The sequence below is a fragment of the Monodelphis domestica genome, chromosome 4, assembly GCF_027887165.1.
Source record: "Monodelphis domestica isolate mMonDom1 chromosome 4, mMonDom1.pri, whole genome shotgun sequence".
Classification (NCBI taxonomy): domain Eukaryota; kingdom Metazoa; phylum Chordata; class Mammalia; order Didelphimorphia; family Didelphidae; genus Monodelphis; species Monodelphis domestica.
In genome coordinates, this window is record NC_077230.1 from 20329327 (window position 1) to 20401415 (window position 72089).

Consider the following 72089-nt stretch of genomic DNA (forward strand, 5'->3'; position numbering starts at 1 on the left):
TACATACACATATATATATATATCCCTTCACATATATGTATATATATATATATATATTTCTTCCATGTATCTAATCCCTTCCTCATACACACACATATATACCCCTTCCACATTTATACATATATATATATATATATATATATATTCCTTCTAGATATATATATCCTTTACACACACACACTATAAAAATAAATGGCGAGTTATAAAAATAGATGGGAAAAATTTCCAATACAGGTTCAAAATTGTTTGGATACTTTTGATAGAGGTAATCAAAAGTGTCTTCAGTGACGAAGTGAAGCTCAAATGTGAACTTCCCTTTAGGAATAGGTGCAAGGATGCTAAAGAGACTCTTATAAAAATAAAATATTTATTTAAATATATAAGGATAAAAAGGATTTCTAACTCTAAGGGATTCTAAATCCAACCAAATAAACTCCCAGATTCCACAAGGAAATGCTTCTCCTGTGTTTCACAGGCTACACTACTCCTCCCTGATCTGACTAACCCAAATTTATACTATCTAAATAAAAACTACCACTATTATCCTTATACTTCTTAACTTTGCCTTCAAATTATAAAATAGCAAAGGTTAGCTGGTTGAGTCTCAACAAGAATCAAGTTAGGACTCTGAGTCTGTTAAGTCTTAACAGACTCAGAGTCCAAACCAAAGAACAGGTTTTTCTTTGGTCTTCTCAGAGTTAAATCAATCTATAAAAACCGCAATAGATTGTCAATAGTGTTTCCCAACTTGGGAAAGGAAAAACACTGAGCTCCTTTGGATCTTTCCCTCAGACAGAGAGAGGCAAAGATGTTATCTCCTCCAGCCTTGAGAGAGAGTCTCTGAGTGTGTGTCTCTGCCAGCCAGAGAGTAATTGACACAGAAAAACAGTTATAACTGTCATCAATTGAAATTAATACACTTGCTCAGTTCTGCTTCAAATTCCAATTCTTTCTCAAGTCAGCCACTCTACTTCTTATCTCTAAACTAATAAAACAATACTTATTTTCTAATATCACCCTTATAACACACACACACACACACACACACACACACACACACACACACACACACACACACACATATATTCCTTCCACTTCATGACTTGCCCCATCTCAGTTTCAATATATCTGGGTCATTATAGAAAATTAAAAGGGAAATTGGGGGGAGTTTTGCAAAACCCACAGACAACATGCAAAGGCCAATAGGCAACACAGAAACAATCTAGAAACTCAAAAATGCATAAAATATATGAATACTATTATATAATATTAACATATTTTATCTTTTAATACCACAAATATGTGCAACTTCATTATAATATAAATATAAATTAAAATATAAATTTTAAAAATAAGAAAGTAAGAAAAAAGTTAGTTTGCAAAAAGAACACAAAAGTCAACAGATGATAGAAATGTAGATATCTCAACATTAACCTACATATGGCCTATGACCAGATACTTAGCCCAAAATGTACAATAAGGTACTATAAAACCCAAAAAAAGAAAAAATTCAGACTTCTTCTCTGGTATGAGAGGAAGGCCAAAAACTTTTACACAGATTTTTCAGATCACAGGAGTGCCATGTCCTTCCCCCCAGCAATATATAAGGGAAACCTGTATATGTATGTGTATATATTTATATGTATATGTGTGTGTGTATATATATATGTGTGTGTGTATGCATTCAGAAATGAATATAAATACATATGTACTCATTCATATACATAGAAATATATTTCTATTTTCATCCATCCTTTTTATACAAAATTACACATATACATACATATTCATAAACACATTCTCACCTACAAACACCCAGAGAGTGAGTCACCACCAAAACCAAATGAAGACAGTACCATTATGTCATTATCGGAAGTGGGGTCAGATGAAATAGACAGCAGGGGGAAATAAGTGAAAGGAATTTGCTGACTTTCAGACTTATTAAATCATTGGAGATCTCTGTAACCTTAACTTCAAAGAAAACAGATCCTCAACTTGACATTCAATTCAATATAGCATTACATCTTATAAAAACAATCCATTCTCAAAGTCCATTTTATGTACTGGAAACCTAATATGAAACCTCTTTTTGCAATTTAACTTTTTAAATTGTTTTTATTGTTCTTTAAAAAGAAAGAACTTCAGCAAAGCCAAAGGAGAAGTGATTTTTTCACAGAACAAAACCTTGCCAAACTAGAGTTGAGAAAAATTTATTAGGTCATCTTGTCTCCAGACTTGCTTTTGACACCACCCACTCTCACATCCAAGGGTCTGAACAAAATTATTCAATCTTTGCTTTTCCAATGCAAGTAGGAACCTGTTCTGTCTACCCTACACAAGATTTAGGACAATAGAGTTATTTCCCCTTTTTTGTCTGAGATTTCTTTTACTTTTCAACATATTGTTGCTATTTGTGAATGTCTATCTTGGTGAGGAGGACTGACAATTATATAAGCTGCCTTTGGCCAGGCATGATAGCACATGCCTATAATCTCTAGTAATTGGGTAGGCTGATGCTGGTGGATCACTTGTGCTTGAGAGTCCTAAACTAGAAGAAGAGTAAAGCCAATCCCATTGTCCGGTCTCAACATGGTGATTCTCTAAGGAGCTGGAAAGGGGCAATCAACCTGCCTAAGGAGGGTATAAATCTGCCCCGACTATAAACAGAACAGGTCAAAGCTTCTGGACCAATCATCTTGTGTTCAAACTGTGGGTCTTCCCCTTACTGCCTCTGTGATCTTGGGCAAATCATGTAACATCATCATCATAATCATCATTAAGATTTATATAACACTCTTTCTCTCTCCCCCTCCTTCTCCCTCCCTTTCTTCCTCTCTCCCTCCCTCCATCCCTCTCTCTCTCTCCTCTCTCTCTGTCTCTCTGTCTGTCTCTCTGTTTCTCTGTCTGTCTCTCTCTGTCTGTCTCTCTGTCTATCTCTCTGTCTCTGTCTCTGTCTCTCTCTCTCTCTCTCTCTCTCTCTCCTCTCTCTGTCTCTCTGTCTCTGTCTCTTCCTCTCTCTATCTATCTATCTCTCTTTCTCTCTCTCCCTGTGCTAAGTGCTTTACAAAATCATCTCACTTGATCCTCACAACAACCTTGTGAGATAAATGCTATTATTATTATTCCTAATTTATAAATTAAAAAACTGAGGCCAACAGAGGTAAGGGATTTGCCCAGGGTCACATAGGTCACATTAAATTTGAACTCATGTCTTCCTAATTACAGACCTTGCTCTCTCTGTACAGCATGCCTCACTCAATTTCATCATCTGTAAAATAAAAACCTTGGATGACATCTTATAAAATGTCTCCCTTCTTTTGCATGCTTCTTGACTGTCTTCTTAAAGTGAAATGGTCTCAGAATTGCCCATGGATCTTTTCAATCATTCAGTGTCACCATTTAATTCCAAACACACATGACTGACATGGGATAGCATCTTTTCCTGGGGGGTTTCTTTTTTGGGAAAACACCCCAGGAAACATCTTTATCAAACTTGAAGTCAGTTCCAAACCACCCCATTGCTATTTTCTTTTAACTCTGGCGTTCTGCAAATGATGCCCAGCCAGGGTTCTGCTTATATTCTATGCTCCCCTGTGATCCTTAGATATGCGCATCACATCCTAATCACAGAATCAGGAAATACACCATCAATGAGCAAAAGGCATGAATTGGTTGTGCTTTTGATGAGAAAAATTCCAAGCCAGTTACAAATAACTGATTATTTATAGTCTTACAAAGGGGCTGGCTGCCAAGAACAACTTAGTGAAGAAAATGCTATAATTATTTGAAGTGGAAGCATTACACTGCCCAGGATCATTGATGTTCTGCTGAGTGTGTGTGTGTGTGTGTGTGTGTGTGTGTGTGTGTGTGTGTGTGTGTGTGTGTGAGAGAGAGAGAGAGAGAGAGAGAGAGAGACAGAGACAGAGACAGAGACAGAGACAGAGACAGAGACAGAGAGACAGACAGAGAGAGACAGACAGAGAAACAGAGAGACAGACAGAGAGACAGACAGAGAGGAGAGAGAGGGGGGATGGAGGGAGGGAGAGAGGAAGAAAGGGAGGGAGAGGGAGGGGGAGAGAGAGACAGAGAGAGGCAGAGACAGAGAAAGAGAGAGAGACAGAGATAGTGAGAGAGACAGAGAGAGGGAGGGAGGGAGGAAGAGAGGGAGGAAAAGAGGGAGGGAGGAGAGAGGAGAGACCGAGACAGAGAGACAAAGACAGAGAGACAGAGAGATAGAAAGAGACAGAGACAGAGAAGAGAGAAACAGAGAAACAGAGAAACAGACAGAGACAGAGAAACCAAGATGGAAAGGGGGTGGACAGAGAGAGACATAAACAAGATACAAAGAGGGGGGAGGTAGAGAGAGGGAAATGGAAAGAGAAGAAGAGAGGGGTTAGGGAAGGAGAGAGGGAGGGAGACAGTGAGAGGGAGAGAGAGATGCAACTGAATATCTCCTGTGGGAAGAATCCACTGGAAACTGAGCTTGGGGGAGGGGACAAGAACTTTGTGTAGAAACAAATAAAGCAGAGGCTTCAACAGATGATTGCCTAAAGGGATGTCTTTTTTCAACATTAAAGCAGTTCTGCCCTCACAAGATTATAAATCTGGAGGCTACTTTGGAGGCCATTAAATCTAATCATTTCGTTTCACAAATAAGGAAAATAAGCCATGCTCTATGCTAAGCATTTTACAAATATTATCTCATTTGATCCTTAGAACAACCCTGAGATGAAGGTGTCATTTATTATCATCTCCACTTTATAGATGTGGAAACTGAGGCAGGCAGGTTAACAGGGTCCCATAACTATTGAGTTTCTGGGGCTTATTTTGAACACAGATCTTCCTGTTTCTAGGTCCCATATTTACTCTATCTACTATACCACCTTTCTTGACCCACCCACTTTAAAAACACTGCCTCTAACAATTAAAAGCTGCAGAGTTGTCTTTCTCTACTGAGAGATCAAGGGAAGCCTAGACTGTCAGTTTTCCAAATGCTGAAAGAAAGTCTGTCTCATTTTACCTGCCTTCAAAGAAGGGAAACCTACAAAAGCCAGACAGAATTTGAAAATGATGCCATTGAATATTCAGCCTCCCTGTGGAGTTATTTCCCTCTGGAATTAGCCTAGGCTGAGAAAGGAAGGGTGAGAAAGCTTATCCTTATTCAGAAGGACCTCCTGGGGGGAATCCTGCTCTTCCACAAAGCTGGTGGTGAAAAGAGTCTCTAGAGAGAAACTAGGAAGCTTTAGGAAAGGAGATTCCTGCAGGGAGGTCAACAGGCAACTTAGGATCGTTTGTCTAACTGGTAGCTTCTGTAACACTGTTTTTAAATTCTTCTTTTTCTCCCCTCTCTGTATTCCTCCTGTGCATTTGCACCCTTTTTGGTGACCTGCAGTTTCTTGCAATCATTCCAGTCTGCCTGTTGGCCTCTGTGTGATGCATATAGCTCAAGGGACCGGGTAAGTCAGTGGTGTGTGCAGAGAGTGAGTCATGCTGCATTTGTTAGGAAACATGGGCGTCACAAAAGAAGGAATAAATGAGAGAAAAGGAGGAAATGTGGCTGGGGAATCCTTTTATAAATGAAAAATCACATCTGTTGAGGGGAAAGAGCAAATGTTTAAAAAACCACCATTCATCTCTCAAGGTAGTCAGCTCCTGGCTAATCTGCTGAAGCCTTTCTCTGCTGCCTCTTCAGTCTGTAGGTAGGACTCTGGGACCTCAAAGGCTCTGCCCATAGACTTCAAATTCCAACAAGTTGTCCATCAAGCTGTAAAGACATCCATCCTGGTGACTCTCTTTCTATCTGTCACCTGGAGAGCAGCCCAGCTAAGCTCAGGGAGTTTCATCATGGGACAGATGGCTACCAAGTGAAGTGTTTGACCAGATTGACACTCATTGTCTAGAAAGATGAGTTGTAACTTTGCTATTTAGTCATTTCAAAGTCCAACTTTCTGGGACTTTATTTTCTTGGCAAAGATACTGGAGTGGTTTGCCATTTCCTTCTCCAGTTCATTGATATCTGGGGGAATTGAGGCAAATAAGGTAAAATAACTTGCCCAGGATCACACAGCTAAGTAGCGTCTGAGGCCAAATTTGAACTCAGGAAAATGAGTCTTCCTGACTATCATCAGACCCAGTACACTATCCACTGTACCAATTATAATGATGGAAAAAATGTGGGTTTTTTTTCCTTACATGGAAGAATTACATGCTTCCTGGAGATGGGAAGGGAGCAAGGGAGATGTTTTCTCTTATCTAAGGAATACCTAGAGTAGCCTTGTGGCAACCACCTCTAGCTGATATGCCTAGGATCCTGGCACCCCTTTCTCAGGTCTCCCCTCTCCAAACCCAACCCTTAAAGAGCAGGTCAAACTCTCTAAAAGATTCCCAGCTACTTCCTTCAACAACCATTAGCCCCATCATGAGACCTTTCTCTAATCTCTACCACCTTACCCCTTCTAGTGCCATAACTAGGACAGGATGACTTAAGCTTTGTGCCAGAGCACTGAAATTCATGAGGTACTGAAAACATATTCAATACTTCAATAGCAAAAAATAAATAAGAATAAAAGAATAAAAAAGAAAAAATATTTCAATTGCATAAAAACAATTCAACTAGGCACCAAGTTAGCAAGAATAATTAATTAAAATGAAAAACAAATCGCCAACAGTAAGAGAAATATCAAAATATTCATAGAAGCATTTTTGTGGTAATAAAGAATTGTAAACAAAGCCAGAGCTCTGAATGACTTGATGAAGGGAATGGAATTACTGAGCATCAAGAAATTACAAATACCAAAATTCAGAAAAACACTGGAAGATTTAAGTAAATCTGTGCAGATTAAGATTAAGATAAACTTAAGCAGAACCAAGAAAACAACATCCCCAATGATTAGATTATGGATAGGAAAATAACACTATAGAGAAGAGTTTGTACCGACCAGTCTGGATGGCAGAGAACAGAAAATGAAACATATCTTCTTCCTCTACAGAGAAGTGGAAAACTCTGGGAGAGGAAGCACAAAATGTCACCTATATTTGCCAGTAAGTAGTTAACCACCATAGTTAGTAAACCACAAATTTGCTCAAATCTTTTTTCTTTATTACAAGGGAGTATGCAAATATGAGTAAGTGGAAGGGGTTGAACTATATGTAGGAATGACTATGATGTAAAGATTGTTGTTGCTGTTGAGTCATGGCTACTCTGTGGACCATAGTAGCCATGAAGTTTTCTTGGCAAAGATATTGGGGTGGTTTTCCATTTCCTTCTCTAGTGGATTAAGGGAAATGGAGATTAAGTGACTTGCCCAGCATCACACATCTAAGTGTCTGAGACCAGGTTTGAACCCAGGTTTTTCTTACTCCAGATCTAACACTCTATCCATTATGCCACCTAGCTGCCTTGTAGGCAGAGGTTAAATGACTTACCCAAGGTCACACAACTAGTAGGTTTCTGAAGCCACATTTGAACCCAGGATTTCTTGACTCCAGGTTTATCATTCTATTCACTGAGCCATCTAGCTTTTAATGTAAAGGCATATTCAGTTTTAAAATATGAAGGTAGCCACCCTCAATCTCTGCCCAGGAGGTAAGCACCCAGCCAGCTGTACTTTTACCAGATAATGAATTGAATCTGCCCCAGCTGCAAAGATTTCTAGTTGCCCTTTTTAGCTTGTTATAACTCAACTAGTCAGGAATGGAGCTGAGGGAATGCCCAATGAAATGAGTTTCTTTTGAAGCACTGAAATTAGATGTCTTTCTAAACCATACCCATCCTCACTTGTATATTTAAGAATTCCAGAAGGTTTGGGAATAAGGAGATTTGAGATCTCAACCTGTGACTTTGGGCAAGTTCCTTCATCTTGCAAGGACTCAGTTCCCTATCTATAAAATGCATGATCAAGCAAATTAGAACCATCAAGTGCAGCCTGGGTTTGCAGTCTGAGAACACAGGCTAAGTGGAGCTTAGCAACTGGCTTCATGAAACAGAGAGATTTTTAGAAAAAGGGAGTTGCTTGGCAATCATAGTTTAGGAAGTTAAAGCATTAGGGTAGCTTAGATTGGCAGACTCCAATTTCCCTGCTTCTGATCAAATAGGCACTCAGACCCAATTGGATCTATGAGCTTCTTCCTCTCCTCTTCTCTGTAGGAAAAAACATAAAGGCAAAGCCTTTGATCCATGGAACAGGGAGATAGTAAGTGCTATCTGTACACCACCTACTTTGGGGTTGCTTACAAGGGGTGTTGTTCAGTTGTTTCAGACATGACTGATTTTTCATGACCCCATTTGGGGTTTTCATGGCAAAGATAATGGGTTTCCTTCTCCATCTCATTTTCTGTTGAGGAACTGAGGGAGACATGGTTCAATGACTTGTGAGGCTTACAAAGCTAATAAGTGTATTTGGCTGGATTTGAACTCTTCCTAATTCCAAGCCTGCGTTCTATATCTACTGTGCCACCTATCTGCCTATCCTTACAGGTGTAGCATGGGTTTACTCTGACCCCACTATTTAATAATCAGATATGTTACATTTTAGAATCACCATGACTCCCTCATCTTTTTCCATATTCCAGTTCTATTTAAGCATTTCTCATGAGCTTAAAATGGGTAATTATCTATTTATTTAGAATATTTTTCCATGGTTACATGATTCATGATTTTCCCTTCCTCCTTCCCCACCCCCTCCCAGAGCTAACAAGCAACTCTACTGGGTTTTACATGTATCTTTGTTCAGAACCTATTTCCATGTTATTCATATTTGCAGTAGAGTGATCTTTTAATGCCCAAACCCCAATCATATATCCCCATTGAACCACATGATTGACCATATGTTTTATTCTGCATTTCTACTCCCACAGTTCTTTCTCTGAAAGTAGGTAGCATTTTTTCTCATAAGTTCCTCAGTATTGTCCGGGATCATTGTGTTGCTACTAGTAGAAAGGTCTGTTACATTTGATTGTGCCACAGTGTTTCAGTGTTGGTGTACAATATTCTGGTCCTTTCACTCTGCATTAATTCCTGGAAGACTTTCCAGTTCATAGAAATCTCCAGTTTATCATTCCTTTCAAGATAATAGTATTCCACCACCATCAGATACCACTGACAGTGAACCAATTTGTTCAGCCATTCCCCAATCAATGGACACCCCCTCATTTTCCAATTTTTTGCCACCAGAAAGAGTGCAGCTATCAATATTTTTGTACAAGAATTTTTCCTTATTATATCCTTTGGGTACAAATCTAGCTGTGGTATGGCTGGATCAAAGGGCAGGCATTCTTTTAAATACCTTTGGACATAATTCCAAAAGAATGATTGCACTAATTCAAAACTCCACCACCAGTGCATTAAGTGTCCCAATTTTGCCACATCACCTCCATCATTTATCACTTTCCTTTGCTGCCATATAGGCAGTCTGCTAGGTATGAGGTGGTACCTTTGATTTGTATTTCTCTAATCAGTAGGGATTTAAAGCACTTTTCCACATGATTATTGATGGTTTTGATTTCTTCGCCTGAGAACTGCCTATTGATATCCCTTAACCATTTGTTGATTAGGGAATGGTTTGATTTTTTGTAAGTTTGACTTGATTCTTATATATTTGAGAAATTAAACCTTTGTCAAAGAGCTTTGTTATAAAATATTTCCCAATTTTGTTGCTTTCCCTCTAATTTTGGTTGCATTTGTTTTGTTTGTACAAAACCTTTTAAATTTGATGTAATCAAAATCATTCATTTTACATTTTGTAATGTCCTCTATCTCTTGCTTGGTATTAAATTCCTTCCTTTCTCACAGATCTGACAGGTCTACTATTCTATGTTCACCCAATTTATTTATGATTTCATTCTTTATATTTAACTCATTTACCCATTTTGAATTTATTTTGGTATAGGGTATGAGATGCTGATCTAGATCTGACTTTTCCCCTGCCATTTTCCAATTTTTCCCAGCAGTTTTTGTCAAATAGTGAGTTCTTGTCCCAAAAGCTGAGGTTTTTGGGAGAAGAAGGAAAGAGAAAGAGATGAGTGAAATGCAAACAAAGAATTTTGCAGGAGAAGAAATAGCCACATGCCAGGAATCAAATGACAATGGATTCTGGACACAGAGAATGGATATGAGAGGACACCAACTGTGCTCAGGGCTCTTGACTTTCTGTCTCTTGGGCTGACTGGAGCTCCTGACTTCCTGTCCCCTGGAGCTGAGGAGAATCAATCAAGATTGCTGTTTGTTCTTGCTTGGAGAAAACCTACTTTGAAGTAAATTTAAAGTGTTCTTGACTACTGAAAAGTATTGTCTGCTGAGAAGAGTAACCTGAAGCCTGAGCTAACCAAAGAGTGGTGGTGAGGGTCTGAGGCCAACTCTGGTCTGGCCCAGCTAGGTTGAACTCAAACATCAAGAGTTCAATCCTGAGTATATTTGGAGACCTGTTTCTTTCTATAAACCAACCTGGGAGGATTAGTCAGGTGTAGCTAATGAGGTTTTGGGAATCTTAGTCAGAGATAGACCAGGACTTAGGGAGAGTCCAGCAGACAAAGCAATTCCTGTGAGGGAATTTTAGAAGGGGGAGGCTAGTGTGATTTCATTAGAGCCAGGGAATTCCTATTCCTTAATCCTCCTTTCCTACTTCTTTGTTCCAAATAAATCTCTTTGAGCTGTTTATCAACCACTGTCTTGGAGTCCTTAATAGTGCTGGTCCCAGTGAGTGAGGCATCAACCTTACTTCACTGAGAGGTATTGAAGGATTAAATAAACCTCAATATCTCAACATCAACATTATTAGTATCATTATTTCTGATTTAAAGAACACTATCTTACAGAGGTAATTTACCCCAAGTCAGTTCCACTGATCCTCCCTTTTGTCTCTTAGCCAGTACCATATTGTTTTGATGAGCACGGCTTTACTGTACAGTTTAAGCTCTGGTACTGCTAGACCCTCATCCTTCACATTTATTTTCATTATTTATCTTTATATTCTTGATCTTTTGTTTTCTCAGATGAACTGTTATAATTTTTCTAATTCTATAAAAAAAATTTTTGTAGTTTGGTAGTTATGACACTGAATAAGTTAATTTGGGTAGGATTGTCATTTTTATTATATTAGCCCATCCTACCCAGGAGCAATTGATATTTTTCCAATTATTTAGATCCAGTTTTAATTGTGTGAAAAATGTTTTGTAGTTGTGTTCATATAATTCCCATCAGATAGATTCCTAAATATTTTATTTTGTCTACAGTTATCTTAAATGAAGTTTCTCTTTCTAACTCTTGCTACTGAGTTTGTTGGAAATATATAGAAATGCTGATGATTTATATGGATTTATCTTATATCCTACACCTTTGCTGAAGTTAATTATTTCCACTAGCCTTTTAGTTAATTTTCTAGGATTCATTAAGTAGACCATCATATCATCTGCAAAAAGTGTGATAGTTTAGTTTCTTCATTGCCTACTTTAATCCCTTCAATTTTGTTTTCTTCTCTAATTGCTATTGCTAATGTTTCTAGAACAATATTAAATAATAGAGGTGATAATGAGCATCCTGGCTTCACTCCTGATCTTACTGGGAAGGCTTCTAACTTATTCCCATTGCAGAATACTTGCTGATGGTTTTAAATATATACTGCTTATTGTATTAAGGGATGGTCCTTCTATTCCTATATTTTCTAGTGTTTTCAATTGGAATGGATGTTTGTTTGTTTTTTTGTCAAAGGCTTTTTCTGCATCTATTGAGAAAAAATCATGTGATTTCTGTTGGTTTGATTATTGATATGGTCAATTATGTGGATGGTTTTCCTAATATTAAACCATCGTATTCCTGGCATAAATTCCACCTGGTCATAGTGAATAATCCTTGTGATAACTCACTATAGTCTTTTTGCTAGTATTTTTATTTAAGATTTTTGCATCTATATTCATTAAGGAGATTGGTCTATAATTTTCTTTCTCTGTTTTTGGCCTGCCTGGTTTTGGAATTAGTACCATGTTTGTGTCATAAAAAGAATTTAAGATTCCTTTTTTTGCTTATTTTGTCAAACAATTTGTATAGTGTTGGGATTGGTCATTCTTTAAATGTTTTATAGAATTCACATCTGGTCCTAGGAATATTTTCTTAGGAAGTTCCTTGATGGCTTGGTCAATTTCTTTTTCTAAAATGGGACTATTTAAGCATTCTGCTTCCACTGTTGTTAATCTATGCAATTTATATTTTTATAAGTATTCACCTCTTTCACCTAGATTGTCATATTTATTGCCACATAGTTGGGCAAAATAGTTTTTAATAATTACCTTAATTTCCTCTTCATTAGAGATGAGATCACCCTTTTCATCTTTGATACTATTAATTTGATTCTCTTCTTTCTTTTTTTAAATTAGATTAATCAGTACTTTATCTATTTTATTTGTTTTTAAGTACCAGCTCTTAGTCTTATTTATTAAATAGTTCTTTTAATTTCAATTTAATTAATTTTTCCTTTAATTTTTAGGATTTCCAATTTAGTGTATCTGAGGATTTTTAATTTGTTCTTTTTCTAATTTTTAAGTTGCAAACCCAATTCATTGATCTTTTCCCCCGTCGATTTTTATTGTTATAGGCACTCAGAGATATACATTTTCCCCTGAGTGCTGTTTTGACTATATCCCATAGGTGTTTTGATATGTTGTCTCCTAATTGTCATTCTCTTTAATAAAATTCATAATTGTTTCTATGATTTCTTTTTTGACCCACCAATTTTGAAGAATTAGATTATTTAGTTTCCAAATAATTTTAAATTTGCCCAATTATAATTTTTACCTCTTTATGATCTGAAAAAGTGGCATTCATTATTTATGCTTTTCTGAATTTGTTTGCAATATTTCCATGCACTAGTACATGGTCAGTACATGGTACCCTTTAGCAAAATGTAATTTCCTTCCTTATCTCTTTTAATCAGATCAATATCTACATTAGCTTTGTCTGGTATCATGATTGGTACTCCTGCTTTTTTAACTTTAGATGATGAATAATAAATTCTGCTCCAGCCTTTTACCTTTAATCTATGTGTGTCACCCTGCCTCAAATGTGTTTCTTGTAAATAACATATAATAGGATTCTTGTTTTTCATCCACTCTGCTATCTGCATCTGTTTTATGGGTGATTTTATCCCATTCACATTCATAGTTATGAGATACACCATCAAAATCAGTGGAGATAACCTTTATTTTTACCTCACAAACCACCATTTTTTACAGTTGGCCGAGCCAGAATCAGGGGTCAACCTTACAGAATCTACTGTTACTGGCAGCTTGAGTGAGAGCTGATTAGTAGCCATCTTGGACTACAGAAGTCCTCACAGGACAAAAAGTCTATAGAACACTAGCTCATTCCAGGTTGGGGGTGGGGAGTCGTCTTAAAGTGGTAGACTTAAAGTCACTGCAGATGTATATTTGTTTATCCCTCTCTGATCCATTAAGATGAGAGTAAGGTTTAAGCATTTCCTGTCACCACCCTTATCCTCCCTTCTCTATAATGATTTTTCCCACCTCTTTAGGTTATATAATTTACCCCCATTCTGTCTCTCTTCCCTTTTCTCTCAATGCAACCCTCTCTTTTAGCCCTTTATTGATTTTTAACATATCATTCATATGTATACATATCATACACACATGTCCATTTCATCACATTTATATATACATTGTATCATCATGTATCATCATATACATCATATCATCATAAGCAGCTTACTTCTATACCATCTTTCTGACTAAATTCCTTCTATCTTCTCTACTACTAAGAATAATTTTTGAGAATTACAGAAATCCTATTTCCATGTAGACATATACACATTTTGACCTTAATGAGTCCCTTAAATTTTCTCTTTCTTATTTACCTTTTTGGGCTTCTATTTTGTCTCATGTTTTGACTTTGTTTTTTGTTGTTATTGTTTAAGTTTGGCTTATTCCTCAAGAATGCTTGGAAATCTTTTATCCTATTAAATGACCATTTTTCCCCTGAAAGAATACATTCAGTTTTGCTGCATAGGTGACTCTGGGTTATAAACCCAAATCTTTTGCCTTCCTGAATATCATATTCCATGCCTTTTGATCCTTTAATGTAGAAGCCCCTAAGTTCTATGTGATCTTGATCCATGGTATTTGAATGGTTTCTTTCTGGATTCTTATAGTATATTCTCCTTGACTTAGTGAATCTTAAATTTAGCTATTAAATTCCTGGAAGTTGTCAACTGAGCATTTCTTTCTGGGGAGCAATATGTGAATTCTTTCCATTTCAATTTTCTTTTCTTTTTCAAGGATCTTGGGGCAATTATCTTTGTTAATTTCTTGTAATATGATGTCCAAGGTTTTTTCTTGATCATGGCTTTCAGATAGTCCAATAATTCTTAAATCTATTTTCTAGGTCAGTTGTTTTATCAATTAGATATTTCATGGTTTCCTCTGGTTTTTTTTTCAGTCCTTTGATTCTGCTTTATTGTTTCTTGATTTCTCATGAAATCATTAGTTTCTAGAAGGTCATTTTTTTATTTTTAATACCTGATTTTCCTCTGTTGTTTTTTGGTTCTCCTTTTTTTCAAATGGTCCATTTCTTCCTGCATCACTTTCATTTCTCTTTCCCACTTTTCCTCTGCCTCTCTTAATTGTTTTTAAGTCTTTTTTGAGCTCTTCCAGAATCTGTGTCCAATCCATATTTTTCTTTTGGACTTTGCATGTGTTTCCTTTGCTTTTATGGTCCCCTTCTGTGTCAGTACCTTGCTCTGTCTTGATGAAAATTCTTTAGTTAGGTGCTTTTTTTTGTTTGCTCATTTTTCCTATATAATTATAGGTAGGCTCTGTTTTCTGGGAAGTTGGGGTGCCCCCTTAAACTTCAGTCCTTCCTTGATATTATTCTCAGCTTATTTTCTGGGTTTTTGCCAGTTTCAGTTCTTGGAGTGTGATGTGATGGTCTGAGGACTGAGAGCTCTGAAATCCTCATCCCCCTGCCAATTCAATTGACCCCTGAACTGCTGATGGCTTAAGGACTTGCCTCAGTCTTAGACATAAGCTTTTTATCTCACTCTGAACTTGATCAGGTCAGGGACTGATCAAATTCTAGCCCTAGGCTTAGGCTCAATTTTTTTAGTCTGTGTACTTGATACAATCAGGCGAATCCTGGCTGCCCTGTCCTGGAACTTTACCCTTAGTTTTCAAAAAAAAAAAGATCCAGAAGGGGAAGGGGACTATAAACTGTTTCCTCACCTTAAAATATAAACTATGCCCTTATCCCAAGTCCATACTGAGATTCCTGGCTTCATTCTGAGCTCACACAGATCAGCTCACTTCAGCCCAGATTGCCCTGGGCTAGGACTCTGGACTTCTCCACATATCAGAAATTTCAAAGGGTGTGGGTTGACTTGTATCACTATTTACCCAGGCAGAATCTCAGGATCTGAATATTGGCTTGGTCATTGGTTCCCAAACCTGGGAAAGCAGATTGGGGAGTGGGGGGGGGGGATGTAGGGAGGGGTGGCTTGTTCTTGACTTGCTCTTCCCTCCTTGATACAATCTCTTGTTGGCTCTGCTCTCCTCTCACCCAAGTGCTTCAGATGTTCTCTGCCTACCTTTTGGGTTTTTCTTTTCTGAACAAGTCTGTTTCTTTGTTGGTTCTTTCACTCCTGTATTCATTTTGTGGCAATATTTAATCTTGGTTGGAGAGGCTTCTCATGGTGACATGGAGCTGCTTCAGTTATCTCCTCCATTGTGTCTCCACCCCTGAAACTCTGGCCATGAGAGTAACTTTTACAAATTCCATACCCCCCAAACCACCTCTCTTTGGAGAGAATAAGAGGATTCAGTTCCCAATTTCAGTTGGTTCATGCATAGTATTAGTCCTTCCAAGTTCAAGTATAAACCCCTACCAGGCTAGCCTCCTATACCTTAGTGAGTTGTATGTAACATATAGCCTATATTCCTAGACTCCTAGATTCCTGTCATCCAAGCTCCTGGGTTCAGGGATTCCACTCAAATCGCCTAGAACTGAATATGATGAATTTAATAAGACCAAACCCCCAAGCCCATTTACCAGGCTACATGACCTAGAAGGGGTATGGAGTCAGCTCAAACCTGATCATGAAGGTTCATTATTAAATTTGAAATGTGAGTATCTTAGCTTACTGCCTAATATTTAATGTTTTAAGAGAAGAAACCCTTCACCTTTAAATAGAATGAAGGGAAAACTTTAAAAGATGCAGACAATTCTGACAACACAGTGTGATTAAAAATGAATAAATATTCAAAGTACTTATTACATAGGATTTAATAATAATAAAGTGAGTAAGAAAGGGGTTAATTCAGCCAAGTTAGCAGAACTCAGAGCCAAAGAGACCCACACCTGCCACACTTTACCAAAATCCCAATCTCAAAAAGAGACCTGCAGCATGGGTCTCAGCCAAATTTATCTTCCAAGCCTCCATAGGTAAAATGAGGACAAAACTTAAAAGGATGCTGAATACATGTAGTTCAGATGTAGCAAATTTCTATTTGCACATTCCAATTCCCCCCATGATCCTTTGGGAGACCAATCTCCCCAATGGATCATTTTAAACATAATTAACTTAAAACTTTAAAGATTTTTAATTAAAGGTATATACAATATTGCAATTTCTAAAGGTAAATTCATAATAATTTGGAAATAAAGAGAAATAAAAGAGAAAAAGAAGAAAACCAATGTTAAGTGCACTGGCAAAAAGCCAATTAGGGGGTAGTCCCCTTTGGCATAAGAGTGTACATTCCAAAATAAATGAATTCAACTCCCCATAGTTCAAATTCAATGTATCTCAACATTCACTCTGGATCTTTTAATACAGCATGTGATCTCTGCAGGCATCTTTGTGGCACCTTCTCCAATAAGTTCACCTTCTGGATTCTGGGAGGTAATCTTTTGTTCCAAATTAGACTTAAATTCCAATCAAAATTCACAACACTAACATAGTCCCTCCTGAGGAGGAAAATAACACAACATCCACTGGAAAAAGACTGAACTCAACTATATGGCACACCATTGAAGAGTTTGCCTGGATGTATTACTGTCTCCCAGAAGAAGGTCCCTGGCATCTCTCACATTTCAATTTTGAGAATTCTATATCTGAGAATACACCAGATCCATATTATACAAGTTTCATATAAAAGTAGGGAAAGTTTATGTCCCCAGAGAGATATGACTATCTTAAAAAAGAGAAAGGGCAGGAGAGGAAGATAATAACAATATGTAGAAGAGCAGTACAGCTCCATTTATCTGGGTTTCTCCTCTTTCATGGATACCTCTTCTGAAAATCTTATACATTGGACTAAGCTTTGAACTGTCTGAGGACTTAGATAAAAGAATATGCCAGAAAGGTGAAAAACCAATGACATAGGGACACTTTACAACAGATTCTGAGTCTTTCTTTGATCTCTCAGTTTGGACTATGGATCAGTTGTTAGACACTGGTGGTCTGGTCAGTAGTCATGAGATCCCAACTCTTGCTTTCCTTTTGTAATAATTAAAATTAGTGGGACCAAGTTATAAACTGTTGCAGATAATAGAATGGTTGGCTTAAATTGTGACAGCAGAAAATATGTTTTCAAGACAGTGTCTTGTTTTTAAATCAAATATAAGGTGGTCGCCAGGGGAAAATTCCCAATTATTAAATATACCCAAGTCAGCTGGGTTTTATAGAGATTTTAATTAATACAAATGAGGAATTAAAGAAAGGGGGAGAGAGAGAGAAAGGAAATAATGAGAAAAAGATAGGCCGGCCCAGGCCAGCCCAGGCCCAAGCCCTAAGAGAGAGATCAGTCAATCTTTTATCCACTCACCACAAGATTTGTCCAAGCAAGGATTCTAGTGTTCAGAGAGACACCAGTTCAGCTTTGGCCAGCTGCCATCTCCAGAGAGAATTCCTCTGAGACTCTCTTCAAGGCAGCGTTTCCTCTCCTTTTAAAGGGAATTTTCTCTTATGTCACCTCCCCTAAGTTCTCACATCTACCAATCACAGTAGATGGTTTCCAAAGGACAGACCATTCTTAATTCACACCTAAGAAGGCTAAACTTTTGAGTAATTCACGCCTGAGTAAGTTCTCACCTCTTTGTTCCTTGTAAATTCACAAGTTGCCTGACCTTTATAGGTACTTAGCACCCTTTTTGTATTAGATCTAAAAATAGGCACAGTTTAAGAACTTTTACCTTACTATAAGTATGGGTTTAAGTATTTTTCATTGTTCAGCAAGGAGTTTCTTGCCCTAAAGTAGGCTTAAGTAGGGGTGGAGTAGAGGTCTCACATTCCTGATCTAAGTTCCTTCATTGTTTAAAGTGGGGAATGGTCTTAACCAAACCTTATGAAGTAGGGTCTGAAAATTTTTAAGGTTTACACTTTCAAAATACTATTGCCTGAGATCATACCTCATATTCCTCAAACTAGCTTCTCGATTGTCTAGGAATGAAACTAGGACATTGTCTAAGATTGCAGGACTAGCCTTGGGTAGAAAGGAGAAGATAAATTCTTAAAACTCTTTCTCCCTTCCTTTACCCTTCACCATCCCCCTAGCCTTAGTCCTGGTCTCCTCAGGTTGGGCACATATCCTACTTCTATCTGACCCTAGTCTCCAAAAAGACTCAATCCCTCAATCCTGTATTTTAGAGAGAGAGAGAGAGAGAGAGAGAGAGAGAGAGAGAGAGAGAGAGAGAGAGAGACCACTCCAGAGTTTCTGAGAAACAGTCTGATTTTCTTTCTGAAGTCATCTACCTAACTTCATTTTTCTGAGTACCTAAAAGTCCCATCAATAGCCTACGGAAACTCAAAATCCTTTTTTAAAAATTCCAATTAAAATGTAAAATATTTAACATTTGTTTTTTTTTTTAATTTTGAGTTTGAAATTCTTTATCTCCATTCTTTCCCATCATCCCTTGAGAAGGCAAGCAATTTGAAACTGGTGTATACATGTATAGTAAAACATTTTCATATTAGTCATATTGTGAAAGAAAACAGAGAGAGGGAAAAATCAAGCTTCTTTCTGCATTCAGATTCCATCAATTCTTTCTCTAGAGGTAGATAGTATTTTTTTTATCATGACTCTTTCAGAATTGTCTCAGATTATTATATGACTAGGTCATTCACAGTTGATTATCATTACAATATTGATGTTCATGTGTACAGTGTCCTCCTGGTTCTTCTCACTTCACTTTGCATCAGTTTATGTAAATGTTTCCAGTGTAAAAAGGAATTCTTTATTCCTTTTTTCTACTTTAATGGGGGACCTGGAGGTCTGCTTACTATAGGGTTGTGTAGGGATTAACCAACCCACAGGGACAGGAAGTAGAAACAATAGAGATAGGAAGTGAGGTAGAAAAAGGGTATAAAAGCCAGACCAAGCCAGCATCAGTTGGTGAGGAAGTCAGTTGCTGACAGTTAGGTGCTGGTAGTTGTGGGGAAGTTGGCTTCTGGGAATGTATCGAGTAGATGGTTGGCAGTTAGTTGCTGGAATACAAAAAGTGAGCCTGAGCTTACTGAGAGGGCTTTTGGCTTTTGGGTTTGAGGCTTTTAGTTTGGGCTGTTAGGTTTTTTTCTTTCTTGAGCTTTTTGGGAGGTGGTTGATCTTCATTGACAGACCTAATTGGGGTTGGATTAAGCACTAATTGCCTTAGTTTTGTTTGGGTGGTTTGGGTTGGAACTTTGTGGGGTGGTTGTTATTAGTGGTAGTTATAGGCAGTTTATATAGTAATTATAGGCAGTCATAAATAGTTATAGGATAGCTAGTATAGACATTAGGAAATTTCTTTCTCTACCTCTTTCCTATATTTCCCTCCTTTACAATAATCATTTTACTACATTCTTTTACTATCTCTATTTTAATAAAACTAAATTGTTAATTGTTAAAAGCTTCTAGAAGTTTTCTTTTCTCTAGCTTAAAGGGATAATATTAATTTCCAACTTCTATGTTTGCATTAAAACTTAAGTTATTAAAAGCTGCTTTTGTTTTTGTCAAACCCCTATTTTAACCCTTCAACCAGGTTTTTCTGAAACCATTTTGCTCATCGTTTCTTATAGCACAATGGTATTACATCAAAATCACAAATCACATCTTTTTCAGTCACCCCCCCAATTCATGGGGTCCCCTCAATTTTCAACCCTTTGTCATCACAAAACAGCTATTTTTGTAAGAAACTCACCAACCTATGGAAACTTTCTTTATGGGATATAAGCGAAAGAAATAATTGGATAATAGAAAATAAGAAAAAGGGAAACAGGCAAAGCAATCTCTGGAGACAAGAAAATAAAATGGGGAATTCAGAATCTAGCTGGTAGTATCTCTACTACTTTGCTAAAGAAGCCTGATCTTAAAACTGCTTGTACCCCAAGCTTCCCAATGAAATAATTCCATTCCCTTCTCATATTTTCCCAAGTTCCTATCCCTACATTTCAGTCTCTTTGCCCTCCTGTGACAGAAACTGGCACTAAAGAAAAAGCGCCAAGCTGAAGAGTGTGTGGAAGTAATCACCTTGTCAAGGGACGGGTCCCAGGACTTTGGAATCTTGTGGAGGAGAAGACTCTGGCTGGGAGAGGAGTTGGTCTCTCAGTTCTTGAGAAGCCAAAGAGAAAAGGTATAAAAAGACTTTCTCCTGAGGGTTACCCACTTCTCCTGCTGGTGACTGGAAATCTTTCCCCAAAACATTTCCTAATTGAAAAGATTATTGAAGAGGAAACCTGAGAAAGACATTTTAAATCTCTGTCAGATTTTACTTCAGATCCTGTTGCCCTGAGTCTGAACTGTGGTCAAGGGGCCAAACCCAGGGTGAGTCAACCTGACTTTCTCTCAAGGGACTTAGGCTGCCAAGACCTGAGTTCCCCCCAAACTCAAGGAGAGAGGGAAAAGGGTTTTAGATAGAGATAGGGACCCTCTTTCCCCACCATCCTTTCCCATTCTTTCCCTGCCAGTTATTCCTTTGTATTATACGGATTGAGTTGACATTAAAATAGTTATCTTTTCCCCAAGCTGTGAAGCAAGTGTGAGTGAACAGATCAAGGGGAGATCCTTTGATCTCAAGTAGTGGAGTAGGGACACGAGGGACAAGAGCAAATCTGAGAGACAAGAGGGACAAGAGCAAATCTGGGAAAGCAGCCTTAGCTAAGGAGGGAAGGCAGAAGGGGGAAAATCTTCAAGTCCCCTTTCCTCTCTCTGAGCCAGCCTTAAACACCAGCTGTCTCCCCTGAACCCCGCTTTGAGAAGGGAGGTCTCCACTTTCTCTCTATATACTGAAAGACTGAACCCCTTGGATACAAATTAACCATCCCTCTAATACATTCCCCTAATGTCCTCTCCTCTTTCCATTTCCTGTTAGAGCCTCTGCCCCTAGCAATAGAGTCTTAGAAATAAAGGAATCCCCATTCCTACTTGCTGCTAAAGTAAAATGGGCAGAAAATGAGTTAAGTTTTTATTCCCACTGTATAAGCATTGGGTATTGATAGTTTCCTAACATCCATATTGAAATTCTGTTGGTCTTTCCACATAAACCTTGTTAAATATTGTGTTTAAATTCAACTTTAGTGAAATACAATGCTTCAGGTCCATTAAAAAATAAATGGGCTTTTTGTGAGCTGACCCATGATAATAACTAAATACCACATTATGTCCTTGGGAAAATAGTTTTCCTTTTCCAAACATTTGATCGAATAATATGCAGATAAATATTTAACAACCAGCTCTCTTTGGGGAAAATGGTATATGCAACACATTTTTATGTTTGATCTATTAAATTAACATTTCTCATCACTCTATTAAGTTTAAACAATCAAGAAAACTATAAATCAAGCCCTGATTTGGACCTTTCGCTGATTTGCAATGTTTAAATGTTCATACTGAAAACATAACAATCAGTTTAGTTCTAGCTGACTCCAGCACATTCCTGACTTTATCTAACTAACTTGGAGACAACATATTCATTTAGGGATTGCCAAAGACACAGAAGTAGAAGAAAAATGAGTAAAAGTCATTTATATGGGGCTTGTTTAAACAAAATACAAAGACTGAAAAGAGAAAAAAATAAAATGAGAACAAAGGAATAGGAAAGAGCCCAGAGAGAATAGAAAGAAGTTTAAACTGATGCAAAAAACAGAGGGCATAGTCAGCAAAAGACATACTATCTGACATGATTTTCTGCTGGCTTGGGAAATGATATTACCAGACTTACCCTTGATTTCAGCTGTAGTGAGAGGTCAGGAAGGGGTTCATGGCCTAGAATTGCAGAGATGAAGCCTCAATTCTGGCTTTCCTCAGAACTCACTGTTTTTGTTGTAAAGCCCTTATTTATAAAATGAGAAAGTTTTATTCTCACCTACTCCACAGAGGATTGTAGGGACTAATTTTAAAAACACAAGACATTTGGGATTTAATTCTTATCTCAGTTGATCATGGCATGATATTATTGAGGTCAAAGATGGAAGTTAGACGTTTTGACATAAATCTTTGACCTAAAAAGAATTATAAAGGACAGAGAGTTTACAAAGGGAGGGAGTTTAATTAAGTGATCTTTAAGGTCTCTTCCAATCATAAATCTGATAATCCATTTCCTCTTTACAGGTAAAGAGACTGAGGTCCAGAGAGCTTAAGCAAATTGCCTATACACACTTTGCTAAAATTGCTCAAGTCCCTTAATTCCCCATCTCATACCCTTTCCACTGAAGCAGATCAACCAGGATTTCAGAACTAGAATGGATCTTAGAAGTCCATCTAAAGCCTCTTTGTTTCATTTTCTTCATTTTACAAATATGGAAACTAAAACCTAGTGAGAATATAAGCTTAAGCTTGGGAAAACCCAAGCAGCTGGTAAACTATCTCCTTTCTCTCCTTTATGCTTCTTTTTTCCATTCTTAAAGGATAAAAGTAAATATTAAATCTCTGCTTCCTTTGGTTAAATTATTTAATACTTTTTTAAAATTTAAATTTATTTCTTTGTTCATTACATTAAAATACCCAGGTAACTCCCTCCATTCCTCCCCTCCTGCCATTAGAGAAGGCATTATCTGACAAAAAGATATATGTATATATAAAACTATATCTGGCTTGTTTCTATTCATCAGTTCTTTCTCTGAAGGTGAACACGTACAAGTCATTCTTCATACAATATTTCTGTTGCTGTATATAATGTTCTCTTGGTTCTGCTTCTTTCATTCCTCATAATTTTGGGCAGGTTTTGTTTCTGTTTCTGTTTTTTAATCAACCCCCTTGTCATTTCTTACTGTGCAGTAATATTCCATCACAATCTTATGCCACAGCTTGTTTAGCCATTCTCCAATTGATGGGCATCCTCTCAATTTCCAATTCTTTGCCACCATAAAGAGAGCTGCTATAAATATTATAGAACATGTAAGTTCTTTTCTTTTTCCTGGATCACCTTAGGAAATAAACCGCATAGGAGTTTTGCTTGATCAAAATGTATAAACAGTTTTACAACTCTTTAATGATTTTTATTAGCATTTCAGATCTGTCTTTCCCAAGATAATGATTAAAACTATTCTTAATGATTTTGTCTTTAGTTAAATACAACTAGGGGCAGTTAGGTGGCTCAGTGGCTAGAGAGTCTGGAGACTCCTGTCTCCTGCAGTTCAAATATGACCTCAGATACTTCCTACCTATGTGACCTGAGCAAGTCACTTAGCACTCTTCTGCCTTGGAACACATCCTTGGTATGGATTCTAAGGCAGGCAGTAAGGGGTTAAAATAAATAAACAAACAAACAAATAAATAAATGAATGAATGAATGAATGGATAAATAAATAAATAAATGAATGAATGAATGAATGAATGAATGAATGAATAAATAAATAAATAAATGCCATGAGCATATAAAAGGGAGAATGGCCATGACTATTTGAAAATAATTTTCTTTTTTCCTGATTGAAATTCTCATCTGTGACCTGGTTATCAGAATTCACTCTAGTCTGGATTAAACCTTTTTTCTTACTATATTGATAGCATGCATTAATAAGAGATGGCATATGAATCTGAAGACCATTGTGCTGGGATTAAACTATGAGTTTATCTATTAGATCCACCAGCTTCAAACAAAGCATTCCCCTCTTTTACTAGCTTAGCAATTCTGTTAGAAAAGGAAATGAGTTTAGTCTGGCATGACTTGTTCACTATACAGTGCTTTAAGATTTACAAAGCACTTTCCCCACGATGAACCTCTGAGGTCAAGAATTATCCCACCCATCTTATGGAAGAGGAAACTGAGACTCAGAGAAGATCTTGGGTCACTCTTTTAGTCAGTACAAAAACCAGAATTCAAACCTATGTCACCAAATTGGAGATCCACAATACTTCGCATTGTTGTTCTACTTCAGTCACGTCTGATTCTTCATGACCCCATTTGGGGTTTTCTTGGCAAAAATACTGAGTAGTTTGCCATTTCCTTCTCCAGCTCATTATACATATGAGGAAACTGAGGCCAGAAAGGTTACATAACTTGTTCAGCATCACAGCTAGTAAGTATTTGAATTCACAAAAATGAATTGAGCCTTCCTGACTCCAGGAATGGCACTGTATCCACTATACCACCTAGCTTCTCCCATACTTTGCCCTACTTTGCCCTACTTTGCCTTTGGGACAGAAAGTCTTGTCCACTAGACCCACAAAGTTTACCAGTCAGCATAGGAGACTGAAGCTCAATTCTAGTTAAGGTGCCAAGTCAGAAGTCATCAAAAGAAGATTAAGAGCAAGATCAAAGCAGGTCCCTAATTAGGTTCAGAACTCCTCATTTCCCCAAGCTTCAGAATATACAAGGGGTCCTTAGGAGCTTCGGGGCTTCCCAACCACCACCCTGGGTCCCTCTATTCTACACTGTAAGGTGTTAATACAAGTATTACAAAGGAATGGTACGGCTGAGGAGAATGCTCTGGTGGACAAGTCAGTGAAGAAAAGAAAACTAAAGGCAAGTGTTGCCCAACGTTGCCATGGAGACAACATCCCAAGTCCATCAGCCAGTGCCTCATTGATGCTCTTCTAGTCTCTAGGAGCAAGGCTGTGAGGATAAGGTTTAACCAGGAAAGAAAATGATACTTCCTTGGGGGCTACAGTCTCTTCTGAGCTACTCTCCTGACTTAAAAATGAGAGAGTAGAGAGGTAGCTCAGTGGATCAAGAGCCAGGCCTAGAGATAGGAGGTCCTGGGTTCAAATCTGACCTCAGACACTTCCCAGCTGTGTGACCCTGGACAAGTCAATTAACCCCCTTTGCCTAGCCCTTACCACTCTTCTGGCCTGAAACCAATGCCCTGTTTTGATTCTAAGTCAAGAAATAAGGGTTTTTATTAAAAAGAAAAAAACATTTAAATGGGGTGTGCTAAGGTCATGGGATCCTGTCAGAATCTTTTATACATCTAATTTTGGTTACCTCAGGAAGTCTCCATCATTGATGATATTATTGCTATATTACTAACTACCCCTGCAACCTTACTTCACCCAAATAAATATTTTCTCAGAGCTAATCAGAGATGTTAGATGGGATATTTCTATAACTAATTATAGCTAACATTTATCTCTCCCTTAAAGGATAGCAAGGCATTTTAATATCCTACCTCATTTCATCCTCATAACAACCTTGTAAGATCAGGACTCTTAGTCTCCCAATTTTGCAGACGGGGTGAATAGGGTAGAGAAATGTTTAAACAGCTTGCTCAGGGTCACACAACAGAGAAAAAACTGATAAACAGAAAAAAACAAGAAATGCTCATTATTCATTACAAATATAATATACTGATATATAAATAGATACCTTTTCTCAAATGATATCAAATGATAAGAAGGAAAGAAGATACCTGGGAACTTTAGCAAACATAAATATTTTAAAATATAATTATTTTTAAATATGAATTTAAATTATAACTTTAACATTTAGAAATTTAATTAAAAAATAAAAAGTATATAAAACTGGATTTGAACCCAAGCCCAGAGTCACTAAGTCTAGTGTTCTTATCCACTATCCCATGCTGCCTCATTAACTACTTAATTGGCAGTCATTAGTCCCAGTTCTGTAGGTAGCACTTTGGGGAGTTTGTCTTCATCCATGCCTTTTTAAAGGGAAACAGATGCTCAACAGTAGGATTCGCACACATGTTATGTAGTCACAGGGACAATCCCTAAAAAACTTAACACATGAGTCTGTCTATTTAAGATGGTGTTCAAATGGAAGCTTGTTATCTTCCAGAGATGAGCTCAGTTGCCAAATACTGTCTTGGGATAAAGGAGCACCAGGTTTGGATTTTGTGTCTCACATACACATGGATGGTCTATGTTAGTGTGAGATATCTCCCAACTACTCCAAAAAACTTAGAAACTTAAAAAGGACATCCATGACCAGAAGGATAGGTTCAAGCTTAGCCAGATTTTCAGTGGTCCTGTTATAGGAAGTTTTGGGTTTGTTTTTGGTTTTTTTTTTTTTTTTTGGCTAGGACAGAGTAGAAATAAAATGAAAAATGTCTAACTGGGAGTTCTGCAAACTGCTTTTATGTCCCAATGAGATTTAACTATCAGCTTCCCAATAGAGTCTAACAATAACTGTAAGTTATTTTGTTTGTTTTTGTCAAAAGCATTTTGTGCTTCTGGGTTTAGCATTTTTGTGGGGAGGAATAAAGTCCCTGCCCCATACTTGATTCATATTGTATACTGCCTCTCCTTCTAATCCCCTCTATTTGTGGAGACATAAACTGAGTCTCCTTCTACCCCCCAATATTTTTGGAGATATAAACTAAGGCTAATCCCCACTGTTTGGGGGGGGGAGGGCATAAAACCTGATCCATAGAGAGAGAGGGTAGGAAGGCAAGTTGAGCTTTAACTAGCAAGAATTTGAGAAGAGGGAGGCTGACCCTCCTCTCACTAGAGGCTAGACTCCAGAAAATGAACACACTATCCATCCCTTTTGGGATAATGACCAAGCAGAAGTTCCTCAGTCTTAAACCTGTACTAGCCACCTCTGGGGCTGTGGAGAGGAAATGCACTCTGTAAAGGTGTGTTGTTGTGATCACTAAGCAATCTGAGGTAAACACCAGACAAACAGAAACCTGAAGAGGCAAAAAAAAATCCCTGCTTCTTCTTCGGGGAAACCCAGGCCCAAAATTAACTTCCCCAGGTAGTTCCCCAGGTAACAACAACCTCTGCTAAGTAATCCCCACTTCTCCGCATCAGGAGATCAGGGGGCTTCCGGAGCTTTGCATGCAGAGAAGTCTAACTTCACCTGTGGCTGTCAGGATTCCTAGCAACCCTCCCAGGTGGCCCCCTGAGACTCCACAGGCCTCCCCATATTAGCCTCTTTTCCACAGATTGCTTTCTTACCAGCTGTCCTCAGGAGGGCTAATCAACATAACATCTCCGAGAAGTAGCGCCCCCAGCAAGGCAGGAGGGACCACAGGGATGCTGCTCCTGAACCATCAGCCACGGGGTTCCCTGGAAGCCTCATTCACATCATCCCAACCAATCACCAACACTACCAGAGGCCAGGGCAATGGCCAAGTCCTATCATTCAGGTGGCTCAGTGCAGAGAAAGCCAGAGCTAGAGTCAGGAGATCCTGGATTCAAACATGGCCTCAGACACTTCCTAACTGAGTAATCCTGGGCAAACCACTTGACTCCAACTGCCCAGTCTTCATCCCTCTTCTGCCTTGAAATGGATACTTGTTGATTCTAAGACAAAAGTTAATTTTAAAAAATGCATATTCTTCCTCTCTGGATTATACTCTGGTACTTTGTCTACCATTCTCCAGGAAATGTTTCATCCTGGAATTCTTTCCAATCTGGGGATTTACACCCAGCCCTCCTGTGGTCTTGCCCTCCAATGATGAGTCCTCCCAGAACCTCCACTTAAGGGGGGCAGCCAGGTCACTTTTGTCTCATTCCTCTCCAGGTTGCCTTCCTCTGCCTCCACCACCTTCAGCTTTTTATAGTGCTCTCCCCCATGGAATGTAAGCTCTTTGAGAGCAGGATCTGTTTTTCTTTCCATTTAGATGAACATTTCTGGGACTCAGCACCATGCCCTGCACACAGAAAGTGCTTAATGGAGGCTTAGTGACCAGATGACATGATATTTCCTACACAAATCTAGAACCAATAGACTGGCTTTCTGCAACATTAATGTGGCTAAGTGTAGAGGGCCAGCCTTTGGTGTTCCAGGTACTATTATGGAAACCAGGGTACTCATGCTAACTCCCATTTCTATAACATTTTAAACCCTCCTCTTCTATCTTAGAATCAATATTTTGTATTGATTCCAAGACAGAAGAATGGTTAAGGGCTAATTGCCCATGGTCAAACCCCTAGGAAGGGTCTGAGATGAGATTTGAACCCAGGATCTCCCAATTCCAGGATTAAAGCTCTTCTCTCCCTGTACCACCTCACTGCTTCCCAGATAAATTTGTTACTTATTATTATCCTCTTATATCAAAAAAGGAGACAGATTCAGAAAAATTAAGACTTTTCCAAGAGCATTTGGTTAGTAAATATGAAAGGCAAGACATTTAAACCCCCAGATCATCACTTTACCCTTGAGTTGCCCTTGAGTCTTACCTGGCTAGCTACCCAGAAGACACTTTAGGAACTTTACCTATGTCTCTCTGTTTTCATTTCTGAACTTCACTTCCCTTGTCTGTAAAATAAGGACTTTGTATTAGAATGATTCAGAGTTCCCTTCCATTTCTTTTTTTTTTTTTAAACACTTACCTTCCGTCTTGGAGTCAATACTGTGTATTGGCTCCAAGGCAGAAGAGTGGTAAGGGCTAGGCAATGGGGGTCAAGTGACTTGCCCAGGGTCACACAGCTGGGAAGTGTCTGAGGCCAGATTTGAACCTAGGACCTCCCGTCTCTAGGGCTAGCTCTCAATCCACTGAGCTACCCAGCTGCCCCCCCTTCCATTTATTTTTCAAAAATTAATTGATTAACCTTTTTGTTTATTACATTAAAATTCTCAGATATCTCCCACCCTCCCTCCTTGCTTCCATTTCTTATATCCTATGTTTCTGAGCCAACCTTCCTAGGGTACAACTAAAGCAGAGATTGTGATATATCAGTATTGTGGAACATAATCAGTCCCCCTTCTGGAAATGGTGGCTTCTGGGAACTCTATAAGAAGGTGTTAATGACTCCATTTCCATAGCCTTCATAGTCCTCTGAGGACAATTATGATAGGAAAGGAAAGGCAAAGAAGGGGGGAGGGGGAGTGGAACTGGAGTTCTTTAGCACCTATTCCCTCTACTACTCACTTGCCATTTACCCTAAACTACCTTTTACTGCTGGTTGCTTTTATGCTAAAAAAAAGGGGGGGGGGGGAAGCCTTCCTTTTTCCTTTTCATTTTCTCTCATTACCATTCCACATCTCTCCTCTTCATTGCCAAATGTCAAGAATTTGTGTGTGCCTGCTGCTTCTAATTCTTCCTCACCCATTTCTCTCCTCAACTCCTTACCATCTGGCCCCTTGCTTCAATACTCTATTGAAAGAGCTCCTTTTAATATCTTCAGTTACCTCCCAATCACCACATGCTTTGGCCTTTTTTTCTTCAGTTCTCATATTCTTTGATGTGTTTGTAGCATTTGACATTGCAGTCACCCCCTCCTCCTTAATACTCTCTCTGCTCCCTGGACCTCAGGAATCATACATTCTCATGGAAGCACAGCAGCACAGAACTTGAGATATGGAAGGGATCTCAGGAGCTGCCTGGTCAACGCCATACTCAAAAGGAAATCCCATTGAAAAATATATTCTCCTGCGTATCCTCCATTCTTCATGACTCCAACCTCCCTTGGTCTTATCTGAGCAGATTATGGTGGTGTTCTTCAAGATCCTGCCTTTGGTCTTCTCTTCTCCGTGTACTCTGTCCCTTGGCAATAGCATTCCTATCTTTGGCTTCAACTTCTATCTTTGCATAGATGACTCACAAATCTAAATCTCCAGCTTGGACTTCTCTCCTGAATTCCATTGCCATATCATCCACCATCTACATGCCATCTCTACTTTGATGTCCCATTAGCACTTCAAACTCAACATGCATAAACTAATCTAATCTTTCCCTTAAAACTGCGGAGTTCATTATTATCACTTTGGTATTGTCTCCCATTTGTCCATCACCTTCAGCTTCCTTATTCAGGATGGTGGATCCTGATGCAGCATGTCTTAGTGGATAGACAGCTGATCTTGGAAGTAGGAGGTCTCCCTAAGACATAGACATAGATATAGATATAGATATAGATATAGATATAGATATAGATATAGATATAGATATAGATATAGATATAGATATAGATATAGATATAGACAGAGACAGAGACAGAGACAGAGACAGAGACAGAGACAGAGACAGAGATAGAGATAGATGATATAGATATAGATATATAGGCTGTGTGCTCCTGTGTGGCCCTTAAGCTCCTTGGGACCTCTATCTCTTCATTTCTATCTCATAACATTCCACTCTATGCATTCTCTGTTACAACTAAACTCCAATATATACTGAATCCTTTTTGTCTGTCTCTCTCTCCTTCTCCCTCTGTCTCTTCCTCTCCCTGTCTCTGTCTCTTTCTATCTCTGTCTCTCCTTGCCCTTCTGTCTCTTTCTGTCTACCTGTCTCTCTCCCCCATCCTCTTTTGGGATCTTTCTCTGCTCTTGACAGAGAACTCTATCCAAGGGTATAGTTCAGATGTATGATTAACCTTTTCAATCAGTCATCCCAAGTGTAGTGTAAATGGATATTTTGATGTCTTAGAGAGGAAACACTTTATGTCCTCATCAGAAATGGCAATGAGGATACAGAATAATACCTTGGTACACCCCCCACTCTGTGTCCATTGTAAGAATATACAGTTCATCCTAGACTAATCAACTTAATTATTACTTTGTTGTTGTTCAGTCATCTGACTCTTCATGACCCCATTTGGGGTTTTCTTGGCAGAGATATTAGAGTGGTTTACCATTTCCTTCTCCAGTACATTTTACAGATGAGGAAACTGAGGCAAACAAGGGTAAGTGATTTGCTTAGATCACACTGCTATTAAGTGTCTGAAGCCAGATTTGAACTCAGGAAGAAGAGTCTTCTTGACTCCAAGCCTACTGCTCTATCCACTTAACCATTTAGCTGTTTTGCTAAAAGTATTTAATTTTTACTCTTCGTTTCAGTCCCATTTTACTCATCTTCTTTGCACCAGTTCTAGGATCACTTGTCCTCCCTAGCCGGTTCTCTGTCTTATTTGTTCTTGGTTCGACTAGTTTCCTTTTCCTGAGCTCTAGGTGACTAAGAAAGCATGACACTGGGGGAAGATACAGAAGGATGTTGGGTAAATGTTTAGCAACCACTTCTCTGAGGGGGAAATGTATCTGCATTATTAACATTTTTACCATCACTTCCTTAAATGGAGACAATTGACAAAACAATGATCCAAGCCTTGCTTTGTAGCCTTTTCAATTTCCAAAGTGTAAATGCTTACAATCAGCACTCAGGAACTGTGACAAGCTGGGTCCAGCACACCCAGAGCTGGTAATGTTCACCTGGAAAAAGAAAATAAGGTCCTTTGCATTTGATTGCCTACATCCACCCCTCATTTCTAGATCTCATCTGCCACTACTATCAGATACTATTCCTCTGGTCACAAGGATCTCCCTAAAGTGATCTCTTGGTGACAGTCACAGTACCTTCCCATCTGTCAAATCTTTAATGACAATTCAGTATGCTATACTATATCCTCTCATCTGATTCTCTAAAACTGGCCCTTTGTTGTATCTCTTCAATGTTGAAAGTCTGATATCTTTAAAAGCTTCTGTACTAGGTGGTGCACTGTATAGAGTTGCCAGGCCTGGAGTAAGGAAGAGTCAAGTTCAAATCTAGCCTCAGATACTTACTAGCTGTGTGACCCTGGGCAAGTCACTTAACCCTGTCAACCTCCATTTTCTCATCTGTAAAATGACCTAGAGAAAGAAATGGCAAACCACTCCAGTATTTTGTCTAAGAGAACCTCAAATGGAAATCACAAACACTAGGACATGTCTGAAACATTTAAACAAGGAAAACTAAATTATATCAGTACTAAAGACTGACAGCATTCTGAAGGTTTCCGGTTAGGATTATTCTTTAACATTTCGTGGATAGAATTGAAGATTCTTCATTATCCCTTTGTTATCTTTACATTACTGGATTACTCCCTTTTCCAACTTTTTCTTCACCTTTTCCTCTTCTTCCATGAGAATATAAGCTCTTTGAGAATAAAATTTTGATTTATTCTTTGTAACTCCAAAGTCTAGCATAAGGCCAGCATATTGAAGACACTTAATAAATATTTGTTGACTAACTGATGGATAATGAGATTTCTCAGCCACTTCTTGCATATAATTCATCACTGACTTGTACAAGAATATTCGTAGCTGTGCTCTTTGTGGTAGCAAAAGAAAAATTGGAAAATGAGGGGATGCGCTCCAATTGGGGAATGGCTGAACAAATTGTGGTATATGTTGGTGATGGAATACTATTGTGCTCAAAGGAATAATAAAGTGGAGGAATTCCATGGAGACTGGAACAACCTCCAGGAAGTGATGCAGAGTGAGAGGAGCAGAACCAGGAAAACATTGTACACAGAGACTGATACACTGTGGTACAATCGAATGTAATGGACTTCTCCATTAGTGGCAATGCAGTGATCCTGAACAACTTGGAGGAATCTACGAGAAAAAACACTATCCACATCCAGAGGAAGAACTGTGGGAGTAGAAACACAGAAGAAAAACAACTGCTTGATCACATGGGTTGAAGGGATATGATTAGGGATGTAGACTCTAAATTAACATCCTGGTGCAAACATCAACAACATGGAAATAGGTTCTGATCAAGGACACATGTAAAACCCACTAGAATTGTGTGTTGGCTACGGGAGAATGGAGGGAGGATGGAAGGGAAAGAACATGACTCTTGTAACCATGGAAAAATATTCTAAATTAACTAATTAAATAAAATTAAAAAAAAATAAATTTAAAAAATTATCACTGATAGACTTGGGAAGCAGATAGGTGGTACTATGAATAGAGCAATGAACCTAGAGTCAGGAAGACCTGAATTCAAATACAGCCTCAGATACTTACTAGCTCTATGACCTTGAGGAGGAACAGTCACTTAACCTCTGCTTGCCTCAGTAAACTCATCTGTAAAATGGAGACAATAATCGCAGCTACCTCCCAGAGTTGTTATGAGGATCAAATGAGACAATATTCATAAAGTACTTTATAAATCTTAAAGTACTCTACAAATGCTAGCAAAAAAATCTACAAGTAGATTCTCAACAGTGGATTTATAACAAGATATAAACAGCAAAAGAAGTTATGAATACGTTTGCAATCTGTATTATTGGAGGGATCATGCACACAGATGAAATCACTGATCCATGGAAGTACCAAAGCAAGCACCTTATTATTATCCCTTTTCCAGAATGAGTTTCATTTAAATTCAAAAGCATCTGCAAGCTTTGCTTGGAGTGGGCAAAGATGCAAGTAATTGCCAGCATACACACATATCTAGTCAAATTTAAGAGCTTAGTCAACACTGAAGGGAAATACAAAAATTAATAGTACTGATAATAATAATAATTATGACATTGGAGGCCAGGAAACAGGCTTTATATTTCTTTTTATCCATTTAGCACCTATGAGACCTCTCGCCTGGCACTAAATGTTTGTTTAATAAATGAAATAATGTTTTAAATAATACATGTGTAGTAATAATAATAATAACTCACATTTCTGTATTTAGAGGCATAGGTGGCATAGTGGATAAAGCACTGGAACTAAAGTCAGTAAGATCTGAGTTTAAATCTGGTTACAGACTCTTACCAGCTGAGTGACCTTGGGCAAGTCACTCAACTTTCTGTTTGCCTCAGTTTCCTTAATGATAAAATATGGATATTATTAGCACCTACCTCCTGGGGTTGTTGGGAGGATTAAATTAGATCATAATTATAAAAAGCATCTAGTATGTGCCTTACCAGAGGCTATATAAAATTTTTTCTCTTTCTCTTTCCCCCTATCTCATAATGGGTTATTTTTTTTAACCATTCCTTTCCATCTTAGAATCAACAATAGTTCCAAGGCAGAAGAGTGGTAAAGGGTAGGCAACTGGGATTAAATGACTTGCCCAAAGTCACACAGCTAGGAAATATCAGATTTGAAACTACAACCTTCTGTCTCAAGGCCTGGCTCCCTGTCCACTGAACCACCTAGTTGCCTTTACCCAGCCACCTATCATGTTTTATAAGATACTGTCCTCACAAGCATCATGTGAGCTAGGCAGTACATTTTGCAGACAAGAAAATTCAAGTTAAGAAAAGTTAAATGAGTTCATTACAGTCATACAATGAATAAGTGTCAGAGATGGTGTTGGAACTCAAGGTTTTCTGATTCAAAAATCCAGTGTTCTTCCCCCTATTGCAATCTGAGAAATTCTGGCACAAAAATGCCTAAAACACTTTGAATTTTTTAAATATACCCGTTATTCAATAAAGGCCATTAACGATAGTCACTTTAGAGGATTTTACTACAAAAGTGCTGTCACAATTGTGTTTTTTCTACCACTATGGAAAAGTTTGAGAACCACAGCCTTATGTCAACTCCCTACAGCTACCTCCCCAACAAAGGACACACAAGCATACCTCAAAGATACTGCAGGTTTGGTTCCAGATCACCATAATAAGAATATTGCAATAAAATAAGTCATCCTAATTTTTTTAATTTCCTAGTACATATAAAAGCTACATTTACACTATGGTGTAATCTATTCATTATTATATATAAAAAACCCAATGTATATACTTTAATTAAAAATACTTTATTGCTAGAAAATGCTGTCATTTAAGCTTTCAGCAAGTCGTGATTTTTTTTTTTTTGCTGGGGGAGGGTGTAACCTTGATATTGATGGATGCTAACTAATTGAGGTATTGGTTGTCAAGGGCTGGAGTGGCTGTGGCTATTTCTTAAAATAAGACAGCAATGATGTTTTCCCCATTAACTGACTCTTCCTTTCACCTAAACACTTAAGAAGCATTGGAGGGTTATTCATTGGCCTAATTTCTTTTTTCCCCCTTAAATCCTTACCTTCTGTCTTAGAATCAATACTAATTGTTGGTTCCAGGGCATGGGCTAGGCAATTGGGATTGAATGACTTGCCCAGGGTCACACAGCTGGGAAGTATCTGGAGCCAGATTTGAACCCCAGACCACCTGTCTCCAGTCCTGAGCTTTCTGCCATAATTTCATTATTGATGCATCTCAGAGAAAAGGGAAGCCCAAGAAGAGGAAAAGAGAAGGGTAACAGCTAGTTGGTAGAACAATCAGAACACACACATAATGTTTATTGATTAAATCAAGGCTGGAAAGAACCTCAGAGATCTCACCCACACTTCATTTTACATAAAGAAACTGAGATTCAGCAAGACTGATATTCCTAAATCACATATCATCAATCTATAATACAGGTATCCATGGTTAGAGGCACAGTGGACAGAGTCTGGGACTAGAGTCAAGAAGACTCATTCATCTTCCTGAGTTCAAATCTGGCCTCAGACACTTACTAGCCCTGTGATCCTGGGCAAATCACTTAACCCTTTTTGTCTCAGTTTGCTCATCTGTAAAATAAGAGTGAAAAGGAAATATTGGAAAAGATTGAAGACTATAGGGAAGGATTAAGCAGAAGATGAGATGAAGAGTATCACAGAAAAAAAATCGAACATGAATTTGGACAGACTTTGAGAGGGAGTGGAGAAAGAAGGGAAGAGTTGGACACGACGGAACAACAATAAAATCAAGGCTAGAGACATTGTTCTGGCTATAGAATAGCATTTTTCCCAGTAGAAGTCAAATTGACCTCTACAGATTTCCTTCTCCCAGTGGGCCATTGGCTTCACACAGAGAAAAACCATGTCCAAGTTCTCTGAATGTTATAAAATCATCCACATAGGTAAGGTCATGGGAACTATTTACACTGATTCGCTTTTCCCCCAACGCTACAGACATTGTGGGCACCACTGAGTGTTCAGCTAGTTGATCATGTTTTACAAATAAAGATCAATGCTAACTAAACAGGAATACATGAAAAAAAATCAGCAAAATGAAGTTCCTCAAAGTTCATTTTATCCCTCCCCAAACACTTTTATTTGACTCATTCCATAAAATCCATCTCAATGGCCTCTTTAACTGTTGTGAGCAACTGACTATGTATGTCATGACAGGTTTCAAGCAACCGATAATTCTTAAATGAGTTCTTTGTCGCAGATGTCTCCTCACCTATTTATCTAGAATGCCCCAAGAATCTAAAATAAGAGCCCAAGGGTTTTTTTGGTTTTTTGTTCAGTCATTTTTTTCAGTGTCTTTTTCTTTGTGACTTCATATAGGGTTTTCTTCATAAAGTTACTGGAGTAGCATACCATTTCCTTCTCCAGCTTATTTTTACAGAAAAGGAAAATGAGGCAAACAGTATTAAGTGACTTGCCCAGGATGATGCAGCTGCTAAGTGTCTGATGCTAGATTTGAACTCTGGAAGATAAGTTTTCCTGACTCCAGGACCAGCACTATATGTAATAATAGCACTTATATAGCACTTTAAGGTTTGCAAAGTACTTGACAAATGGTATCCCATTTTATCCTAACAACAACTGTTGCAAAGAGGTGCTCTATGTTATCTGTATTTCACAGAGAGGGAACTGAGACGGACAGAGGTTAAGTGACTTGTCCTGCCAAAGGTCACACAGCTAGTATCTGAGGCTGGATTTGAACCTCTTGACTCTGGAGTCCAGTGTTTTATCTACTGTCACATCTAGATGCTTCAGTAAAGAGCTTGGCTGTTAGATCTTACCCTGTATCCTGCCCCCAAGACCATTTCTTCAAGCTTTGCCAGGATTCCCAAAGGAGAGAGAGGGTAGGAGATGGAAGCAAGCAGGAGTACCGGATTCTGCTTTGAGGTTTCTTGGCTGTCAATAGTGTCAGCCACACACACATGCTGGGAGCCTCAGACCTTCAGAGGAATTAAAAATGACTCCTTATAAAGAGTTGGGAAGTCTTCATTGGCTCCAACCCTTCATTTTACAGATGAAGAAACTGATGCTGAGACAGGTAAAATGATTTACGCACCTGATTCTGACTGATTCTGGTGCCAACCCAGGTTTTTAGGCTTCCGTTCCAGTGTTCTTTCAACTACAACGTGTTATCTGTGCTTCAGTTTGTAAATATTTCTATGGACTTCACGTACTGAATATTCAATAATTTATGGCATTGTGGGTTAGAGAACGGGGTAAGGAATTCTCCCTTGTTTTTACCCATTTGAGCTCTCGCGAGACTCATCCTAGAGCTTTTGGGAACTGACAACACTAGCACCCCCACCAACACCCCCACCACTGCCTTCACCATCACCCATCACTACTCAGGAAAACCACAAGTTGAGCACCCCGCTGGCACTGTGAATGGCACTGCTCTTCAAAACTAATTAAGAAGCTCCTTTCTCTCCTGGAGCCCATGCGCTGCAATTTGAGTGCTATTTTACAGAGCACCATCCAGTTCTCACAATGCTTCACTTACCAATCCAGAGCCTCAGGGCGGCTTGTCCCACCCAGGTGGTGTAGACTTAGCAACCTACTAGATTTGAAAGGTAAAGGCTGCCGAGGGTCAGATGAAAGGAGCGTCCCAAGTCTGAGGGGGAGAGGCGGGGAAGGAAGGGTTTCTCTGAACAGCTAGTGTTTCTGGGATAGAAAAGGAAAAGAGAGATTTCAAGTATGGTACCGGGGACCTGGCCCTGACAGGCTGTTTATCTTCTTGCTGCCCTGAGAACAGACCACCAGCTCAACGTTCTGCCCAGTTCTTGGGCTGGCACCCTGTGGTGAGCGCCTTTAGACGTCAGTGCCCTATGGAGAGACCGGCACTCAGTCCTGCTGCCTGGTCACTAACCTAGCCCCAGTCAGTGGTTTGCTGTCTGCTCCCCCGTGACCTAGTGCCTGAGCCCAAGCTGAAGTCTTCCAGAGCGTGTGGAGTTGGGGGACGTGGTAGCTTTGCAAAAGAGATGGTGAGAGTTCTCACCGCTCAACTTAACTCATTCTTTGTCTTGAATTTGGTTCCAAGGACCTGTCATTTACTTTATACTGTGCTGTGATTTATTCTAACGTGATTAGGGGAAATTCTTTGGAAATGGGAAGTCATGATCCATGGTTCAAGACGATTCCCCATTGAGGACCACGGACCTCAGATTAGCCAACAAAGGGCCACACTATAGGGCTCCAGATGCTATATACTATGTTAGAAGAAACCTTGGGTTGAAATCAGGGAGTATTGGGTTTTAATGCTGGGATTAAAGGAAGGGAAGGGAAAGGGGAAAGGGGAAAGAGGAAAGGGGAAAGGGGAAAGGGGAAAGGGGGAAGGGGGAAGGGGGAAGGGGGAAGGGGAAAGGGGAAAGGGGAAAGGGGGAAGGGGGAAGGGGGAAGGGGGAAGTATACTATTGGCCCATAAGGAAAAGGACCATAAATGGTTCAGGAATTGTGCTTTGGTCTATCACTGTAATATTTTATTTCTTCAAACAAATTTCACTTCTCTCACATAATATTTCCATCTCTGGAATAACTGTGATGTTATGAAGAGAGCACTGGCCTGGGGAGCCTGTCAAAACACACACACACACACACACACACACACACACACACACACACACACACACACACACATCAGTTCTCATTCCGTATCTATCACTCCCTGGCAATTTTACCTTTCTAAAGCATATCACCTCCTCTGTAAAGTAAGGAGGTTGGACTTGATGATCTAAACATTGCCATCCTGAGGGCAGCCAGGTGGCTCAATTGATTAAGAGCCATACCTGTAGTTGGGAGTTCCTGGGTTCAAATATGGCCTCAGATATTTCTTACTGTGTGACCAGAGACAAATCTCTTCACCCCCATTGCCTAGCCCTTTCTGCTCTTCCCTTGGGATCAATACACACTATTGATTCTAAGATAGAAAGTAGAGGTTTAAAATATGCAAACCAGTTCTAAAATTCTCAGTATAGTGCTTGTCTCTTTTATGATAGTATTCTGAGCTTAATGAGCCTGTGTACAAAGTTCTTGAAATTTCTAAGAAGAAAGAAAAATTACATGCAAAGTCAAATGGGGCATCATTTTGTTGAATTATCTGCTGTATGAACTATGACTTCACACACACACACACACACACACACACACACAGAGGCCCTCTGCATGTGGTACTGTAGCAATAGAATGCAAAGGGGCATTGCTGTTCCCTGATTTGCAAGGAAAAGGATAGCAGACTTGCATGCAAGGTGCCATCATGTCTCAGATTTAAAAGCCCATTAGTCCATCACAGGAAGTGAAGCAGAGACTTGCTTGGGGGTTAATTAACTACAGCACAGGAACCCAAGGCTTTTAAAGAGAGAATCCTTTCCCTGAAGAAACTAATGATAAGGCTAATATGCAGAGAAGGAAGAGGAGGCAGATAGCTGACTTTTTTATCTCATTTAGGACAGAACAAGAAAAATGACTTTAAGTTGTTGCATGAGTGATTTAGGTTAGCTACAGCTAAGAACTTCCCAATAGTAGGAATTGTTTGTTCTTTGTTTTTAATCAAGAGTTCCTGGGTAATAGGACCAGCCTTGGGTACAGATAAGTGAGGAAGCTAACTCTGAGTTACCTCAAGGAGGGGGTAGCCCCATTCACTCCACACTCTTCCAAATCACCCATCGCTCCATAGTAATGCCTGAAATGCTGCTGCTGGAACTAAGTTAGAGCTGAATTCTTGATGAATACAGAGAATCATGGAGAGATTGATATAAACTGCTGCAAAGAGAAGTGAGCAGAGCTGGGAAAAAATGTCTATACCATTTAAATGCTAAAAATATGACAACAAAACAATCCAGACTAAATGCTATGAAATTACAATAACTGGCCAAATGAGAGAATATATGTAAAATCACTTTGTAAGCTTTAAAGCAATGTGTGTGTATATGTGTGTGTTTACACACATTTATTGCATACATATGTATACACACACATAAATATGAGATCTGAGAGAGCATTGCAAAGACAGTGGACTAGGGGTTGAAGCACTGAATATGCCAGATGAAAAACTAATGCATTGATTAGTTTTGCGGAATTATTTTTATTTCATTTCTTGTTTCAAGAAATGGTTCTCTGGAATGAAAAGAGGAAATGTAAATGATGTGAAATTTAAAAAAATCATATCAATAGAAGTAATATTTAAAGATTCTGAATGCAAATGAACAAAAGTTACAAGGCTTGCATCTTCCTTTCAGAATACAGTATAGTGTTGTGTACATAAAAGACATTTAACTTAATCAATATTCAACAAATGGGGGGTGCATTGACCCCTGGGAGAGGTCACCCATTAAACACTGCTGTTCATTTTTGTTGGGGCTCCCGGTAAAGCAGATAATGAAAGTGGCTCATAGGCTCCTGCCTGCCATAATAGAGCAGGGCCCTGGGTGGAGACATAGGGTGCAGCAAACTGTCCTTTGTAGGCTCTGATTTCCCCTCACCCACTCCTTTAGACTATTGTCTTTGTTCCTGCCTCACCCTCAGAATTTATTTACCTACTGAAATCTGAGTGCCCAGATCCTGGCTTGAAATACACCTTTTTCTCCTCTGGAGAATTCCCTTCCATGGACTCTGTTAATTGTCCCTAATGTCCCTAATTCATTGCTATCGCAACATGACATAAACCCAAACAAACCTCTAACCAAACTGGAGAAATAGTGGACTTTCTTGCTATTTGGAAGGTCTTCTAACTGAGAACTTTGGACCTGAGATCCCAAACCCCAGCATGTCCCAGCAACAGTTGGATCAGACCTCTGCAGAAATGGCAAAATTCCAAGTAGCTCTCTCCACCTTGCAGAAAGAAAATCTTTGGAAGCAGATGGAATCCACACTATATCTCCCAGTAGCAAGTGTTCCAAGTCTCTCAATTCATTCACCAAGCAGGTAGAAGTTGTCCCAGGATCTTTGGATCAGAACTGTTCATGGACACCTACGTTCAAGTATTTCCCAGAGTCTTTTGGAATATCTAACTGATTGTACATGGAGACACACTCTATTCACAGAATTGGAGAAAGACTTTCTCTAGGGATTGCAAAGAAACTTTGGCAAGTATAAGGAACTTTTGTGAAATACATCAGTACTTTTTCCACCCAAAAGAATTCTTAGAATCAAGGAAACCTGAGTTCAAATCCAACCTCAGAGACTCACTAGTTATGTGACCCTGGGCAAATCATTTAACATCTCTCAATCTAAATTTACTCATCTGTAAATGGGGATATTCATAGCATTTACCTTACTGGGTTGTTTTGAGGGTGTAAAATGCTTTATAAATCTTAAAACACTAATGTATATATATAGATAGATAGATAGATTGATTGATCACACACAATTTATCTATATACATATGTATATGTCTGGGTGTAGATGTATGTATACTATTATTATTCTTGTGATAAACTCTTACACTGGTTAATCAATTTTTAGAAGGTTTAACCATACTTGTCCATGACAAAATAGGCCAAAGGAAGGGACTTGTCAGTTTATTTGAGCCCATCATATAACATATGGATCTTCATTTGCAGATGATGCTATAGTGGTCTTTTTGTCATTCTCTCAGCCCACACACCAGTACTACATAGGTATGGCAATTTGGGGGGCAGAGAAAAGGTAGGGCTGATATTGGATTTGTCCATCTCCTGTGTCCCAGCCTAAAAGCATTACCCAATTTCAGTGCCATTCACATATGAGCTTCTCTGTCTCCCTAGGTGAAAGTATTCCAAAACTTCCTTCTCCAACTATCAATACCCAGATGTACCAAGGTCATAACCTTCTCACTGTCCCCCTAGTTCAGATCTTCACTTCTCCTTGGGGGTCTTTGCAGACTTCATGGATTCATTCCTCCGGGATCAGAGATGATTGGCTCAACAATTTTGTGACTCCTGGGTGACAACTGGAACAATATATGGATTCCCATTCTGATCTGAATCTGTGACTCAGGAAACCAAGTCCTTGTGAGGCTGAGTCAAGAGTATGAAAAAGTATTCAATCATAATTGAATTCAAGCCTTCTTCTTTCAAGTGGTGCTGGAGACCCATTGGTTGGCATTGTATGCACCAGTCATCAAGCGGAATTTGAGAAAGGACACATCTTTGGCACTCCCTTCCAAGTACTAGGACTTTGATGTTGTTCTTAACACATTTGAGAGAAGGAAATTGCCCTGACAGAAGGCATATGATTATGTAATTAATTTTGTCCTGGAAAAACCAATTCTAGCCAACAAGATCTGTTCATTGAGCAGAATGGCAATGTGTCTGATCATGATTCTAAGAAAGTTTCTAGGAAAAGGGAGGTTCCACCTTGCCTTCAGTTCTCACTGAAGTCCTGCTAATATTTATTCATTTTAATGAAATTCAATTAAACAATCATTTTAAATACTTATGTACAAATCACTAGCTGAGGTACTAATGAAACAGAGGAAAAATGAAACAATTTCTACCTTCAAGGAACTAACATTCAACTAGGGAAGACAGCATGGTACAGTGGAAAGAGTGCTGGTTCTAGGATCTAAAAACCTTAATTCAAATCCTGCCTCTGATACTAACTACTATTGTGGGAGAGCTTCAAGGTAAAGCCCAGGATCTGGACAAGTTGCTCTTGTCAAGAATGACAGACTCCAATAGCTAACTTAAAAATAAAAGAGATTTATTAATTTGAATGTAAATCAAGTGGGATGGCTGAGGGAGGCAGAGCAGGTGGAATGTTGTCTCCCAGAGGAGATATGTTCTGAGTTTTTTATATTCTTTCAACAACAAGGCCTATGTGACTAGAGATAAGATGGTGGTGGCATGTTACTGAGATGGGTCATGTGGTTGTGTCCTGTGCCTCAAAAGTCAAAACCTGTTCAGTTTAGAGGATAATCAGATATCTGGGATATAAAGTAGATGTTTATTAGGAGCAAGCTGGGAGATGCTTATCTGTGCTCAACAAGAATGAGGGGAGAGGCCAGAAGGGATCATCTTCTTAATTCAAAGCCACCTTCCCTTTTCACTGCAGGAATGCAAAGAAAAATGAGTCTTTTATGTGCTCTCTGACCTGGCACACAATCTGGGGGTTTAGGGTGTCTAGGGGAAGCCTATATCCCCATATCACTACCTGTGTGACATTGGCCAAGTCACTAACTTCTCCAAGGCTCTCTCTAAAAGGATAAGATTGTACTAGATGGCTTCTAATGTCCTTTCCTACGCTAGATCACTGGTCCTATGAACGTGTGCACAAATAAATAAATATCAAGCAATATCAGGAGAGAGCAGAAGATTCTTGTGAAACTATAGAGTTCTGAACACTACTACCAAATGGAACCATTAGTTCCTACTGCTGAAACCCAACTTAGGACATCATTTGGCCAAGGATGGTGCTATTCACCAAGTCGTTTCCAATCCATACACAAGACATCAATGAATGGAAGATGGTCTGTAAAAACCACTGAAATCCATTTGGATACTGAGTTTGCCCTTTGGTTTTTGCATTGTCCCCATAGTTTTTCAGAGACTAATGAGCTCAATATTTAAAAACCAGCTGACCTTCAAGGTGGTGGGTTACCTCATGATATCCTCATCTACTCATAGGATCCTATTTAGCACCACCACCCCCATAGGTCTAAATTGTTCTATGCTGCATACATCAATAGATATGTTCAGAATCCCTTACCCATGAACCTGGATCTAACCTGTGGGAGTAACCAAAGGAATCAAATTCTCTTTGGTTCTTTAAAGTCCCAACCTAGATTTCTCCAGTAAAATCACTGAAACATAGTTTAAGTGTGGCTCAAATCTCACCAAATGTCAGTAATGGCGTTCCCAAAGGTATTCAATATAATATAGAGGTGTGTATTTTATATACATTAACATGCATATAAAACATACAATATCTAGGTATTTCTATAGGAAACATTCAACTTAATTATACTCCACCTAAATAGTGAAATTTTTCTGTGGGATTGACTGCTGAACAAATATTTGCCATTCTGCCTACATCTATTTTTTTGAGCAACTTCTATAAATTATCATGGGAGGTTAGCATGGTCCAGATCTCCTGGCCAGTGATAACATGACTTTAGATTTTCCACTTCTTGTATCCCCCCTTTGGTGGTCCTATTATGCTCTGAGAAGCATGATACTACAGCAAACTTTTCTCTCTAAAAATCTAGTACCTGATTCAAATTCAAGATTACCCATTAGGCAATTATTAAGGATTGAAATGTCCTGAGCTCAGAAAAGGAAACAGAAAGACAGAAGAAGGCAATTAGGACTTTGTGTTGTTAGGAACTCTAGTCCCAGGTTTACCTGAGCAGGTACATATCTCCTACTGCCATGAGCTTCTGCTACAACTCACCATTAATGCTGGAGAGCTGGGAGATAAGGGAAAGAGAAAAACATTCTTCCTCTAGTAAACTGGGGTTTCTGCAAGTTTTAAGTTTGCCCCTGCTCCCTGTGAACTCACCCTAGGCACACCTGTTTTGGACTAAACAATAGACTTGAAGTATTTGGTGACCACAGTTTGAGTGGGTTGGCATAGTCAAATATTAAGTATTCTTATTTGTCTTAGTAGCTTCTCCCATTGTATTAGAGTCCTCTCTCAGGAAGCTCAGCTCTTGGTTTGACCCTTTCCTTTGGCTTTCATTGTGGTTGACCACTCCCTGATACCCCAGCCTGCTTGAAGCCTGTCTATGCCCGCTTGCTGTACCGAGTTCTCCGGAGGGTATAAAAGACCCCCAAGTTCTGTCACTCTTTAGAGAATCATCTCTAGTGGTACATTCTCCCAGAGATATGGATCCCAGAGTCCCGGAGTCCCAGAGTCCCAGAGCCACAGAGCCCTTGGCTTTGTGTGGTTTTTAGGCACTTGACTCTGCGTAGTGGCCAAAATGGAACACCATCTCTTTCCTGAGTCAAGACTTGGTTTTTGCTGACTGTTAGTAGTCCTGTGTTATTTCCAAGTTAACACTCTTGTGTACTCAAAACTGAAAGTCCAAGGGAGAAAAATAGCTTGAAAAGAGTCTCAAGGAGGTAGAGCCATTGCAGAATTCATTTTTATATACCACAGAATGGGAAGATTTCTTTAACAAGACTCAGTTTTCACTGATTCCCTATAACCAACCATCTTTTAGGTCACTCTAGTCACTTGGCCCAACCAGGAATTTCCTGAGGCATTCCAGCAAGGAGCTAATGAGCACTCCATGAGACATGCCCCCCTTCTGATAGAGGTCCACATTTAGTCATTTCAGCAACTGATTGCACGGGGTGAGAAGAATCCATCAAACTGAGCAGATGTTATCTTCCCTGATGTACTGTTAGAAATATGTCAATTCAAAGAGTTGGAATATATGAAGCATATAATAGGCAAGTGTACCCACACAAAGTGGAAGCCACCCCCACTTTGAAACGAAAGCAATTTTTCTTGTTTTCGGGATACAGTTAGTATTCCTAGTTTGACACCTATATAAAAGTCTAACTATAATATTGAAACATCCCCAATCCGTCAATGATTAAAGAGGCCAGAGGCATATTAGTAAACCCAAATAACTTTATCTCAGCCACCATCTTTATCTAGCCTAGCCCACATACATATTTCATTATTAATCATCTTTGTGACCCTTTAGGCAATCTGATGAAGCCTACAAAGAAAACCAATTACATTAAAATATAGTTGCAGAGAGAGAGAGAGAGAGAGAGAGAGAGAGAGAGAGAGATACACACACTTATATTCTCAACATTTTTCAGTTGTTTTCAGTCACCTCAGACTCTTTGTGAACTTATTTGTAGTTTTCTTGGCAAAGATATTGGAATGGCTTGCCATTTCTTTCTCCAGCTCATTTTATAGATGAGGAAACCGAAACAAACAGGATTAAGTGATTTGCCCAGTATTATACAGCTAGCAAGTGTCTGAAGCTAGATTTGAACTCAGGAAGATGAATTGAATCTTCCTGACTCTAGGGCTGGCACTCTATCCCCTATACTACCTAACTAATATAGATGTAGATTTAATGTACATGCATAAATAAATATATGCATACACATACATGCATATACATACACATGTATACAGATGTATTCTGACAGACACTTATACATATGTGTGTAGTTTGTTTTGTTTTTCTTTTTGAAGTTCATAGATTCTAGCTTAAGAATTTGCCGTAGAAATTATGGTATACAATATCACCCCGTTGAAGATATCCTTTGACAGACCATATTGTCCTCTTTCTTACCTTAAACCCTTTGCACACTTTTGCAGAAATAAAATATGTGATATAGAAAAAGAACCTACTTGCAGTGAACACCATATCTGAGTCATGGTGATACCTTCTTGATGAAGCATGACCCCTTATTCTTGTCTACATTGTGTAAAAATATGGAAATATATTTTGCGTGACTGCACATATATAGTCTATATCAAATTGCTTGTCATCTCAGGAAGAGGAAAGGAGGGAGAGAATTTCAAGATTTTGAGAGATTTTAGAAAAGTAATGTTAAAAATTGATTTTATCTATAATTGAGGAAAAATTAAGTATAAAAATTTACAAATACTATAAAAACATTCGCCCCTTCAGAATACCTGCCAACCTAACCAGCATCATGTTATAATTCAAATTATTTTGAATGTCTGATTTTGGATAAGAATAACCATTTATTGATGAGGCTAGTATCATAGCCAATAAAGTGACAAGTCAATGGCTTTCTCTTGGCATCCATAAACCTCAAAACTTCTCTATCAGGTACCTATACACACTTTGGGAAGCTCGTTATTCAGCTCCAATCTTGCACATCTCAAGGCTTCTCTAATTGGTAAATAGCTAATTAGGAGGTGGTCCATCAAACCTTAGCCCTTCCCCACACCAACATATGAAACAGATGATGATTCTCAGGTACCTAGGAAAAGAACCACTGTAAATCATTCCTGTTAGTCAGACATTCTGAAAGAGACGCCTTCCCAAGGACAAAGAAAATGCAAAAATTTGTAGGATAGATGGTGTCTGAGATCCACAACTTCAATTCAGTAATTCTCTCAAATATATAGAGATTAGGGCCTTTCTACTCCAGGACCCTGATATAAGTACTGATGCAGTATAGTTGTCCCTCACTATATGACAAATCACTTATCGCAGCTTGACTGTATCCAGGATTAAAAAAAAAAAATATATATATATATATATATATAAAATTCTGTATCATGGAGTTTTCACTATATCACAGAATTTTGCAGATGAATACTGTACTGTACACAATGGAAATGCAGCACACCACTATGGCTTGTGCAAGTTTGCCAACATGAGATTGTACATGCACACTATTGGCTGATTCAGTGAAAGGCGACCAACCACAGTGCTGTATTCTATATCCTGGGCACTGATTGGCTCAGTGACTGTAGCATCAGTCCATTTGCTCTCCTGCACTGTGCCCATACCTTCAGCATTTCTCCTTGTCCACTTCACATGGACATCTGATCACTATGCATAGTGTTGCTCTACAGTGTTGTGTTTTTGTGAAGTTTTCATAAAAGTTTTCATTTATTTCAAGCCCTATGCCACCCAAACTTCTGCACTTTCTAAGGCTTCTGGCAGTGATCCAAAGTGCCAAATTACGTAGGTTTAAGAGTGTAGAAAGTGTTTAAAAGTATATGAAGTGTTTATAAGAGTGTGGGAAAGGTTAATAAGAGTGTGGAAAAGGTTTCTAGGAGAGTGGGAAGAGTTTATAAAGCTTTAAAATAAGTAGAAATAATAAAATAATTATAATGCTTCTACTTCGTGGATTTTCGCTTATTGTGGGGGTCTCTGGAACGTAATTCCCATGATAGGTGAGAGATCACTGTATGTGAAAAATAAATTCTCACAATTGAATTATGTGGAAGTTATTTGAAGTAGGTTCAAGTTTTACTAAGAACTCCCTTCTAAGGCAGAGGCCCAATTCCACCACCACAACTAATGCCCCCAAAGGAAGAACTTTAACTCTAACAAGAAACACACTGAGCTAAAAAAAATTAAATTAAATTAAAAAACAACGAGCCCTACTTGTCTCTTCGCCATCTTTTTTTTTTTTTAAACCCTTACCTTCTCTCTTGGAGTCAATACTGTGTATTGGCTCCAAGGCAGAATAGTGGTAAGGGCTAGGCAATGGGGGTCAAGTGACTTGCCCAGGGTCACACAGCTGGGAAGTGGCTGGGGCTGGATTTGAACCTAGGACCTCCCATCTCTAGGCCTGGCTCTCAATCCACTGAGCTACCCAGCTGCCCCATAATCTCTTTGCCATCTTAATTATAGGACATAACCAAAAAAAAAAAAAAGACCTACCTCTGAGCAATTGTACTTGGCAGAAAGGTTAGGATGGAAGGAAGAATATAGATCCTTGGACCATTCACATTATTGACTTCTAGGTTCAATCAGCAGGGGTCAATGTGGAGCAAAGCTAGCTAAGCATTCCTCCTTTATTTCCCCTCCAAAACAGAAAGAGGAAGGAGCTGAATCATCCCAAATCACCCCTTCCTTCTCTCTTTGGGATGAATAGGAGGAATAATCTTTCCTTTGATTAGCACCCCCAGGACTCAGTTCAGAGGAGGGACAAAATGCTCTGGAAATTCATATGCATCACTTTCTCTATTAGATTAGGAAATTTATATAAAGAAAAAATCTCAATAAAGCATAGCAGCTCCGAATCTGTAGTTAGGAAAATGCCTAACATTTAAACAGAGGTTTACATCTCTGCCCTAGTTATATTTCATGTATTTCCTGGCAGTCTCTGGCTTCCTCTATTCCCCTTTGCTCAACATGGACTAAGTATAAATTGAGTAAATGCCTTTGTGATCAACCACTGATTTTTTTTTTTTAACCACAGATCTTTATATCAAGCAAAAATCAACCTACAGAAACAATCAGGTTGTTTGGGGGGTTTGTTTTTGTTTTTTAAACCAAACAGTTGTTACCAAACAAGCAAGAGAAAGGGGATTTGGGGAAGGAGTACGTCTTTTAGAGCTTTCCTCAGCCTTTAAACTGATGATAGCGACCCACACCCTCTTGATGCACTGAGCAGAGGTTATGTGGTTGTCTTCCCAACCTCTGTGAAAGGAAAGCTACTTGTTGGCCATTCCCCATCTATGCCAGGAGCCTGCCATATTCTCTCACAGGTAGAGTAGCTCTCTAGCTCTTTGTGTTATCTCTTTCATCTTTCTGACTTTCAGACTACATTTGCCTTTTTTCAGAAGTCCCAGATGCAGTTAAAGTCCATCCTTTAGTCAAAGGCCAAGAAATCAAGACTATGAAAGAATAATCAGGACTCAAATACATGTATTACATAGGAATATTCACATTCTTTGCTGGTTGAGATCCAAGGCAGGGTTATTTCCACTGTGGCATGGGATCTTCTAGAAGAGAAGGGAGAAACACTAAATATAATAATATGTCAACATGATCAAATAAGACAGCATTTCTATTTTCTTTTTTTTAATCCTGACCTTCCATCTTAGACATAGTACCATGTATTGATTCCAGGGCAAAAGAGTTTTTAAAAATGGGCAGTTGAGTTAAGTGACCTTCCCAAGGTCACACAGCAAGGAAGTAGCTGAACCTAGTTTTGAACCTAGGATCCTCCATTTCCAGGCCTGACTCTTAACAGCTGTTTAGCTGCCCCTGTGGGTTCTTAAAAAAAAAAAAAAAACCTTCCATCTTGGAATTGATACTGTGTATTGGTTCCAAGGCAGAAGAGTGGTAAGGGCTAGGCAATGGGGGTCAAGTGACTTGCCTAGGGTCACACAGTCTGAGGCCAGATTTTAATCCAGGACCTCCCATCTCTAGGCCTGGCTCTCAGTCCACTGAGCTACCCAGCTGCCCCCTGCCCCTGTGGGTTCTTAATAAATGCTTGTTCTCTTCTTTTTCTCCCTGAAGAATCATGAGGAATAATCAAAGAGAATAGGACACAATGGCAGTAACAACCAAGAGTTGGGGCATGTTAACTAGGCACCACAGAATTATAAAGTGTTAATGCTGGAAGGGGTTGAAACTCCCCATTTCATAGAGGAAACCAAAGCCAGAATAGAAAAGAGATTGGCCCCTGATTACACAATTAGAGCCTGAATGCATATCTTCTGATTCCAAGTACATAGTTCTCTGCCCTACATCATGGTGACTCTCCTGGGTGAGTCAGATAGCCCCAATCAACTAGATAGAAGTCCTAGCAAGGGAAATTTGCTTTATTTAAAATGCTGCAGTGGGAAATCCCCATAATAATTAACTTAAGCCTTCTTATACTGTCATCACCCACAGACACCTTTTTTGGGAAGTCTGCGCTGTAAGTATATTCCACTTGAAAATTAGGTTAAGTACTTGTGGACTGCAGTGTGGGGACGATGACTTGTCTTAGGTGTATTCTGACAGTTGCATCCTCCAGCATGTGTTCAGAGGGTTCGGTTTCCAAGGGCAGTATGTGGGGCTACTCGATATACGGGGGAAGAAGACGTTGAAAGTGAGATTTGGTGAATGCTATTTAATTCTATCACTAATATAGTGATATTATATCACTATTATATTAATATGAACATCAATAATATTATCAATTATATCAAAATAACACCAATAATATTATTATATATTATAATACTGGGTTATTATAGAATACACTATAATTTTATGATATAATTAATACTATAATGATTATATTAATATTGATAATGTTACTATATTAGAATATTGCTAAATATTATTTTAACTGTGGTTTGCCTCAGTTTCTTTATCTGTAAAATGAGGATACTCATACCACCTACCTCAAAGGGTTGTCGTGAGGATCAAATAATACATCTGCTTGGGGGGGAGAGAGAGAGAGAGAGAGAGAGAGAGAGAGAGAGAGAGAGAGAGAGAGAGAGAGAGAGAGAGAGAGAGAGAGAGAATGTTAATTGTTAGTTTATTCCAAACAAGAAGAGGAATCTCCCTTACAACATTCCTCAATAAACTACATTTGAAGACGTCTAATGAGACAGAACTCATCATTAAAAGGGGAGCCCACTCCAATGTTGGGCAGCCCTCATTCTTGGGAAGAGTTCTTATGGACTTTCTCCATCTTCTACCCATTATTCCTAATTTGCCCTCTTGTTGGTCATTCAGTCATTTTTCAGTTGTGTTCAGTCCTTATATCCCCATTTGGGATTTTCTTGGCAAAGATACTGGAATGGTTTGCCATTTCCTTCTCCAGTTCATTTTACAGATGGAGAAACTGAGACCAACAGGGTTAAGTGACTTGCCCAAGGTCACACAAATCTGAGGAAAGATTTGAATGTAGGTCTTCCTGACTCCAAGCCCAGCATTCTATGCACTACCACCTAGCCATGTGGAGTATGGCCTCTTAGGTAAAGAATAAAAGTAGAGTACATAATGTGACCTTCATCCTTCCATGCCATAGACTCCATTCCTCTCCATGGCTTGCTCTCCTTCCTCTGGATTCATTCTTATTTGTTAATGACTTTCCTGAATGTGGCGACCGAATTTGAAATGAAAACTAGAAATATGGGGATAGCTGGGTGGCTCAGGGGATTAAGTCAGGCCTAGAGGCAGGAAGTCCTGGGTTCAAATCTAGTCTCCAATACTACCTAGCTGTGTGAACCTGTGCAAGTCACCTAACCCCCATTGCCTACCCTTTACCACTCTTCTACCTTGGAAGCAATATATAATATTGGTTCTAAGTCAGAAGGTAAGAGTTTAAAAAATATAAAAAATAGAACTTTTTTTAAAAAACCTATAGATATGTTCTATAGCATATAATAGTACAATAGAAACAGATGGAGCAGTGGGCCAAAAGTCCGGAAGGCCTGAATTCAAATCCAGCCTCAGACACAAGGTGTATGACTTCCATGAAAGTCCCTTAACTTCTGCTTGCCTCAGTCTCTGCCACTATAAAATGGGTATTATAAAACCACTTACCTCCAAGGGTTGTTTTGAGGAGCAAATGAGATAATATTAGAAAAGCACCTGGCATTTAGTAGATATTTTCCTTTCCCTTGCCTGTCTGACACTTTTGAACCTTTCCTTTCCAGGTTAGAACCAATACTGTATATTGGTTCCAAGGCAGAAGCATGGGAAGAGCTAGGCAACAGGGTTAAGTGACTTGCCCAGGGTCAAACAGCTGGGAAGTGTCTGCTGCCAAATTTGAACCCAGGACCTCCTGTCTCCAGACCTGGTGCTCTCTCCACTGAACCACATTGCTGTACCCCTGCCACTGTTAGTAAAAACTAATATAACTGGTTTTGGGGCTCGCATGTCATACATTTATTATTCAGGCTTGTCATCCTAACAAACACTCTACATCTTGACTACAACATAGCCCATCCAACAAAAGGAAAAAAGCTGAACGTGGGGGGGGGGGGGGCGGGGAGGGCTCCATCTTATTCTGATCTATAAATCTCAGCCCTCCCGTAAATTCCCCTCCCCCTCTCCCTCCCCCTCTGAAGAGAAATGGAGGCTGCTCCTTCTTAGAAATACTAAAAATATACATTACCTCATTCCTTTTGCACAGACTTCAGCCCACTGCAACAAACCACTGTAATTCTAACCTCTCAGCTAGTTCTGCCAAAGCCTCCCTCCCTCCCTCCCTCCCTCCCTCGCTCGCTCCCTCCCTCTGGAGAGCTGAAATTCGCCTGTTTATCATGTCTCTCAGACTGACTGACAGACACATGCTTTATAATGCATTCTATATTGGGCTTGGCCACAGTATCTCTTTTCCATTAAGGATGACTAGAGCACTAAGTTATCTCCACCCAGACCTCTCTCGCCATTTGTTCTCTGAAGCTCGTCTCGGAGCTGTATTTCTCCCCTTTCCTGACAAAAGAGAGCTTAGCAGTTCAAACCCAAAGCATCCTCTGGCAGGAGATCCATTCTCGGAATGGGAGCGTGTATCTGCACAGCATGCTCCGAAATGAATGAGCCCCCCCCCCCCAAAGCCAAGACAGACAGAGACAGAGGCTGAGAGAGACAGAGACACACCCAGTGCCAGAGAGAAACAGAGACTCAGAGACAGAGACAGAGACTGAGAGAGACAGAGACACACCCAGTGACAAAGAGAGAAACAGAGAGTGAAGACCAAGAGAAAGAAACAGAGACTTAGAGACAGAGACAGACTGGGAGAGACAGAGACACACCCAGTGACAAAGAGAGAAACAGAGACTCAGAGACAGAGACAGAAGAGAGAGAAACAGAGAGTGAAGACCAAGAGAAAGAAACAGAGACTGAGAGACAGAGGCAGAGACTGAGAGAGATAGACACACACACACAGAGAAGCAGAGAGAAACAGAGACAGAGACTGAGAGAGACAGACACACACACACACACACAGTGACAAAGAGAGAAGCAGAGAGAAAAAGACTGAGAGACAGAGACAGAGACTGAGAGAGACAGAGACACACACCCAGTAACAAAGAGAGAAGCAGAGAGAAACAGAGACTGAACAAGATAGACAGAGACACAGAGTGGCAGAGAGAGACAGACAGAGAAGACTGAGAAACAGAGACACACACATAGTGACAAAGAGAGAAGCAGAGAAAAACAGAGAGTGAAGACCAAGAGAAAGAAACAGACTGAGAGACAGAGACAGACTCAGGAAGAGTCATAGAGTGACAGAGATAAAAATGGAGAAATAGATTCAGTGATAAGAGACACAGAGTGACAGAGATAGAGACTGAGGCAGAGGTAGGGATTCAGAAAGAGAGTGACAGAGATAGAGATAGAGACTGTTTGCCCCTTTCCCCTGAGAACTCACCCAGAGGGAAATCCCAGACTCACCCATTTCAGACTGAATAATCGACCTTAAACTCAATGACCCCAGTCCAGGTGGGACTAGTGGACATAGTCAAAAGTTAAATTCCCTTTTTTGTCTAAGGCGGTCACCCAGCCAGCCCTGGATTGGACCCTTTCCTTTTGTATTCATTATAGTAGACCACTCACTCCCTGATACTCCAGTCTCTGGCGAAAGCCTCTTTCCCAAGCCTGCTTACAACCATCAGTGTATGTTTGCTGGACTCAGTTCCCCAAATGGTAGGTAAGTTCCCCAAGTTCTGGTATTCCTTGGAGAATCCTCTCCCGTGGTGCATTCTCCCAGAGATACTGTCCCTGGGGCCCCTCTGTAGTATTTTGGCACCGGGCTCGGGCTCGGTGTAGCAGCTGATTATTGAACACTTTCTCTTTCCTGATTAAAGACTTGGTTTTGCTAACTACTTTAGTAGTTCTGTGTTTTTCCAAGTTGACAAGACAAACACAGAGACTGAAAAAGATAGAGGCAAGGGCAGAGAGAAATAGAGACAGAGACGACAGAGAGACGGAGACAGAAACAGGGACTTAGAAAGAGACAAGGTGGGATAGAACCAGACAGAGAGAAACAAAGACGGAAGGTTGAGAACTAGCCAGAGAGACTGACACAGACAAACACAGGAGACATGGAGTGGCAGAAATAGAAACAGAGAGACTACACGAGATGGACAGAGACACAGAGTGACAGAGATAGAGAAAGAGGCAAAAAGAAACAGAGAAAGAGAAGACTGGGACAGAAAACGAGACAGAGACAGAGATAGGGTCTTAGAAAGAGACAGTAACAGAGATAGAGGCAGAAACAAATGAACTGAGACTGAAAGAGATAGCGACAGAGATGGGCAGAGAGAAACAGAGATAAAGACTGAGAGAGACTCAAAGAGACAGAGACAGGGATTCAAAAAAATATGAGTGACTGAGATAGATGCAGAGACAAACTGAAAGACACAGTAGCAGAGATAGAGGCAGAGACAAAGACTGAAAGAGACACAGTAATAGAGATAGAGACACAGTAACAGAGTTGGAGGCAGAGACAAAGACTGAACGAGATAGAGACACAGTAACAGAGTTGGAGGCAGAGACAAAGACTGAACGAGATAGAGACACAGTAACAGAGTTGGAGGCAGAGACAAAGACGGAAAGAGATAGAGACACAGTAACAGAGATAGAAATGAGGCAGAGAGAAATAGGCAGAAGACTGAGAGAAGCAGACAGGGACTCAGAAAGAGACACAGTGACAGAGTTGGAGGCAGAGACAAAGACTGAACGAGATAGAGACACAGTAACAGAGTTGGAGGCAGAGACAAAGACGGAAAGAGATAGAGACACAGTAACAGAGATAGAAATGAGGCAGAGAGAAACAGGCAGAAGACTGAGAGAAGCAGACAGGGACTCAGAAAGAGACACAGTGACAGAGTCAGAGACAGACAGAAACAGAGACCCAGAGATAGGCAGAAACAAAGACACCCAGAGAAACCAAGATGTATGGACTGGCTGAGAACTGAGGGAAAATGTAATCAGAATCCAAATAAGCCTATTATTCTCAAACCGGGATCAGGAGAATCCCTGGCTGCTGCCTGGGGCATCTGCTCTTTCTGCAGTAGTTCATGCATAGTAAATGGTTAAACATTCACCCACATGCAGAATCTAAAAAATTGTAGAGAATCCTGACTTCTCAGTTTGCTTTTTTTTCTTCCCCCTTTAAAGCAATGCCTTAAACTCGTTTAGCTCCAGTTGTACTGCATAGGTCACTGGTTAAAAAAAAAAAAAGCCGAAATAGTGTTGAAAACTGGAAGCAACACGGGTGGGGGGGGGGGGGCGGGGGGGGTATATTGCCATTCTAACCTCCGAATTAAGACTCTTCCATCTTTTATTCTACCTACAATTCACAAGTTAATTGAAAATCCACATCAAAGGGCTTCATTTGCATCCGGGAGAGCTCCATTACCCAAAGCCTTCCTGGTCTATTTGCAGGCAAACAGAACTCTTCTGCCTCCAAGACCGAATTAAAGAAGTTTCGGGAGGGAAAGGCTTGTGTATACACAAGCGCGTGTTCCCGGGACCTGAAGATACAGAAGCCAAAGCTCCTGCCCAGCCCCCCACCCCACCCCACCCCACCGCCGCTCCTCTCTATTGTGTCAATTTGCAGCCAGGTGCGGAGACCACTGAATCAAAGACAGCAGACAACCACATGCAAGCAAATGCAGATGCAGATACATTTATAGAGACATAAATATGTAAACAGGAAGAGAAAAATATCCTTAATGATTTTTTTAATCTGGCTAGCTATTGAGTCAGTGGTTTTCCACGGTTAACATTTTATAAAGTGAACTTTCTTCCTTATCCATTAGCGGGAAAACACAATATACTGGAAAAGAAGCCTGGGTTTTGGTTCAAAGTTCAAATCCTGGATCTGTCAATCAATTGCCTTGTGATGTGGGCAAGTGGTTTCCTCACTCTGGGTCCCAATTACCTCCTCTGTAAAATGGGAGAATTGAATTAGGTGATTTCAAAATCCCCTTCCAATTTTAATAGTCAATGATGTTGACATTCTAGTCTCCCCTCCCTAAACCTTATTCCTCAATCTTAGTGTTGTACATATATATTAATCTAAAAATCAACAACCAGGCATGAAAAAAAAATAGCTAAAATGCATATATCATTTAAAGGTTTTGAAGTACTTTACAAATATCTCATTTGATTCTCACAACAGCCCTGGGAGGTAGAGGCTATTATTATCCCCATTTTACAGATGAGGAAAGTGAAATAAATAGAGATCAACCAACTTGCCCAGTCACACTAGTGACTAGTGTGTCTTTGAGTAATACAACAACTAGTAAGTATTTGAGACTTGATTTGAACCCAGGTCTTCCTGAGTCCACTTTCAGCATTCCATCTACCCCATTGTCTATGTCGACATGGAATCTAGAAACCCCAAACTTGTAGCCTAGTAAGAGATCTGATGAACCCCAAGTTTTAGGATTAGCTTGTAAATTGGAGACCCCAAAGCTTGTCCTTGTTCCCATGAGAATCCACCTTGAAGGGAATCCCAGGCTAGTAGTTTCAGACTGAATAATGGACCTTAAGTGACTCTTCTAGTCTCCACTCTATCACACCCTCCTTTCCAGGATCAAACTCAGGACCTTCAGCTTACAAGAGTAACATGCCAAGAGTCATTTGCTTGGCCCCATCTGACTAGGATTGTCTTTTACCTCAGGATCCATTATTCAGTCTGAATGAAACTGTTAGCAGGGAACAAGGACAAGCTTTGGGGTCTCCAACTTACAAGCTAGTCCTAAAACTTGGGGTTCATCAGATCTTACTAGGCTACAAGTTCGGGGTTTCTAGATTCCATGTTGAATCCTAGTTGCTCCTAAGTTCAACCATTCTAATGTAAGGAGGCTCCAGGTTGTAAGATGTCTCCCCTATATAGCATGGGATGTTGTTGGGTGACTCAAAGGGAGGCAGAATAGACATCTCAAGCCTCTTCTTCAAGGGAGACTTTAATTCCCATCAAAAGATGAAGCAGGAGCTAGGAACCAGAGATCACTCTGTTCTCAGAGAGATGGAGTCCTAGAATATTATTATATCTATTTACTCTCTTAAACAGGACAGGTAACAGGGACAGAGCATTGGACCTGGAGTCAGAAAAACCAGAATTCAAATCTCACATCACTTACTAGCTGGGTGACCCTGGGCAAGTCACTTAACCTTGGCCTGTACAAAACTGAATAAGAACATGACAAACCAATCCAGTACTTTGTCAAGAAAACCAAATGCTAAAAGACAGGATGTTGGAAGATGAGCTCAGATGGGAGGACCATAGTGTGCTATGGTCAATGGGGTCACAAAGAATTGGACACAATTGAACAACACCTTAATATTAGTTTAGGGGGTGTGGTTTTTTCAGGTTCACCCTAACTGATCTCTGCTCGTTATATCCAAGAATTGGCACTATTCCCATCAAACACCAGTCCCACAACGAATACCGAGTAATTGACTCCGAACCCTAAAAGAGAAATCAGAGAATATATGCATATGAGAATATAAACCAGACAATACAAAGTGAAGGAGCTCTCCTGACTAGGAGGTAACAGCTCAACCGAGAGGCCCAGGTCTCACCCAAAGGGGAAACTCCCCTATATCTCTAGGTGCAGCAAGCTGCTGATAGGAAAATGGCAAGATGGAATTGCTGACTCCTCTCCTATTCTTTCCAGGGTCTCTTCCTTAAGCAACCTGGAATGGGGTTGGCATTTTCCTTCCTCTCTCTATAATCTAGAAGTCCAGACACTCATCCACTTGAAACAAGTCCAAAGAAAATTGCCAAGAAAATCTGTTCTAGTCAACTCCATCCAGTTCCTCAAGTAGAGAATTGATCTCCACCAGTGAGGAGAGAGTTCCATACTTTTGAGACTGCGTTACACTAAGAAGTAGAAATCTTCTGCTTACACTGTCTGTCTTGCTCATTAGCTACCCATTTTAGGGGTTGGTTCTAGCGTAGGACCAATGAAGCTCAAAGGTTAGCCTGAGGTTGATTCAAGGAATGAACTGGCACCCAAGAGACCTGGGTTTTTGTTCCAGTTCTACCACTGACTAACTCTCTGACCTTAGCAAGCTAGCTATTTCATCTTTCTCACCTCAGTTTTTAATCTAAAGTCACAAAGGACCTTCACCTCCAATCCCACCCCAGTTTTTTCATCCAATAAATATTTGCTCAGCACATGCTATGTTTAAGTAATAATTCTCTGAGCCAGGACAGCAAAGGCAAAATAAGTAGTGAAGCTCTAAGTAAAAGGTGTCAAGGATTTCTGAAGGATCCATGACTTCGTGGCATGATTTCATCAGTATAGAAATTCTTTCTACCAGTATAGATTTGAACCCTGAGGCGAACCCTGATTTAGTTGGTAAATCTTAGTGAGTCCCCTGAGATCCAGAAAGGTTAAATGACTTCTCAATGGTGACAGAACTTGAAAGGATCAAAACTGGAATTTGAATTCTTCTTGTATCCAAATCTAGCATTGTATCCTGCATGCCTCCTTCTTTTACAGTTTAGTAGAAGAGATAAAACATGGTATAATAAGAGAATGAATTTAGAAATACCCGAGTTCTAATTCCACCTCAGACACTTACTTCTATGTGATTGTGTTGCTCAATCATTTCAGTCATGTCAGACTATTCATGACCCCAGTTGAGGTTTCATCAGCAAAGATACTGGCGTGTTTTGCCATTTCCTTTCTTCCTTGAAATATCATTTAGTTGCTAGCATTTCCATAGAACATTAAGATTTGAAAAATATTTTATAAATATTATCTCATTTTATCCTCACATCCATCCTTGGAGGTAGATGCTATTTCTATCCTTATTTAATAGATGAGGAAACTGAGGTAAACAGGGTTACACAGCTAGTGAGTGTCCGAGGTCAGATTTGAACTCAGGACGATGAGTCTTCCCAAATCTTAGTCTGGTACTCTATCCACTCTGCCATCAAGCTGTCTGCTTCAATTTCCTCATCTTCAAAATGAAAAAAATTCCCCATCTGTAAAAATAATAATAGCATCTACCCCTGAGTATGGTTGTGAGGATCAAATGAGATAATATTTTAAAATATTTTTCAAATCTTAAAGTTCTATGGAAATGTTAGCAACTAAATGAAGTTTCAAGGACGATAGAGATTTCAAACAGAGATAGAATCCATTGTGAGCAAAGGATGGGAACTGGGATGGGATGGGAACTCCACCACCATTAGCAATTCAGGAAATAACTGTAGAATACAGTGTTTACATAGGAAGAAGACAATCTTACAAACAGTATTATTTCACAAAATGGAAAAATAAGAGGAGTAAACAAGTCAGCAGAAAGCCTGGCATATGACACAACTAAACAAAGTCTTAACAAAAACAATTATAGATAAAAGTGTAAGGAGAGCAACAAGTAGTTGAAAAATGAAAGGTTTGTCACCATTCCTCTGACAATCTTCTTGACATTGAAGACAGTGGAACTGCTACATTTGAACTCAATTATCACATGTGCTAAATGAGGAAATGTCAATGATGCTTTGAAAGTGGAGAAGAGAGACTAGATAAAGCCCAAAACAGAATAAATATCTTGAAGCTGGTATAATTTTAATTGTATACTCAGTGGCCAATTTTCAAAAACATCAGTGGCAAAAACTCCAGCAAATGGAAAAGATCCAAGACTGTCTTGTTGCCAAAAATAAAAAGAGGGCAATCAAGAGTTCATTGGGAACTATTAACTACTTTCTTTATGAGAATCTTGATGAGAATCGTCTACATGTGTATGAACAATATCCTAAAAACTCTAGGAGACTGGAAAAAGCAAATGATGCCACACTGAATCACAGATTTTAAAGTCAGAAGGGACCTCAAAATACTTAGCATAAGCCATACCTTAGAAGGAATCCCCATTTGTAATACACCCAACATCCATCCACCACCTAGAGACCTCTAATGAGGGAAAATTCTGCATTTTCTAAAATAGCTTTCTACTTCTTGCCCTTTCTACTCAGAAGGCTTCTAGTTCTGCCCTCTGAGGCTAAACAGTCTAAGTCTAATCCCTTCTTCCACATGACAGATCTTCAAATACTTAAATATGTCTTTCCTTAGTCTTTTATTTTACAGGTTAAATATCTAGCATTCCTTCATCCAACCATCATAAGACATAAACTCAAGGCACTTCACTATTGCTGTTTTCTAGCTGCCTTCCAGTTTATCAGTGTCCTTAAACTTTGGTACAAATTAACATTTTCTATGTTGCATTTTATTTTCACTTATCTTGCTAGATATTTCCTAATTACATTTTTAATCTTTTAATTAATTTTTTCAGTTGCACAAAGAAACAATTTTTGACAATTGTTTTCTGACATTTTAGAATTCAGATATTCTCCTTCCCTTCTCTCTGCTTCCCAACTTGGTAAGTAATCTGATAAAGGTTATACCAATGTTTTTATACAATATTTTTCTCTTTTTTGCAGATGCAATGATAGAAGACACATAGCACAATACAATGAAAAACTCATTCAAGAAATAAAGTGGAAGATGGTATGCTTTGATCTGCAATTAGACTTCAGCAATTCCTTCTTTGGCTATAGATACCATTTTTCATCATGGTTCTCTTGTGGATTTCTGGGGAACTTGCTTGTCTAATAATAGCTTAATCCTTCACAGTCGATCATCATATAATATTTCTGTTACTATATATATTGTTCTCCGACTTCTGCTCTCTTCACTTTGCATCAGTTCATATAAATATTTCCAGATTTTTCTGAACTCATCCTGTTCATTATGGCACAATAGTTTTCCATTACAACTATATATTACAACTTGTTCAACCATTTGAAGTTTCTAATTCTTTGCCACTACAAAAAGAGCTTCTAAAAATATTTTTTTACAAATAGGTCCTTTTCCTTTACTTCTTATCTCTTTCAGATACACATTCAGTAGTGGTATTGCTGGGTAAAGATGGTATGCATAATTTTACGGTTCCGTACTGCTCTCCAGAATGGTTTTATCAGTTCACAGTTCTCTCAACAGCATATTAGTGTCCCACTTTTCCCACATCCCCTCCAACATTTAAAATTTTCCTTATTAGTCATGTTAGCCAGTCTGGTAGATGTGAGGTGGTATTTCAGAGTTGTTTTAATTTGCATTTCTATTTCGCAAAAATAAAATATTTTTGAATAAAAAATTTGCATTTCTCTTATTAATTGTGATTTGGAGCATTTTTCATATGACTATAGTTAGTATGAATTTCTTCCTCTGAGAACTGCATGATCATATCCTTTAATCATTTTTCAATTGGGAAATGCTTTATATTCTCATAAATTTAACTCAGTTCTCAATATATTTGAGAAATGAGGTCTTTGTCAGAAGCCCTTGCTTTAGATTTTTTTCCCACATTTGTTATTTCTCTTCTAATCTCCGTTGCATTGACTGTTTGTACAAAACCTTTTGTAATTGAGTGGAATCATAATTATCCATTTCATTTTTCATAATGTTCTCTATGTCTTGTTTAGCCACAAATTATTCCCCAAGTCATGTCTAACAGGTAAACTTTTCCATGTTCCCCTAATTTATTTATAGTATCACCCTTAATTTCAAGATCAAATATCCATTTTTACTTTATTCTGGTATGTGGTGTTGATCTATGCCTAGTTTCTCTCAAACTGTTTTACAGTTTTCCCAACAGTTTTTGTCAAATAGTGAGTTCTTCCCCTGAAAGCTTGGATCTTTAGATTTATCAAACATTAAATTTCTATGGACATTAACTACCCTGTATTGATTACATAAATTATTACATTGATCCATTATTCTATTTCTTAGCCAGTACCACATAGTTTTAATGATTACCACTTAATTGTATAGTTGGAAATCTGGTACTTCTAGGCCTCCTTCCTTCATATTTTTTCTATTAATTCCTTAATATTCTTGACCTTTTGTCCTTCCAGATGAATTTTCTTTTTTTCTACCCCTATGAAAGAATTTTTTGACAGTTTGATTGGTATGGCACTGAATAAGTAAATTAATTTAGGTAGGATTGTCATTTTTATTATATTGGCTCAGCCTATCCTTGAGTAATTAACATTTCTCCAGTTTTTTAGGTATGACTTTATTTGTGTGGAGTGTTTTGTAACTGTATTCACATAGTTTCTGGGTTTATTTTGGTAGATATTGTGTAGTTATTTTGAATGGAATTTCCTTTTCAATCTCCTGCTGTTGGACTTTGTTGGTGGTAAGGAGAAATGCTGATAATTTATGTGGGTTTATTTTGTATCCTGTGGCTTTGGAAAGTTGTTAATTATTTCTATTAGATTTTTTGAAACTGATGCCTTTGGATTCTCTAGGAATGTCATAATATCATCTGCAAAGAGTGATAAATTTGTTTCTTATTTTAATTCTATTCCTATTATAATATTGCCTATCCCAATTGCTTTAATTTCTTTTTCTGCTTTTATTGCTATAGCTAGTATTTCTAATATAATATTAAGTAATAGTGGAAATAATGGGCATCCTTGCTTCACTATTGATCTTATTGGGAAAGGTTTTAGCTTAACCCTATTACAGATAATTCTTGCTGATGGTTTTAGATAGATGCCATTTATCTTAAGTTTCAATTATTCCAAAGTTTTCTAATGAGTTTTTTTAAAAATAAGGAATAAGAGTTGTATTTTGTCAGTAGCTTTTTTCTGCATCTATTGAAATGAATATATAGTTTCTGTTGGTTTTGTTATTGATATGATCAATTATGCTGATATATTTAAAATATTGAACCAGGCCTGCATTCCTGGTATAAAACCCATCTGATCATGGTGTATGATTCTTATAATATAATGCTATAATTTTCTTGCTAATATTTCTTTTTTGATTTTGCATCAATGCTCATTAGAGAGATTGTCTATAATTTTCTTTCTCTGTTTATCTCTTCTTGGTTTTAGTATCAATACATATTTGCTTCATGAAAAGAATTTGGAAGGTTCCTTCTCTGTTTTTCCAAATAGTTTATCTAGTATTGGAGTTAGTGTTCTTTGAATGCTTGATAGAATTCACTTGTGAATCCATCAGGCCCTGGAGCCTTTTTCTTAGGGAATTCTTTGGGGGTTTTTTCAATTTCTTTTTCTGTGATCAGGTTCTTTAAGTATTCTATTTCCTCTTTTGTTAATCTGGGTAGTTTATATTCTGTGTAAGTATTCATCTATTTTACTTAGATTGTAAGTTTTATTGGCATATAATTGGACAAAATAATTTCCAAAATTGCTTTAATTTCTTCTTTATTATTTGAGGTTTCATCTTTTTCATTTTTGATATTAGTAATTTGATTTTCTTCTTTCTCTTTGTAAATCAAGTTAACCAATGGTTTATCAATTTTTTTATTTTTCCATGAAACCAGTTCCTTGTTTTACTGATTAGTTCAATGATTCTCTTACTTTCAATTTTATTAATCTCTCCCTTGACTTTCAGGATTTATAATTTGGTGCTTAATTGGAGACTATTAATTTGTTCTTTTCTTGCCTACTTCATTAATCTACTCCTTCTCTACTTTAGTGATATCATTTAGAGCTATAAATTTCCCTTTCTGTACAGCTTTGGCTACATCCCATAAATTTATGTTATCTCCTCATTGTCATTTTCTTTAATGAAATTTTTGGCTGTTTTTATCATTTGTTCTTTGATCTATTTTTTTAAATAAACCCTTACCTTTTGTCTTAGAATCAATACTGTGTATTGGCTCCAAGGCAGAAGAGTGGTAAGGGCTAGGCAATGGGGGTCAAGTGACTTGCCCAGGGTCACGCACCTGGGAAGTGTCTGAAGCCAAATTTGAACCTAGGACCTCCCGTCTCAAAGCCTGGATCTCAATCCCAGCTTCCCCCCATTGGTTCTATAGGGTAAGATCATCTAGCTTCCAATTAATTTTTAGTCTTTCTACAGCCTTTGTTGAATGTAATTTTTATTGTATTGTGGTCTGAAAAGTACACTTTTGATATTTCTGCTTTTCTACATTTACTTGTGAAGTTTTTATGCCCTATTATATGGTTAATTTTTGTGAAGGTACAATGTATTGCTCAGAAGAAAGTGTATTCCTTTATATTCCAAAACAGTTGTCTCCAGAGGTCAATCATATGAAAGTTTTCTAAAGTTTCATTTATCTCCTTAACTTCTTTCTTGTTTGTTTTTTGTTTGGATTTATCTGTTTCTGAGAGGTCCCTCACTAGTAACATTTTACCATCTATTTCTTCCTGAAACTCATATAACTTCTCCTTTAGGAATATGGATGCTCTGCCATTTAGTGCAAATATGTTTAGTACAGTTATCCCTCACTATATTGTGGTTCATTTATCACAATTTCACTATATCATGGGTTTAAAATATATATATACATATATCATATATATAATTCTGTATTGCGGAGTTACACTTGTCACAGCACACTATTGGCTGAGGGAGTGAAAGATGACCAACCAGAACTCTGTGTTAGGTATCCTGGACCCTGATTGGCTCAGTGACTATAGATTAATAAGAGTGGGGGGAAAAGGTTTATAGGAGAGTGGGAAGTGTTTATAAAGCCTTAAAATATGTATAAATAATAAAATAAATATAACCACTACTTCACAGATTTTCACCTCACAAGGGTCTCTGGAATGTAACTCCCATGATAAGTGAAGGATCACTATTGTTATTGTTTCATTATCTACTGTCCCTTGTATCAAGATGTAATTTCTTTGCTTATCTCTTTTTGATTAGACCAAATTTTACTTTTTCTTTGTCTGAGATCATTATTATCCTGTTTTGTTTTATTTTTTTTTACTTTAGCTGAGGCATAGTAGATTCTGCTCCAGCCCCTTATTTGTACTCTGCAAATGTCTCCCTGTTTTAAATGTATTTCTCATATACAAAATATTGTGAGGTTCTGGTTTTTAATCCACTCTGCTATCTTTTTCCATTTTATGGGTAAGTTCATCTCACTCACATTCACAGTTATAATTACCAATTATGCATTTCCCTCTGTAAGAGAGGAAACTTGAACTCAATTTGCCAGAGGAACAAGAAAAGCAGGGGAAGGGCAAGAGGAACAGAGAATTCCAGAGAAAGAACAGAGAAGAGCTGAGAAGATCTAAGCAGTTATCTTCAATTCTCTTTGGTAAAGCCCTTCAGAAAGGTTGCTCTGAAAGCACCTCTGAGCCCTGGTCATCTTTCTATGAATCTAGAATCCCTAAACCCAGTGGAAGACAATAGGAGTGGATAGGACTTTTGATATAAAGCTATGGACCTTAAGAAGATTTCCTTCAGCTAGCCCTGAAGACAGTTAGTGTGGGTTATTGAGGAAGGAGGGGGGAGAAACTATCTATCCTCTCTCTCCACCCTTTAGTTCTATTTCATCTCTACCATGCTCTGGTCCTGAATTCAGTGGTGGGAGATTTCATCCCTTTTCTCCCTCCATTACACCTCCATCTTATATTCCCCCTGTTTACCCTTCTCTTTCTCTTTAGCCTTTACCTGTTCACAGATGTTTTCTTTTCCATTACCACTTCCCGAATTCATTCTTTTTTTTATCCACCCCCCCCCACTTTCCTTATTCCCTGATCCTCCTACATCCCCACAGTTTAAGGAAGGTTTCTATAGCAGATTGAATGTGTTTGCTTTTCTCACTTTTAACTAATTCCAATGAGAGTAAGGTTCAAGCATAGTCCACTGACTCCCCCCCCCACACACACACACACACCTCTTCCTCCACTGTATTGGTTCTTATGTACCTCTTTATGGAAGAGAATTTACCCCCCCTCCATCTCTCCATTTCTCTTTCCCCCATGTGTCCCTCTTTCTTGCACCTTGATTTGCTTTTTGGATATTGGTTCATCCTATTCAGTTTCCTTCCTCCTACATATATACCTTTTCATTACTGTAAGTGATAAAGTTCTTAAGTATATTAAGTAGTTTAGCTATATTGCATACTTTAAATCCCTTAAATATCTCAAGTATCGTAGATATCTTAAATATTTCAATTTTCACCTTTCCAGGTATGAATAGATTCAGTTCAACCTTTTTGAAATTCCTAACTTTTCACTTGACTTTTTTTTTTTTAGTACTCTTGAATGTCAAATTTGCTCATTAATTTTTTTTTCAGCTCTTGTTTTTTTGTTCTGGAAAGTCTGAAATTCTTCTAATTCACTAAATATCAAATTTCCCCCCTGGAGGATTATACTTAGTTTTTCTGGGTATGTAATTCTAGGTTGTAGTACTAGATCCTTTGCCTTTCAGAATATCATATTCCATGCATCCTGGTCTTTAATATAGAAGCTTCTGGGTCCTGTGTAATACTGATTATGGCTCCACAATATTTGATTTGTTTATTTCTGGTGGCTTGTGGTACTTTTTTCTTGGCCTGCAACTTATAGAATTTGGATATAATAGTCCAGGGGTATTTTATTTTGGTGTCTCTTTTGGGAGATGATTGCTAGATTCTCTCAATTTCTATTTTTCCCTCTTGTTCAAGGATATCAAGTCAGTTTTCCTTTATGATTTCTTATATGGTGTCTAGGTTCTTTTTTTGATCATGGCTTTCAGGTATTAGAATGGTTTTTAGATTATCTCTTCTGGATCTATTTCCCAGATCAATTATTTTTTTCAGTGAGGTACTTTAGAATTTCTTCTATTTTTTTTCATTCTTTTGATTTTGTTTTATTTTTTGCTGATGTATTATGGTTTCATTAGCTTCTATTTTCCCAATTCTAATTTTTAGAGAGTTATTTCTTCCTTGAGTTTTTGTATTTCCTTTTTCATTTGATCAATCCTACTACTTTTAAGGAGTTTTCTTCAGTGAGTTTTTTTTTTTGCCTCCCTTTTCATTTGTTCCATTCTATTCCTTAGGGAATTGTTTTGTAAGATTTAAATTAATTAAGATACAATATCATATATTGTATATTATATATGTATATGGTATATATGCACATACAATAATATAATAATATACAATAACTCCAAGTATAATCACTTGAAGTAGAATAAATGAAAGAAACAAAAAAAGTAAAGAACATGTGGGTAAAATTCTCCTGCCTGATTCTTACCCCACCTCCATAGCCACATTTCCGGGAGAAGAGAGCAAGGCAAAGCTACACAAAACTTATATCTTCCTTACTTTAGTACATTAGTGTAAAAACACAAATGGGATGCTAGGAAAGAGAGTCCCATGGGGAGCAAAATTCTAATTATAAAATTTCCTCCTGTGATTCCATTGGGAAAGAGAATGTAGAAATCTCCCAGATTTACATGCCTAGTTTCCCCAGGGAATCAGTACACATAACCAATATATATTTCTAAAGACCTTTAACTAGAGGTACATACAATATTGCACTTCATAAAGGGAAATTACAATAATTTGGGGATAATAGGGAAATAAAAGAGAATTAGCTAGAAGATGATTAGAGATATAAACTAGTTATATTAAATGATTTGTTGGGAGACTAGTTGCCTAAAGAACCACAGGGTGGGGAGAGGGATTGTGAAGATACAATGAACTCTCCCCTAGTCTATTTTTAGCTAAACAAATCAAGAATTTAAAGTACCTCTACTTGACACTAAGTAAGAGAGTTCACAAGTCACTACTAGAGTAAGCTCATCCCTCCAAAGGTCATTGCCCTCCCCTTGGGCAGTGCTAAGTAAATTGAAAGACTGTGATTGGTTCCTGTAAAGTAGGGGAGCAACAGGAAGTGACATCAAGAAAACTGCTTTAAAAAGGCCAGTTCGAGGATTCAGTTATTCACTCTGTGTCGGTGAGCCAGACTGGAGGAGGAAACTTTTTCCCTGGATCTTGCATCGGTTAGCTAGGTGAGTAGCTGGTATTTCTTTTCTGGTTTCTAGAGAGACTGGTTCTGGAGCTTTCTGCCTTGGTTTTGGAGAAGGCTGTGTTGGTTGAACCCTGGCTGAAGACACCACTGGGACTTCTGGCTGAGGATTACCACAAAATACATATGGAGGCAGAATATTGGGGAAGTCCTGCCTGGACTGAGCCTGGCTTCTCAGAAGACGGCCTGGTAGGCTTATTACAATGTCTCCTTATCTACATTTTTCTACTTTCTTTCCACCTCTTTGTAAATAAAACTTCTAAAAGTCATTTTGACTTAAGCTGTAATGTTTTTAAATTGGCGACCACAATATTACTTTAGGATTTTCATATTTAGCATAAAACCTAAAATTTAAATTCTTACAGTTTTTTCAGTGTGTTTTTGTGCCTCCATTTCCTTTTGGTCTGTTCTAGTTTTTAAGGCATTGATTTCTTCAGGGAATCCCCCCCCCCAAAAAAAAAGCCTGTTGAATTTTTCTATCAATTTAATTTCTTTTCAAGTTCTTTCAGGGTTTGGGTGGGATGGGGACCTGTCATTCTTTTACATTTTCCTTTGAGGCATGTTTCTTTTATTGCATTATTGTCCTTTTCTGAGTTTGTATTTTGATCTTTGCTGTCAATACAGTAACTTTCCAAGGTCAGGTTTTTTCTTTTTTTCCCTCATTTTTAAAGTTATTTTTTCCCATTTCCATATCTGTTTATTGAGTTTCCTCTCTGCTTTTGGGGTAGAGGGAGCACTGTTCCAAGCTTGCAACATACTCTTCTCTGGTATTTGGGTTTAAAGATGCCTTTCTTTCCCATTGTATGTCTATTGAAGCCCTGCTGGCTTGCTCTGGGGAGCTTATAGCTATTTTGTCCAGCTAGATTCAGCTCCTTGTGTCACCAGTTAACCCTGTTGTTTTGTGGGCTGGGCTGATCCCCTCTCTGCTGCTTCCCTGCTTCTGCCAAGTGGCTTGGGAAGGGTGAGTCCCCTGCTCTGGGCTTTGCTGCTTCACACCACATATCAATGCATTGGTCTCCTATCTGTTCTGCCTTTGCTACTCATGACTTAGGGTGACTTTGCTACTCGTGACTTAGGGTGGGCTGGTTCCCAACTATGCTGCTTTGCCACCTCTGGTGCTCTATTGCCACAGGGGAGTGTATAGGTTCCTACCCTTCCTGACTTCACTGCCTGTGCCAAGTTCTAATTACATTTTAATCTGTTTTGGACTTCAGGAGTTTTTCAGCTTCTTGAAGAGTTTGACACCTCTGGGCTACAGAATAGACTTAAATCTAATAAGATGAATTTCAATAGGGATTAATATAAAGTCTTACACTTGGGCTCAAAAATTGAATCTCAGGGTTAAGATGGGGGAAGCATGATTAGAAAGCAGATTATCTCAATTCTGTTTCAATTCTATTCCCAAACATTTATTAATCCCCTATTACCTACCAAACATACAGACTAGAAATTGAGGATTAAAAAAAGATAAAAGTAAAATAATCTTTGGACTCAAGAGCTTAAATTTTATTGCATTGAAATAACTTGTACATTAAAATTTAAATTAAGAATATTAAAACTATATTAAAATAAAAATTAAATTAAACAAAATATATATACAATGTAATAGACAAGAGAAAGATGTATGTCTAATATCAAGGTCAATTTGTTAACAATAGGATAGGGATTCCAGAGAACACAACAGAAGAGGAATGTGAAATAGGATAGGGATAGGGAAGGGATATGAAGACACACAGTAGTAGCTGTTGTAGTTACAGTACATAGTATGTGTATATACAGACTATATACAGACTATGCTCTTTAGTAACAGTAGCAGTAGTAGAAATAGCAGCAATAATAATAGTACTACTAGTAGTAGTTAATGCACCTACTATGTACCAGGCCATTTGATCCTCACAACAACCTTAGCAGTAGCTGGCATTAATTTAATACCTTAAAGTTTTCAAAGAATTTTACATGTATTTTATCAATTGATAGAATAGTCTATTTCTTCCAGAGTGTGTCGCAGGAAAGTTAGTTCTCAACTTGGCAAAATAAAAAAGAAATAGGGTCTAGGAACTGCCTTCCCAGAACTTCTGGAAACATAGTTAAATTGTGTAGAAAATCTTGATTTGGTCTACTCTGGAACTAAAGACAAGGAATCAATGTCAAATAATTGAACTCAAGATAAACTTCTGATATTATTGAAAGTATATGCTTAATTAGGATTTCATTTTTTTTACAAATGAATGAAAAAATCCACTTTGGTGATGATTCTCTTTAAAAATGCATTGAAAGTCCCTCAGATACTTTTAGAGAAACCCATCTACTTACAGCTCCCCATTCATTGCTTTCCATCTCTTTTCCTCCATGTTTTTGCACAGGGCATCTTGTATGTGCCTCTCCTCTAATCTCTTGGAACCCATTTCCTGATTCAGCTAATTGTCAGTGTTTCTAATCCCTTGAAATTACTTGTATTAATTTAATAGAAGTAGAAGTAGAAGTAGGAATCCCCACTCTAAGCAATTCAACACATAAAGTCTAGACTTCTTCATTGTATTAAATAATCAAAAGTATAAGCTACTAAACAAGTCCTTAATCCATTTGAAGGTATGTTTTGACCATTGGATTAAAAACATACGATGAAAAAATAACTTGGGATTAGATCAAAAAATCAGACACACCTCTAGGTGTATTTGTCCTCACAGGAGAGGAAAGGCATACTAACTGAAGAGGTAATTATCTTTAGGAAGAGACAGAGAAGACAGCCAGCCACCTTTCCACCTCCACCACTAATTGCTGCTCAAATGCCATTGGCCATAATAGCAATGATTCCCCCTGACCCCATCCCTGGACATTATTCTTGCTTTAAAATCAGCTTCCCCTTTGACAAAATACATTCATTCCTATTGAAAACACTAGAAAGTATAGGAATAGAAGAGCCTTCCCTGAAAATAATAAAGAGTACATATCTAAAACCATCAGCAAACATCATCTGCAATGGGGATGGACTAGAAGCCTTCCCAATAAGATCAGGAGTGAAACAAGGATGCCCCTTATCACCTCTATTATTTAACATTGTACTAGAAACACTAGTTGTAGCAATTAGAGAAGAAAAAGAAATTGAAGGCATTAAAATTGACAGTGAGGAGACCAAGTTATCTCTCTTTGCGGATGACATGATGGTCTACTTAAAGAATCCTAGAGATTCAACCAAAAAGCTAATTGAAATAATCAACAACTTTAGCAAAGTTGCAGGATACAAAATAAACCCATATAAGTCATTAGCATTTCCATAATTTACAACACAGCTCAGCAGCAAGAACTAGAAAGAGAAATTCCCTTTAAAATCACCCTAGACAATATAAAAAACTTAGGAATTTATCTGCCAAGACAAACACAGGAACTATATGAACACAGCTACAAAATACTCTCCACACAATTAAAACTAGACCTAAACAATTGGAAAAGCATTAATTGCTCATGGGTAGTGTAAAAATTAAATTAGTCTTTAGTAATAAAAAATATTATATTTTCTAGGTTTATTAAGGATTATTAGAAATCAAGGAATAAAGAAAATACAAAATAAGAAACCACATGTCCAGGGCTGATTAGCCCATTCAAAGTTTACTTACTATATCGTTCCAATGGAGAAGAGCATTGAAGAGAGAGAGGTGGGCATTACTGCCAGTTTAAATAATATTTGTGATCTTGCCAAGGTGGAGACTCAAGTGAGATTATAGGGAATTCTGGGAAATACCAAGGACTTCTGGGGATTGAAGTTTAGCATTCAAATCTCCATTTTTACAGTAGTATGAGCTAACATAATAAATATGACAATCCTACCCAAACTAATTTACTTATTTAGTATCATACCCATTGA

At 38.5% G+C, this 72089-nt stretch overlaps 1 long non-coding RNA gene across 1 annotated transcript; it reads right to left on the reverse strand.

Moving 5' to 3' along the window:
* Positions 1-48748: 48748 nt before the first annotated feature.
* Positions 48749-52654, reverse strand: LOC103105006 (uncharacterized). The gene is made up of 3 exons (XR_001622574.2): positions 52574-52654; positions 50850-50883; positions 48749-49454 (listed from the first exon to the last, which is right to left on the reverse strand). It is a non-coding gene; the product is annotated as an uncharacterized LOC103105006 (long non-coding RNA).
* Positions 52655-72089: the final 19435 nt, after the last annotated feature.